The sequence below is a fragment of the Pelobates fuscus genome, chromosome 6, assembly GCF_036172605.1.
Source record: "Pelobates fuscus isolate aPelFus1 chromosome 6, aPelFus1.pri, whole genome shotgun sequence".
NCBI lineage: Eukaryota > Metazoa > Chordata > Amphibia > Anura > Pelobatidae > Pelobates > Pelobates fuscus.
In genome coordinates, this window is record NC_086322.1 from 294,821,632 (window position 1) to 294,893,330 (window position 71,699).

A 71,699-nucleotide genomic window follows, 5' to 3' on the forward strand; every position below is an offset into this window, starting at 1 on the left:
TGGTTTTGGAATAGAAAGATGTCATCACAGGTAACATACTTTGCTTGCTTTGGCAGCAGTAGGGCAGTTATCAGTCGCCTTACAAAGTGTGGAAGCTCCTGCGCTGGCATTTCCTCCAGCACTTTCCTGATTTTAAGGTTGTTGCGGCGTCTTGCATGGTGGCAAAGCGTTGCTCAAAGACTGTTTTTTTTTAGTGCCTGGACCTCTTGTTTGAGGGTAAGTATCTTCAGGGCTTGTGACTCAGTGGCAGTCTCCACCATTCCCAGTCTGCCCACTAGACTCGTGAGGTCCGCCCGGAGTGCAGTTACATCTGCTTGTATGGTCTTTTGTATCTCAGACAGCATGTCCTGAAAGGACACTACCGAGCTCCCCGTGCCCAGTGATATTTCCTCCGAGGAGTCAGAGTACGAGTCTAGGTCTGTGGCCATCTTGGGCCCATACACGCCATGCACTTGCCGGGGCATTTCCCCAATGTTCATGCCTGGTCTAGGCTTTTTTGTTTTGTGACCACTGGAGACTGGAGCTGCAAAGTGAGGTGTTTTTGGGGCTGTTTAGCAGGTTTTAGGTGCTTTTCTGCTGTGTTTAGCACAGAGTTCTTCGTTCGTGCATCCGATTGCTTCCAGTGCTTAGCTCTGCCCTCCCCATAATCTAATTTTTATAGAAAAGAATATTAAAAAAAATCTACTAAGCATAATATATATTGTTATATAAATTGCTTTAAAGCATACCTGTCTTGGTACAGGTCACCCTACATTAATTGAAAGAGAATAAAAATTAAGACATATTTTGCTAGCAGAATATTGAGTGACAGGAAAGAAGAGACCATCTATCCTCCAGGTGGTTCTCCTGCTCTCTGGTAGAGCACACTGTAATTGCATAATTTTTCCTTTACAAAGCGTATCTAGAGAAACATGGGGTCCCCACTATATCCTACCCTGCTCCAGAAATTAACGGAATACAGGGAATTGGCTCAGGTGATCCCTTACTATTTTAAGGGATCACCCAGATAACATGTTTTTCAGCACAAAGACGTTAACAAGGCTGTACTCACCATTCAGAACAAGGAGAACACTTTTCACAATGCTTTTCAAAGGCCCCAGACTAATGCCGTTGTCCTTGGCAAATTCACCGAGCTGAGATGTAAAAAATTCTGCCTGCAGCAAAGAACATGGTAAACACAAATAAAGCCATAATGTTTGCAGCTGGAAGAACAGGTAATGGTGTAGCAGTGAACCCAACCGTTACAGAATATTACACACCAGTGGGTCACTTCTTTCCCTCGTCTCCCTTTCCTAATACAAACACTCTCCAAACATCTGTGAAAATAAGCATCCACATGAATGGCTATAATGGTAACAAAAACCCAAACCCAAAAGATTTAGAATTTATTTTAGACAATCTTTGCTTGAGTATTGGAGGGCAAGTTCCATAGGAAAGTCACATGACACCACTAACACACACAAATCATGCAGTCATTCGTATGCTTTATTTATTTATAAATAAGGGGTACAGTTTGAATTCAAGAGGCAGTATCCTTTTGCAGGTGATTAAAAACTGCTATGAATATAAAAAGCAATTATTACCAGAGTAATCTGAATGCACTGTGGCGAAAATAACCTTGCCACTGGTTCTTGGAGGGGCTTGCTTGCCAGCCTCTTGCCCCAAGATCATGGCCCCATGATAAACTTTGCTTAAACCCTTAAGGACCAAACTTCTGGAATAAAAGGTAATCATGACATGTCATGTGTCCTTAAGGGGTTAAAGACACTGTTCGTGCCTTTTGTACTTGTATGGTTTGGTATTTGGACCTTGCCGAACGGATCAGACTAATGTTGTTTGTATACCGAATGAACTGTCGAATGGACCGTCGAATGGACCAACTACACAGAACAGTTGTGTGCTGCTTGTTGACTCTTTTGACCCCTATCAACACCTTAACCGTAATGTTCCAAGTGGTTAGCTGGATGGCCGTCGTTCGTATGTGCGAACATGTGGCGGCGGCCATCTTTAGCCGCGAACACAGACAGCGCAGTTTGGTCGTCGAGTGCGTCTAACTATGATCGGACACTTAACAGTGCAAACACCTGGGACTCCCATCTCCAAGTATGTTTGGTGGCGTTCTTATGAGAAGAGCGGTGTTCGGTGGGAGCAAGTTTCCAAACGAGAGGCATAGACAATCTACCCACGAACTGTTATGTTCGGTATTTTGGACTATATTGCTATAGAGACTGACCGCACATCTCGTGTGGGGGAATCCGGTGGGGGTGCCAGGCGGTCCGCCACAGTACCTTTCCTGGTTAAATACTTTGTTATTATTATTTATTCTGCGTTAAGGTTATTTGGTGCTATGATAATTTAGAAACAATATAACCAACGTAGCCACTACATCTCAGTGTAGGTTATATAGCCAAAGTGTACGGCGACTGTTTCAAGGTGGTTTCACAAAAAACGCACCAGTCAGAGAATACCCCTTCTGCAGTTGACCTGAAAATTAGGTATTTACAGTTTAGCACTATCATTATCATCCTATTTAGACATTGATTGACTATAGCTTACACACTCTGCCATCCATGTTGGGCAGAATTTATTGGCCAATGAGCAAATGCCGCATTATGATCTCTGCTGATGAGTGGGTTGGTTTCTGTGTTGTATTGTGGATGGTTCTGATTTTTGTTAAACTGCTCCAAAATTGACATAACAAGGTACATTGAGCTGTAATGGTTACGTTGCTTAGAGTGCCCCTTTATTTTATATTATCCGATTTGCTTAAGTCCACTAGAAATATATATATATATATATAAATAATGTTCATACTTATATGAAACTCCAATAAAAACAAAACCAACAGATTATATTGAAACGTACAAACAATAAATGTGTAGCAGAATGATGCTTACCGCCTCTTGTTCTTTCAAAAAAGAAAATATCACTTTGCTGAGCCGGGAAACTTGCTGCAGGAGGGAAGAAAGGCTTATTTAAAGTATGTCTCTAATGGAAAGGTTTAGACACAAGGGAAAAACACTGGAAATATCTAAAGGCATCATACAGCCAATTAGAGCTGGTTTCATCCTCAAAGTTATTTTATTTTGGAATCTGTGCCATCTCCATAACCATCATGAGAAGTTTCAAAATAACAACTAACGCGGATGATCAGTCTGTCCCAATCACATCAAATTCAAGGATTGTTTCCAGGTTAAAGACATTTTCAAACAAAGTATTTGCATGTCACACCCCCTAGTGGACAAACATAAATAGTGGTCTGTTGAGGTGAGTGATCATGACAGATAGCATGTAACTGTTACTGGACTACATTAAACAAGATTGTTCACTAAACTTTGCAAGTAAAATCTGATAAAAACAAAAAAAATTATAATTTTTTTTTTTTTTCTAACTCAACCATAGCCAAACAGTTGCCTATTTTTGCTCCAGCTTTGTCATTCAGATTTAGTTTGTGCAACTTTGAAGTTTAGCAAATAATCTGCCTTGACCAACCAGTCGCCTGAACTGTTCACCCGTGATGGCGAATAGCCTCTGCCGTGCACCCCGGATGGCCGGCAGCCACTAGCATGACTCCAAAATGACCAGCAGCCTTCAACATCCTCACCAACCAACAGGTAGCCAATCTTATTGGCCCCTAGTAACGTTCCTGCATTTCAACAATTGGCCTCTACCTCAGCAACGTCTGGCATCTCTCGCAGTGGTCTGGCAGTCTAGTGCCAGTCATCCCCACTGGAAGAGACCCCCAAGTTAATCATTAGTGTTCATAATGGATCAAGGGACTGCTCAGTGAGGGTCCTGCAAGGTAATAACTGTTATATTGAGCTTACACTCAGGGGCTTCACTGCAGCACTGGGAGGCAAGACATTTAGGGTTAGGGTCCCAATTATGGTGAGGGTCCCAATTATGGTTAGGGTCCCAATTTGGTTCCCGCATTTCTAACCCTAGAAGTAACTCTATCTTCTCTCCTAGTTACTGATATCAATTTATAGGATAATTCCCTGATTCTGACCCTTACTGTCCCAGAGCTGCAGTGAAGGCCTGGCAGACCTTCGAGGGGGACACTACCGGTCAGGCCCCCGGGGGTTTCTGTCACATCCCCAGCTGCTGGGAGTCTGTCCCTCACCTCTCCCGACATCTGCTTCACATTCTGCATGTCTGGGGCCACAGAATCCGGGAGCGACCCCGAGAGGCTGCTCAGCGCCATGACAGTCAGCCGAGCAGCACTTCCGGCAGCTCCTGCGGTTCACGTCGCTCCACTCCACCACGTGACAACGACGTAACGAGCGTAACACCGCCCACAGTGTCGCTGGGCCGGAAGTGTCGCCCGCTGAGGGAGCAGCAGCCATTGCTCTGGTGGGAAATACACATTTCTGCCCAGAACTGAGGCCTTTGGAATACACAGCCTGTTTATAACAATTGTTTAATAGACTCAGGGCCCATTATAGGACCAGGCAAGCAGTTACATAAAAATGGCTTGAAACTCAATGGGCTTCCCTGCTGGAGGGCCACAGCTCGCACCCCCATACTGCAGGGTTGCATTATACGTTTAATTAACTGGGTTATTCACTAACGTGAGAATTGCAGGGAATTCAAAGTGATTTTCACATTGACGGCCGAAGTACTGGAACTGAAAGCATAGCTGAGATCATTGTTCCAGGTTAGCAATTTCGACCTTAAAAGGACGCTGTAGTCACCCAGACCACTTCAGCTCAATGAAGTGGTCTGGGTGTCAGGTCCCTCAGATGCAAACATAGCAGAGAAACTGCTATGTTTACATTTGGGGTTTGGACAGCCACTAGAGGCGCATCTGCGACGCTGGAGGCATAATATGCCTCCATCGCGCAGAGCATCCATAGGAAAGCATTGAGAAATGCTTTCCTGTGGACACTTTGAATGCGCGCGCGCGGCACTTGCCACACATGCGCATTCGGCTCTGCTGACGTCGGACGGGGACGAGAGGTCACCAGCACTGGAATAAGGTAAGAGGCTGAAGGGGTTTTAACCCCTTCAGCACCACGGGAGGGGGACCCTGAAAGTGGGGCACCCTCAGGGCATTATAGTGTCAGGAAAACAAAAAAGAGAAGCATGCAGGTGGTGGCTGTTGAAGAAACAACTTATCCACTTTACCTGCAGATTATAACAGCTACCAGACACTCCAGACAGGGACGTATTAGCCGCGAGGCTAACACGGCATTTGCCTTGGGCGGCATTTTCCAGGGGGCGGCAAAAAAAGCTGCCGGTCGGGCTGCTGGGCTGCCGGTCGGGCTGCTGGGCTTGTTGTTTGTAGGGCGGCTGGCGAGGGAGAGCTCCCCCTGAGCTGTCTGCTCAGCTCCCTCGCGCGCCGCAGAGTGAGGCTGGGAGCCGGAAGATGACGTCATATTCCGGCTCCCAGCCTCACTCTGCGGCGCGCGAGGGAGCTGAGCAGACAGCTCAGAGGAAGTGCTCCCTCGCCAGCCGCCCGCCCTACAAACAACAAGCCCAGCAGCCCGACCGGCAGCCCCACTAGACCCCAGGGAGATAGAGAAACCCCCCCAGCATTCCCAAAGGTAAGGAGGCTGGGGGGTAAATAAAAAAAAATAAAAAAGTGTTAATGTGAGTGTGTGTGTGGGGGTGTATATATGACTGTCTGTTAGTGAGTGTGTGTGTGTGTATATGACTGTGTGAGTGTGTCTGTTAGTGTGTGAGTGAGTGTGTGTGTGTCAGTCTGTTAGTGTGTGAGTGTGTGTCTGTTAGTGTGAGTGTGTGTCTGTTAGTGAGTGTGTGTGTGTCTGTTAGTGAGTGTGTGTGTTTGTTAGCTAATGTATGCGTATCTGTCAGTGAATGTGTGTGTGTGTATTTATTTAGAAGGCGGGGTGGGGGGAAGGGTTGGGGGGGTTAGGGGGGCGCCTGAGTTTTGTCCTGCCTAGGGCAGCACAATACCAGGATACACCACTGACTCCAGATGTGTCTTGGGGCTTAACCCCTGTAATACTTGAAATTGCAAAATATACTCTAACTGCTAGATAAGACTTCTAGACAGAAGAATATCAGCTGGAAATTAAATTAGGGTGAAAAATCAAGAACTAAATTAACAATGGATAAATAAAGATACATAATTGCCTATTACCCCACTCCTAAAATAAATAGTTTAGGAGTGGAGTAATAGGCAATTATTTATCTTTTATTTATCCATTATTAATTTAGTTCTTGATTTTTCACCCTAATTTAATTTCCAGCTGATACTCTTCTGTCTGGAAGTCTTATCTAGCTGTCAGGAAAACCACTTTGTTTTCCTGACACTATAGTTAGTGATCTTTTAAATTTGAAATGCACTTTGAATTCCCTGCAATTTTCAGTTTAGTGAATAGCTTTGAAAAAGTCTCCACTGTATAAAGAGCAGAGGATCCGTTTTATACATAAGGAAATGGCGCAAGCGTGAAAGCAAATGTGATAATTTCTACACAAAAACCTCAGTATTTCTCTTCTCAAAACGGAGTGACATGCAAAGGGCAGAGATAATAAAAACGGTAGCTGAAATCCAGCTTGTGACAAAGTGCCCTTCGCCACTTGTGCCTGGAGGGGACTACTGGCTAACCTCCTGCCTTCCGACTATGGCCCCTGTTCTGATAGCAGTATTTTCCCCTGCAGAAAGGTTTATTTGTGTATTTCTGCATATTTCTGACTTTCAGTATGTGAGTAGTGCTACCCTAGATAGCTATGCCATGGAGCCTATTCGTGTAGCGAAAGACTATGGAAAAGACTTTGGCTCCATGGCGATTGAATTGTATGTATGTGATCTGAGCGCCATTCAGTTATGTGCGCGCAGATCTAAGCTATCTGGGGATATGTTGCATGTATATGTTTTATGTAGTAATTGTAACATTGTGTAATTTTATGTCTTTTTGTAACCATGTGGTTAATGGAGTCTTGCCTCTGTCCTGGGAGTTAATTTGATTACTTCCCAATTATCTCCAGGATAGAGAGGAGGGATTGTAATGTCACTGTGGGAGTGTTTTGTTTGTATTGTCTGTGATTGGCTAATATCCAATATGTGTCCCATTGTTCCATCAGGTCCCCTAGAGGAGTGTCCACCTGGTGGACACTTGCATAAATACCGGGCAGGTAGCCCTCAATAAACCAAACCTACTTGCACCTTTCTTGAAGGCTTGGCTCATGCTTGGGGGAAGGGATACCTACACTCTTGCTATAATCACTTTCTACCCAGAGTAAGCTCTTGCAAGAGCTTGCTTTGTTCCTGCTATGCTCTCTGGATTTAGGAGAGGCTCACCCACTGGGAGCTGGATCCTGGTCGTGGATCCAGGGTGGGTGAGAGACGGCGAGACTCCGGCGCAGCTGCATCGCTGGAAGTGAGGTCCGCAGTGCTGATGGTGTCAGTTAGAGTGCTCGGAGTCCTCGGCAAGCACTAGGAGCATCGATTGGCGGAGGTACTCAGTTGGAATGCCAGCGGTCCGTCACCCAGCTGTATCAATATCATAATTGCTATGTTTTAGACCATTCCTACATTTCAGGGGAAAAATAACAAATTGTGCAACCAGAGTAGCCACGCCCACAGGAAGATGGATAGAAAAATGTGCTTTTGGTATTCTGTGTGTCAGTGCATAGCTGTGTATATAAATGTACATCTGTGTGCGTACATGCCAGAATATGCCCCTGTAAATCATTTTCAAATGTGCGCTATTTACATCTACTTGTCAATTATCACACTTGTTATATGCAAGGTGAAAGTAAACAAAATATTTAATATTAATGACGGTTCCTTTTTTAAAATAAAAAAAAAATATTCTTTATTTAGTGCTTTCAAAAACAAATATACAAACAAGGATGACAAAGGTTTAATTCTTGCCCTGTTCATGATATTGTAAGTAATTTTTCTGCCTTTCCATTTAACCAAAGATAAATTATCAATGATGGTTCTTCTAATGTCACTAGACGATAAAAAAAAATTAGATCTATTTTCAGGGTATTGAGGTAATTGAGAGTTTGTTCAGAGTCTTTGTAAATAGGCAGATTGTCAGGGTAAGGGTAGGGGCTGAGTAAATGAGCAATGCACTTTGTCAAAATGTCAGCTCACTGTAAATACAACCATGAGTGGGCATATTGAATGCAATCTCTGCTCTTTAGAATGCTGTATTCATTCTCCAATACAATCTGAGATCCCTTCCTGCTAATTAATGCAGGACCTGCACATTGAGCATTACTCTAGGAGATGAGGAAGTAGAGGATGTGATATACAGTATTTATGTAAAAGGCTAAAGCACCGACCCTTCATTACAAGAGTGGTGAGGATAGTAAAAGGATTTTTCATTTTATTTTGCAATGAACACAATGGAAAATCAAATCATCAACACAGTGTTGGTAGTGAATCAGATAACAGCTTCACATTCCTCCCAAGTGTCTCTGTTTGGGAGGGACAGTCCCTATGTTAGGCACAAATCCCTTCATGACACATCTATCCAAATGTCCTTTTCTAGAAACTCCAAAATATTTGTGCGTCTGAATGCAGAGGTGGACTGAGAACTGACAGGAGCAATGGGAGATCAAGCCCCTATCCTCTTGGTGCGAGGATGTTTGGGTACTACTACTCTTCACCCCCTTATTTATGTGGCTCTCAAACAGATATTATCACGATGCCTAGTGACCCAACACACAGTGTGAATATGATATGGCCCGGGTTAAACGTTAAATAAAGAATGGTCAGGGACAAGCTGATACAGGGAAGCGAAAAGCTGATAACGGAGTCACATGAGAACAGAATGGAGAATAGTCAGGTGAAAGCAGAGATCAAACCACCGAAGTAGACAGAGAAACATAATGCACTATTGGAAACTGCAAACAGAAACCACAACAGGGCAACGATCCATGCCCTAAGCACCTTTATATTCTATGCCTTTAATCTATAGCCATGCCCGCAGAACTGTCAAATTCAATCTTTTGGGCTGTGACATAATCGGTGCATATGCGCCATAAAAGGGGGGGGGGGGGGGGGGAGTACAGTGATCGGCGTTACACACATTACACAAACACACTCTGCATTCATTATATACACACACTAAACAAACACATCTTCTTGAAAACAATTTCTGACTGGCATGTATATTTTGTGCATTTACCTTAGTTATAAAAAAATTAAAAAGATTTGCAAAAAAATAAATAATAAACATGACCAGTTAAGAGTAGACATTTGTGTAGAAATTGTTTAATTTTTTCAAAATGGTAAATGTACAAAATATCGCTAAGCTACTGGCTATCAGCCTGAAAGTTCACAGATTATCGGTATCGGCTCAGAAAAAAAATCAATATCGGTCGATCCCTAGTTTCGGCCTATCTGGCCTTAGTCATGCCAAAAATGTAAATAAAGTATATGTAGGGAGGGAAGCGCTACAAAACTTGTTGACGCTAGATATAGAGATTATATATATATATATATATATATATATATATATATATATATATATATATATATATATATATATATATATATATATATATATATACACACACACACACACACACATATACATACACATTAATAATAAAAGGGGCTGCATTAGGTGCAGAGAGGATAGGGGCTGTATTGGGTGCAGGGGGGATAAGGACTGGGGGTGGGGAGGGGGCTGTAGTAGGTGTAGGGAGGTATAAAGTCTGTAATGGGTGCAGAAAGGCTCTGTGATTCCCCCAGACACACTAACAATATGGAGCTCCTAGAATGGATGGTCATTAGGATAGAAAAGATGGACAGAGATATTTGGGTTCAGAATAAGGACTGTCCATACTACGCAGGGACACTTGGGAGGTATGTGAAGTTATTATCCCATTCTCTACCAAGACTGTATTATTCAGTAAATTAACATTGAAAATGCTCTATTCACTATCCCCCAGGACACTTGAGAAGTATGCTAGAAGCACCCAAGCCAGTAATACAGGGAGCTGTATTGCAGTACAAACCCCCCGGCCAGCCATTAATACAGGAAGCAGCACTCGGTATGACACACCCAGACGGTAATACGGGGAGCAGCGCTCGGTATAACGCCACCCAGACGGTAATACGGGGAGCAGCGCTCGGTATAACGCCACCCAGACGGTAATACGGGGAGCAGCGCTCTGTATAACGCCACCCAGACGGTAATACGGGGAGCAGCGCTCGGTATAACGCCACCCAGAAGGTAATACGGGGAGCAGCGCTGGGTATAACGCCCCCAGACGGTAACACGGGGAGCAACGCTCGGTATAACGCCCCCCAGACGGTAACACGGGGAGCAACGCTCGGTATAACGCCCCCCAGACGGTAATACGGGGAGCAGCGCTCGGTATAACACTCCCATACGGTAATAAGGGGAGCAGCGCTCGGTATAACGCCCCCCCAGACGGTAACACCAGGAGCAGCGCTCGGTATAACGCCCCCCAGACGGTAACACCGGGAGCAGCGCTCGGTATAACGCCCCCCAGACGGTAACACCGGGAGCAGCGCTCGGTATTACGCCCCCCAGACGGTAACACCGGGAGCAGCGCTCGGTATAACGCCCCCCAGACGGTAACACCGGGAGCAGCGCTCGGTATAACGCCCCCCAGACGGTAACACCGGGAGCAGCGCTCGGTATAACGCCCCCCAGGCGGTAACACCGGGAGCAGCGCTCGGTATAACGCCCCCCAGGCGGTAACACCGGGAGCAGCGCTCGGTATAACGCCCCCCAGACGGTAACACCGGGTGCAGCGCTCGGTATAACGCCCCCCAGACGGTAAAACCGGGAGCAGCGCTCGGTATAACGCCCCCCAGACGGTAAAACCGGGAGCAGCGCTCGGTATAACGCCCCCCAGACGGTAACACCGGGAGCAGCGCTCGGTATAACGCCCCCCAGACGGTAACACCGGGAGCAGCGCTTGGTATAACGCCCCCCAGACGGTAACACCGGGAGCAGCGCTCGGTATAACGTCCCCCAGACGGTAACACCGGGAGCAGTGCTCGGTATAACGTCCCCCAGACGGTAACACCGGGAGCAGTGCTCGGTATAACGCCCCCAGACCGTAAAACCGGGAGCAGCGCTCGGTATAACGCCCCCCAGACGGTAAAACCGGGAGCAGCGCTCGGTATAACGCCCCCCAGACGGTAAAACCGGGAGCAGCGCTCGGTATAACGCCCCCCAGACGGTAAAACCGGGAGCAGCGCTCGGTATAACGCCCCCCAGACGGTAAAACCGGGAGCAGCGCTCGGTATAACGCCCCCCAGACGGTAACACCGGGAGCAGTGCTCGGTATAACGCCCCCCAGACGGTAAAACCGGGAGCAGCGCTCGGTATAACGCCCCCCAGACGGTAACACGGGGAGCAGCGCTCGGTATAACGCCCCCCAGACGGTAACACATGGCATTACGCTCAGTATAACGCCGCTATTAAGAACCGGAAATTCTGTGTTACGTCACATCCCGGACCCGGTGTCACGTGGTTCCTTGGGTGCGGTTACCAGGGAGAGACAAAGTGTTGCATGGCAACTGGCTCGGTTAAATTATTCATGAGGTGACGTCATCGCGCACGGCACGTACTTTTAGCTGCGCGTGACATCAGCACGGGTGAGGCCGGTTCAAACGAGACGGAAAGGTAACGGCTAAGCTCGCGCTGGGAGACGGTAAACGGGCGGCAGGCGGTGAGGGGTAACACGGACTCACTCACTGCCCCCTGCTCTCCCTCACATCACTCCCAGCCACGGCCGCCCCTCCCTCACACCATCACCTCCCTCCCTCCCTCACTGACTGCCACCCTGCCATGCTCGGAGCTTACCGCCCGCCCCCCCTTAATACTGGGCCCTCACCGACTATAAATCCCCCCCAATACCGCGCCACCACCGACAGTAACCCCCGAAATACCGTGCCCCCTCCATCTTACCCCACCCCCAATACCGTGCCACCACCTCGCACCATCTCTCTGGCTGCCATGCTCGGTTCTTCCCATCCTCCGGCCCCACAACCTTGCCCCCACCTCACAGATTCTACCCCCTCTTAATACCATGCCCCTACCTCACACTGTGCCCCCACTACAGACTGTAACCCCCAAATGTCGTGCCCCCACTACAGACTGTAACCCCCAAATGTCGTGCCCCCACTACAGACTGTAACCCCCAAATGTCGTGCCCCCACTACAGACTGTAACCCCCAAATGTCGTGCCCCCACTACAGACTGTAACCCCCAAATGTCGTGCCCCCACTACAGACTGTAACCCCCAAATGTCGTGCCCCCCACTACAGGGACTGTAGCCCCCAAATGTCGTGCCCCCCACTACAGGGACTGTAGCCCCCAAATGTCGTGCCCCCCACTACAGGGACTGTAGCCCCCAAATATCGTGCCCCCCACTGCAGGGACTGTAGCCCCCAAATGTCGTGCCCCCCACTGCAGGGACTGTAGCCCCCAAATGTCGTGCCCCCCACTGCAGGGACTGTAGCCCCCAAATGTCGTGCCCCCCACTGCAGGGACTGTAGCCCCCAAATGTCGTGCCCCCCACTGCAGGGACTGTAGCCCCCAAATGTCGTGCCCCCCACTGCAGGGACTGTAGCCCCCAAATGTCATGCCCCCCACTGCAGGGACTGTAGCCCCCAAATGTCGTGCCCCCCACTGCAGGGACTGTAGCCCCCAAATGTCGTGCCCCCCACTGCAGGGACTGTAGCCCCCAAATGTCGTGCCCCCCACTGCAGGGACTGTAGCCCCCAAATGTCGTGCCCCCCACTGCAGGGACTGTAGCCCCCAAATGTCGTGCCCCCCACTGCAGGGACTGTAGCCCCCAAATGTCGTGCCCCCCACTGCAGGGACTGTAGCCCCCAAATGTCGTGCCCCCCACTGCAGGGACTGTAGCCCCCAAATGTCGTGCCCCCCACTGCAGGGACTGTAGCCCCCAAATGTCGTGCCCCCCACTGCAGGGACTGTAGCCCCCAAATGTCGTGCCCCCCACTGCAGGGACTGTAGCCCCCAAATGTCGTGCCCCCCACTGCAGGGACTGTAGCCCCCAAATGTCGTGCCCCCCACTGCAGGGACTGTAGCCCCCAAATGTCGTGCCCCCCACTGCAGGGACTGTAGCCCCCAAATGTCGTGCCCCCCACTGCAGGGACTGTAGCCCCCAAATGTCGTGCCCCCCACTGCAGGGACTGTAGCCCCCAAATGTCGTGCCCCCCACCGCAGGGACTGTAGCCCCCAAATGTCGTGCCCCCCACCGCAGGGACTGTAGCCCCCAAATGTCGTGCCCCCCACCGCAGGGACTGTAGCCCCCAAATGTCGTGCCCCCCACCGCAGGGACTGTAGCCCCCAAATGTCGTGCCCCCCACCGCAGGGACTGTAGCCCCCAAATGTCGTGCCCCCCACCGCAGGGACTGTAGCCCCCAAATGTCGTGCCCCCCACCGCAGGGACTGTAGCCCCCAAATGTCGTGCCCCCCACCGCAGGGACTGTAGCCCCCAAATGTCGTGCCCCCCACCGCAGGGACTGTAGCCCCCAAATGTCGTGCCCCCCACCGCAGGGACTGTAGCCCCCAAATGTCGTGCCCCCCACCGCAGGGACTGTAGCCCCCAAATGTCGTGCCCCCCACCGCAGGGACTGTAGCCCCCAAATGTCGTGCCCCCCACCGCAGGGACTGTAGCCCCCAAATGTCGTGCCCCCCACCGCAGGGACTGTAGCCCCCAAATGTCGTGCCCCCCACCGCAGGGACTGTAGCCCCCAAATGTCGTGCCCCCCACCGCAGGGACTGTAGCCCCCAAATGTCGTGCCCCCCACCGCAGGGACTGTAGCCCCCAAATGTCGTGCCCCCCACCGCAGGGACTGTAGCCCCCAAATGTCGTGCCCCCCACCGCAGGGACTGTAGCCCCCAAATGTCGTGCCCCCCACCGCAGGGACTGTAGCCCCCAAATGTCGTGCCCCCCACCGCAGGGACTGTAGCCCCCAAATGTCGTGCCCCCCACCGCAGGGACTGTAGCCCCCAAATGTCGTGCCCCCCACCGCAGGGACTGTAGCCCCCAAATGTCGTGCCCCCCACCGCAGGGACTGTAGCCCCCAAATGTCGTGCCCCCCACCGCAGGGACTGTAGCCCCCAAATGTCGTGCCCCCCACCGCAGGGACTGTAGCCCCCAAATGTCGTGCCCCCCACCGCAGGGACTGTAGCCCCCAAATGTCGTGCCCCCCACCGCAGGGACTGTAGCCCCCAAATGTCGTGCCCCCCACCGCAGGGACTGTAGCCCCCAAATGTCGTGCCCCCCACCGCAGGGACTGTAGCCCCCAAATGTCGTGCCCCCCACCGCAGGGACTGTAGCCCCCAAATGTCGTGCCCCCCACCGCAGGGACTGTAGCCCCCAAATGTCGTGCCCCCCACCGCAGGGACTGTAGCCCCCAAATGTCGTGCCCCCCACCGCAGGGACTGTAGCCCCCAAATGTCGTGCCCCCCACCGCAGGGACTGTAGCCCCCAAATGTCGTGCCCCCCACCGCAGGGACTGTAGCCCCCAAATGTCGTGCCCCCCACCGCAGGGACTGTAGCCCCCAAATGTCGTGCCCCCCACCGCAGGGACTGTAGCCCCCAAATGTCGTGCCCCCCACCGCAGGGACTGTAGCCCCCAAATGTCGTGCCCCCCACCGCAGGGACTGTAGCCCCCAAATGTCGTGCCCCCCACCGCAGGGACTGTAGCCCCCAAATGTCGTGCCCCCCACCGCAGGGACTGTAGCCCCCAAATGTCGTGCCCCCCACCGCAGGGACTGTAGCCCGCCCCCAAATGTCGTGCCCCCCACCGCAGGGACTGTAGCCCGCCCCCAAATGTCGTGCCCCCCACCGCAGGGACTGTAGCCCGCCCCCAAATGTCGTGCCCCCCACCGCAGGGACTGTAGCCCGCCCCCAAATGTCGTGCCCCCCACCGCAGGGACTGTAGCCCGCCCCCAAATGTCGTGCCCCCCACCGCAGGGACTGTAGCCCGCCCCCAAATGTCGTGCCCCCCACCGCAGGGACTGTAGCCCGCCCCCAAATGTCGTGCCCCCCACCGCAGGGACTGTAGCCCGCCCCCAAATGTCGTGCCCCCCACCGCAGGGACTGTAACCCCCCTTAATATTGTGGCCCCACCTCACAGACTGAAATGCCCCAGCCGCACATGCCCCCAAATACCGTGCCAGATTGTGACACCTCTCTAATACCGTGCTCCCACTGCACAGGCTTTGCCCCTTCTCTAATACCATTCCCCCCCACCCCCTCATACTGTGCCCCACACACTGTGTGCTACCTCTAATACTTTGCACACCCTCTCCATATTATGCCCCCCGCTGCAGCTTGTGCCCATTCTCTAATACCGTGCATCCCGACAGGCTATGCGACTTCTCGAATACCATGCACCCTCTATAATAGTCTCCCCCACAGGCTGTGCCAACCCTCTTCATACCCTGCCGTCACCTCAAAGGCTCTGCTCCCTTTCTAATGCAGTGCCCTTAACAGGCTCTGCTCCCTAACAAATACAATGCCCCCATCGCACAAAAAGTGCCCAGACATGTTCCCCTCACAGGCTTTAATACAATACCTCCAAATCTTTTGCAGGTTCCCACGGTCTTTTTTTATGCCTTGCAGGCTTTGCCCCACACCTAAAATCCTGTGTCACTTCAATTACCATGTCCCTCACAGGCTTTTATACTTTCTCTCTAATGTTGTGTCCCTTGCAGGCTCTCCCTTCACCACAGTTCTGTGCCTCCTGAAAATCCTGTGGCCCTTTACATGCTCTCACCTCAGTCAAGTGTCCTCCCACAAATTCCTTTCTTCTCGCATGCTCATTCCGATACTGTCCCCCTCAAATTCTATGCCCCTTGCAGGGTATGGCCTCACCCCAAGCCCATACATTCTCAAATCCTTTGCACCTTGCAGGCTGTGCCTCCCTCACATCAATATTGTCATTCGTGAGCTCTTCCCCCACCATATTGTGCTAGCCTTTGTGCCATCCACTATCTTGATACTAGCTCTTGATACCCACCACAGTCTTATGCCTTTTGGTCTCTTTTCCCCTATCCTTATTCCTGCCTCGCAGTCCCTTTCCCACCACACTTTTTTAGGTTTCCATGTCTTGTTCTCAATCCCCCTTCTGGCCTAATACCTGTTCTGATTTATCCTGCCTCCCACTGACCTGGACTCCTTTACTCTCCCTACCCTTATAGGGCCTCTTTCATTTGCTATGTGTGCGCCCTCTCTGGTGTATCTTTTTCTACATGTACCCTACTTCTCACTTTTCTCCATACTTGGTTCTATCTCACTAACGTACCTTCTTATCCTCTCACAGAAAATGGCAGTTAATGTTTATTCCACATCTGTAACCAGTGACAATCTAAGTCGCCATGACATGCTTGCATGGATCAACGAGTCTCTGCAGCTTAATCTAACCAAAATAGAGCACCTGTGTTCAGGTAAGCCTATACTACCTGTTTATAAATCTCCCATCAAGTAAGCGTTTTGGTGAAATATGGCATCATAATGTATGAAGTTTTTCTTTGATGCGTGGACAGCTTAATGGCTAACTACACTTCATAAACCTCTGGAATGCCACGATTAGCCATAGCTGACACTCGAGTTCACTTAACTCGGGCTACTGGTCCGCAGTGAGATGTTAATCAAATTTGTGTCTTTGTTCTAAATGTACAGGTAACGCTTATTGTCAGTTCATGGACATGCTGTTCCCAGGATCAGTCACGCTGAAGAAAGTGAAATTTCAAGCCAAGCTAGAACACGAATACATCCAAAACTACAAGGTCCTGCAAGCTGGCTTCAAAAAAATGGGCGTTGACAAAGTAAGTTCTACCTGCTGTATTCCTAGCTTCGAATTCACACTTCTCTTCCAATCGTTACAGGATATCATGTGATTACGTTATGCTAGAGAGAAATAATAATTTTTGGCTGATAAGATTCCTTTCAGGTAAACGTTAGACACTTTCAGGGTTATGAACTAAACAGACCGTTGACAGGTTTTAGGCTGGAATGAAATAGACATTATTTAACTTTGCTATTGTGTCATCTAGCCTATTTTTAGATTGATGTTCTACTTATGATTCCTCCCTCTGCCCCTCCTTTTCTGGTCTGTTTGGGGACCTGTGTGCAGCATTGTAGGCTGCCAGAAAGCATTAAACCTTTCAAGCCCCATAGTAGTCAAAGCATTTTTGTTTGACAAATTACCTTGGTTCCTCAATCATCTGGGCCTCTCTGTAGGAGAAGCAGGATGTCTCTGGAGAATAAACACTGTACTGCATAGACAATGCTCACGTAGGAACAGACCAGAAGCAGGTTGTTGGTGCCCAGCTGGAACTAGTCAGTTACTTGATTGTACTAAAATAGTTTGACTACCATGGGATAGTGCCAGGACACTCCTGGAACCATAATCACTATAGCGGGCTGTAGTGGTTATGGTGTTTGGAGTTTATTTTTTATTTTCTATCCATTAGCTTCATTTGCATAAAATATTTGTATTCTCTGATTTGTGCTTGCCCCCCCCCCCCTTCTAGTGCTAAGACACAAACCTGGTTGGTAACAGATCTTGAATGTGTTGCCGAGAACATATTGTGCTTCAGAGCAACTTAAGGGAAACATGTCACTTCTCTGGAATTTACATACAAAGTTCACCTATAACCGTTGTTTTCCTGGCTCTATAGGGACTTTGGGTCCCTCCCGCCGGGCTCTAGGGGGAGGAAGGGGTTAGAGGCTTGCCTTTCTCCAGCGCCGGGCTCCCTCCTCCACCTTTGGACGTCATCGGCTGCATGAGCCGCGCGTGCATGCATTCAGTCAGTCCATAGGAAAGCATTCTCAATGTTTTCCTATGGACGCTGGCGTCTTCTCACTGTGAAAATCACAGTGAGAAGCGCCTCTAGCGGCTGTCAATGAGACAGCCACTAGAGGCTGGACTAACCCTAGTGTAAACATAGCAGTTTCTCTGAAACTGCTATGTTTACAGCAGGCAGGGTTAACCCTAGATGGACCTGGCACCCAGACCACTTCATTAAGCTATAGTGGTCCTTTAACTGTAGTTGTGTAAGGTGAACCTTACAGAGGAATAGAAATCTTTCTTTCTTTCCCTATTGTGCTTGTCAGATACAAATGCCTGAGCTTATAACCATGATTGATGGGGAGCGGAGACAGGGGCTGCAGGATAAAGTTAAACATAGACATAAACAAGTACATATCTGTTGTATAGGGCTAAGCAAGCTATTACAAATCCTGGAAAGTGACCGTTTGTTTAAGATTACTACCCAGCCTATGCCAGGTGCCATTTAACAGTGAAGAACACTCATGGTGATGGCATGCTCCACCAAATTGGGAAACTGCATTGCTTTGATTTCTATCTCTTCACTTGCAATCAGCCTGGCTGGTACAACTCTGGCATCGCTATGTACATGCCGTTGAGTTCAGATATTGTGCAATGTTTTATTTCCTGTAAAAAGTGGCCTGGGGAGGAGGCTGTGCCCCAGCTGCATACCTTCAGACAGATTTTGTGTATTTTTTAACTTGAATAGCTATACTGTCTTAAGCCAGAAAAATACGTGTAGTTACCTGGAAAATCCTTGCCGAGTTTTGTGGGTGAGGATCGTAATAAACTTATACTATGGGTTGGTGACTGTTTGATTTTCGTGATTTAGAGTCCTTACTGTAGGGTCTGTATATGGTCACATTGAGAATCCTTCTGTCATGAAGGAGAGGTAAATAATCTGCTCTGTGTTTGTATAAATATGTCAATTCCAATGTTCTTTGTTCCCTGTAGATAATTCCAGTGGACAAGTTAGTTAAAGGAAAGTTCCAGGACAACTTTGAATTTGTACAATGGTTTAAGAAGTTTTTCGATGCAAACTATGATGGAAAGGACTATGACCCCGTGGCAGCTCGTCAAGGACAGGAATCTGCCCCAGCCCCAGTGATGGCTGCTCCAGTGCTCAACAAGCCGAAGAAACCACTTTCCTCTATAAATTCAGGTATAGTGATATATGGCTCTTTGCTGCTCCCTTGCAGTGCATGCAAGCATTATAGGTGTCTAGGGAATTCTCCTGGATCCTGGAGGAATAGTGTGTCTGCATGCACACGTTGACTATTGACCAGTCCTACTGAGATGCAAATAACCTAGCTTAAAGGGACACTGTAGGCACCCAGACCACTTCATCTAAATAAAGTGGTCTGGGTGCTGTGTCCTTTTTGCACATAGTGCTGCAATGTAAAACCTTTCCGTTGGAGATCGGAGCTGGATTCAGGTAAGTGACTGAAGGAGGTTTAACCCCCTGAGCCCAGCGGCATGGGGGGTGCGAGAGAGAGGCTCCTTAGAAACCGATACTGGCACTATAGGATCCCATTAAACTTTCTACAACAATGATAATAGAGAGACTTGGACATTTTGGGCCTTAGGTTCTGCAGTGTAGACTGGTTTTGTATTGACCACCTGGTTAGAAAGATGGTGGCTTATTTTCAAGGGTCCAAAGAGTACATCTTTCAAATCCTCTTTTTCTCTGACTAAAGTAATTTGTCGGGCTTTGCTTTCTTTAAGATTGCCCTGAAGACTACCTAGTAACACAGTAAGGTAATTTCTAACCTTGGAGTCAGTTCTACACCTGTCGCGACACACTGCAGGAAAACTAATTGAGTGTTCGTCTCCATGGATTCAGTGGCTAGGTCCCAAGTTGTCTTTTTGCAATGGTGTTTCATGTATCTTTTGCATGCAGGCCTAATCTCCGTCGTTGGATCTGACCTTTTTTTTTTTTTTTTTTTCTATCTGGTATTTTGAATCCTTCATCCATTGTGGAGGGGCGGTTAATATTCACTCCTCATAAGACAATGATGAGAAAATAACTGTTCACCAACCTGTTCAGCAGCAGTTTACAATTATACAGTGAGTTTATAGCGGCAATTGACCGGCAAAACAATATAAGCTTATCTTGGAGGAAGTGTGGTAAAAGAACAAACGAGGCTATGTATGAAGTGTTTGTGCTTTGAAAAGTGCTCTAAAGTACTGTTACTTTGCAGAAAGGAACACTTCTTGTATGGTCTCGTTTGAAATCAAGCCTTGTTCTACGAGGTCTTTCTTCCTTAAGTAGTGGCATCTCATGTCTCTGACTGCAGATGTTGGTCTTTACCTTCTGAACTGGGCAGCTTGACCCATGTCATCTGAATGTCTCCCCTTGCTTGGATGTAAGCCTGGTGTAATGCTGCAATTGGTGGCCAGTGAAACAAAATAGGTGCGCCTGCAAAACTGTGGTCAAAAGCAACATTCCTCTCTGCTGCTGTTCTTTGTTTTGTTGTGAGGAGGGGGTACGGTTATTAACATTGGCATGCCAGATATTTTGACTTGCATTTTGTTGGATATGTAGTCCATGTGGTGGTATTTTAAACCATTCCATGCACTAATTCTACCACCAGTCTTTGTCAAACTTTTGGGTAGTCATTTTTTTATTTCTCACACATAGTACTTTAGGCATGGATTCTCAGATAGGTGTTACTGCCAAATAACACCCCTATATGTGTTCAGCAACATCTCAGGAGTACAGTGATGCCACCTATGCATAGGTTTGTTGGGTTGTTTGGGTGGTGCAATGCCAAACTTCTGACATGTCTTTCAAATTTGAAATGTCTTCTTTGTCCATCCTCTTTTTGGGGGGCCTTTCTAAACATCTCAATTTATTTTCTTGCCATGAGTGTGCATATATTTGAAAAGTTGACACCCCACGTTATTGTATATGGAGTGAAATCATTTTAGTAAAAAAAAAAAATTGAGAAAATGTGTGGTAACTTTTTTTTTTTTTTTTCCCAATTTTCATTTTTACACACACATGTTTGTTTGATTTAGGGGAGCCTGTTGGTTATTGCAAGAAAACACTTCAGGTTGTTTTCTGCAAGGACTTCTGAGTACACCCATGCCCCCCATGCATGGGTTTGCCAGGATTTTGGGAAGGTTCAGTTACAATTGTATGACTTGTAATTTGAGTTGAAAGTGAGAGTATTTCTGACAGGCCTATTTTTAGCTTAGGGCTTATCACGTACCCCAGTTTTATTGCCATGAAAGTATGTATATGTATATGAAACGTAGACACCCCGAGGTATTGTATATGGAGTGCTTTGATGCAACCGTTTTAGCTCATAAAATTGGAGAAAGTATGTGGTGGTAATTTAAGTTTTCATTTTTACACACTGCTTTTTGATTTAGGAGAGCCTGTTGGTTATTGCAAGAAAAAACTCCAGGTTGTTTTCTGCAAGGACTTCTGAGTACACCCAGGCCCCCCATACATAGGGTAAAAGTAACATAATAAACCGAACTGCAAATGTTTAACCCCTTAAGGACACGTGACATGTCATGATTCCCTTTTATTCCAGAAGATTGGTCCTTAAGGGGTTAAAAAAAAAGTGTGTGGTATCGTTTGAAGCAGTCCCCAATGCAGAGTCCAGGCTGTCCAGCGCAATCAGGACCATGATATACCGTATCTTGTCTGCCCCCTCTTAAAACAGACTCTGCATCTGTTTTGGGATTCTGCTTTGCTGCAGTAGGGGGAATTTTAAAAATAAAATGTGTAGCCCCAAATCTGCTCTCTCCCATCATCGCCTGGAGAGCAGGTGCCTCACCGTCCAAAATCCCCGAAATGATCTGGAGATGAAATTGTACAAGTCAGTTGCATTCCAGGGTTTGCTTTTGTGCACAACAAAAAAGCGTTGTGGGTTGCAATCTGCATTAAGTAGATTGCAACCTTTTTGTACCAGGCCCTTGTCTTCCATATAATTAGGGCTGCAGCAGCTGATCTGCCAGATCAACCCCACCCATATGCCGGTTATAGGCCTTGATGCACACTGGCTTCCTTGTGCTCTCCGCTCTGCCACGTACAGAGACCTCCACAGTCCTCTGTGTGGATGGTGGTAAGAAGGTACACATCCTTTTTGTCTCTGTGCTCAACTGCCAAAGTCTTCCCATTAAAATAACTTTGTGGAAATGTTACACTATTGAGGAGTGTAGCGGATGTAAGCAGGTAGATAATCATGTGCCCCATACGTGTATGATCCGATATCCTATTAATAATCTAGGGGTGTCTTTGCATGCACCTCTTGGTGCTTGTAAGAAAACCATAGTGGTTCAGCATCCACCTCTGGCTCCTCTCAGTCTGCTGGAAATGGTTTCTGTGTCTGTTGTTTAAAAAAAAAAACAAAAAAAAAAAAACAAGAGATGCACATTGTGTATATTCTGCCTGTGCTTGGCATAAAGCTCAGTTGAAGAAAACACAACAAATAAAATTTACCCTATTTGGAAAAATGAAGATGTTCTTGTAGAAAGTGTCTAGTTTATTAAATACATATGGAGCTCAAATGTATGAACATCTGAAAATTATCTTATTATGCCATTTACCGTAAGAAAAATCTGGCCTGTTTTAAAAGCACTTGGACTAACTCGAGCTGGGTTATTAAAGGGGAACTGCAAATCTCCTGCAGTATCAGTGGTTCCAATAACCGACTACTTGCGATGGTGGTCTAGGTAATGGGACTTTCTACTATTTTGGGGCTTAATCAAGGTTGCTATTGATGGAATGTTGTGACTGTTTAGTCTTGTAGGGAAGCTATATGTTGGGATTGTAATATTCTGTTCTCTTCTAACTCTAACAAATTGTTTGTGGTCTAAACTGACCTTACATGTTGAAATCCATATGACTGTATTTAACAGAGTTGAAAGATGGAGGCACTGTTACAGGATCCAGGCAATCACGGTTATAAATGTGGCAGTATTCTGTCATTGGGTTAAAAAGATAGATATCTATTTATCTAAATGTAGAGATATATATTCAAAATTAGTCGTTGCACTGATTAGCCTAGAGATGAACTAATCTGCATTGTAGAGGCTGAGATAATGGCCCTAAGGGAACATCATAAATGAAGGAATCTAAGCAACCCTCTATCTAGGGCTTTACATTTTAAGGCCTGGCTACTAGTGTAAGACTGGTTTGTGGAAACTTTGAAGCCTGTTTTCTCTATTGAAATATGCCAGAACGAACTGAATTTCCATATTAATGCCAAATTATGTGTGATTGTTTTTTTTTTTTTCTCAAGTGTATTATTCAATAGTGTCCTTTCCCCTTCAGTCATGTGTAATATACAATTATGATACACCTTAATCTCAGTGCAGTGGCTATGGTATCTGCATTCCCCTGCTAATGATCTTACTATATTTTCTCAAGATAATGCAGAAGCTTTAACGTGAGCCCTAAACTGGCTGCAGTGATGGGCTGAAAGCACCAGCTGACACTCTCTGCCTGCCTCACTAGCTTCCATCACTGTAAATGTAGATACTTTTAATAGCAATTGGCTGATGCTCTTTGTATCTAATTGCCACCTATTCACGGTTTGAGCTCATTGCCTCAGGAGAGGAGGCATCTAGCGCTTGAACACTCATTTTCAAACTGTTTATTACTGGAAGGAAAGACTGCACCAAGAGACTCCAGGCACTGTAACCATTTCATTGGTCTGTTTTGGTGCCAGGAGTGTTCCTTTTAAATTCCTCCCTTGTGTTGGAAAATTCCTGAAATTTTTCGAGGCCAACTCTGCATTATTCAGTATGCTTCCTATGGCTTGTCTGTGCAGGGACCATGGTACTGTGAGTTGGTTTTGTCCGTTTTTGCTACTGGTGACTAAGGGAGGGGGGAGAGGCTGACCCTAGAATGCGTAATGTAGAAGTTGCAAAGCAAACACTGTAACAAATCTCCCCCTTGAGGTTTAATGACTGCCCCTAAGACTACATGAGTGGTAGATTTCCTCTCTAAATCTGCAGTCTGGCTGTAATTTTTTTAATGACTGATTTATCATTGCTTAAAAAAAACCAAACCCCTTTTATTTGTGCCATCCCTTTTCGTCGGGATAAAAGGAGTGATTGGTGTACTTCCTCCCTCTCTGCCCCCCCCAATATAAGGCACACAGCTGTTTTTGAAACCCCTCTTTATGTTGAAATATAGTCTTGGCTATACAATGGGAGCATTGTGCTATGTATGATTCTGCACTGCTGTGTGGGAGCCTTTTCTCTATGCTGTAAATGTTGGATCCATACATGCAGTCTGCATCCTGTGCCAGTCTTGTAACTGGGGAATGATCTGCCTCTTCTAGATGATGGTTCTAGTAGTGGAACTGAAGGGAAGACTTCCGTGACAGAGATAGCTTCACTTACAAAGAAAATGGCAAAGATTGGTACATACAGGTTTTTGATGGAGTGACAAATATTTATTTGATCCACTGGTGAATTTGGGATTTGGTGGATTCACTGTCCTTTCTGTATTGAGCACACCTGGTGATCATGGTGTAGTTTAACGGACTATGGTTCTGTTTAGTTGAATTAAACTTTTTTTTTTTTTTTTTAGCTCCACAAAGGACTGCACCAGCTCAGAGGCCTGCAGTAAATACAAAACCTGCCCCTGCAATAGGAAGAAAGACCGCAGCTGTGGGCAATGGGGAGGAGGAATCTGCTGAACTAGTACAACAGGTGAGGATTACAGATGGGCATTGATAAGGGAGCGCCTCATGGCATTGGTTTATTATTCGTCTTGCTTTGTAGTTAATGGAGGCGTGTAGACTACTACCTGTTGTATTAGTGTATGTGTACTGTTAATGGTATTTGTGTATGTGGGTTGCCTGAGGTGTGAAGTATGCTGTACGTGAATTGATTGTAATTTTGTGTGTATTTGTCTTGTTTGTGGTGTTTGCTAATCTGCCTGTGGTCTTTATGTGAACCTTATAGTATTGGGGTGTGTGGTAGGGGGGACAACTTGTGGTGTGTGGGTTCGTTAAGGTATTTTGAAGGGGGGCTGTCTAAATTTTTGTGTGTAGTGCCTGTATGGCCGCTCTTTGTGTATGTTTTATTGTCTGGGGAGGGGACTCGTAGGCGAAATAAGAATGTTCTAAATGTAGTTTCGTTTTTTTTTTTTTTTCCATCTAACATCCCACCCAGCAGGTTCTGCATCCATTTGTGCACTGACTTGCTAGCTGCTACCATTTACTGTTTGCTCCATGTATTGCAGATAAATGTGTTGAAAATTACAGTGGAAGACTTGGAAAAGGAAAGAGACTTTTATTTTGGCAAACTCCGAAATATTGAACTAATCTGCCAGGAGAATGAAGGAGAGAGCGATCCAGTCTTGCAGAAGATTATAGAGATACTCTATGCTACAGATGTAAGTCTCCAGTCTCTCCAAATGGCTCTTTACTTGGTCCCTGCTAGTACAAACTGACTTAAAGGGCAATAATCATAAGCTATGCATATGCTAGATGGTTATGTCCATCCTTTTCATTAGACAGTTGGGAAATAAACACTGGGGCAGGTCATATGTGTAAAGTGGCTATTGTCCGGTTTAATTTGGAACAATCTAGTATTTACCAAGTATCCACTCCAGTAAGCATTATGCAATTTCACTGAAGGAAAGTGTATTTATTTTTCTTCCCCTTATTGATCAATAAGTGAATGCTGTTAATCAATGTAATATGTATAGCCGAACTTTGCCTATGTCCGATTATCCCACAACCATTTGGTGTTCAACTAAACGGTGATGGAGGATTGTGGGTGGTAAATGTCTTCTTGTAATGAACTGTCAGCCAATCAGATACTGATCATTGCCAAAGGTCCTGGAGACTGACCTGTCAGAACTACTAGTGGCTTTAGGTTTACATGTGACTTGACCTTTTTTAAATTTGTGAGGTTCCTTAATCTAACAAGGTGGTGATCTGTTTTTTCAGGAGGGTTTTGTCATACCCGACGAAGGAGTTCCCCAGGAAGACCAAGAAGAATATTAATGCCGCTTTCCTACCATGCAGTCATTTGAAAATTTTTGCCCAAATCATGTGCTTAACTGTAAAATATCCTGTTTTATTCTCGGAGGCCTGTATCTTTGCGCCAACAACTCAGCGCCTCCCCTTTTTTGAAAGTGCACTTTGCCAAAGTTTCACTCATTTTACAGTGGTTTAACATTTTTGGAGAAGTCCTCTCATTTTGTAGCATGGAAGTGCTTTGAACACCTTTGCTGTGTTCCTTCCAGAAGAATCTCTTTGAAAGAAGGAAGGGTCAGTTTTTTGATGTGTGAGGAAAAGTGGAGTTCGATGATGCAAAATGGAGAAGTAGGGAAGAAAAAGCTTAAGACTTCTTAAGATGGGGTGTTTTTAGGGTAAAATAGATTTATAAAATAAAAATCTGAATTGATCATTGTAATGTGAGGGCAGACGTGGTGTATAGACTATAAAATGCCTTAAGAGGTTTATATATGATTTCATATCTAAACCCAGTGTAATATGGCTTAAGTGTTTGTCTAGGTAGAATATGCTCATTCTCAATTGGGCAGTTTTTTCTTCAGAAACGCCAAGCCCTCTTTAAGGGCCTGGGGGTGATTGAGATATTGTAGAAGGCACATATATTTCACCTCTCTGGCCCTCGTGTGGGTTATGCTTGCTAGCACGGAGATTAACCCAATCTACTCCTCCTTCTGTAATACGGGATTGGTGGTTCAGACAGTTTTCTACCTCCGCTGCCTGCAGTATATCGCTCTGTGCGCAAACTACGTAAACGCTCCTTCATTGCAGGATCACCTTATGGCCAAGGGGAATGGTTGTAATAACCGTGTTTAAAGAAAATTTAAAATACTACTAAAATGAGATGAAATTTACTGAGGCTTAGTGGCAAACCTCTGAATGTTCAGCATTTCCCCTGTATATTTTTTTTTTTGTTATTCCTATTTCTCACCATCCCCCCTCCTCCCCAACACGTTTATTTAAGAGCTCATCCTTTCTAAGTCTTGTACGTATCTATTCTACTGTCCTTTCCTGATCACCTAGGTTCTTCTTGCCTAGAACAGAATGGCTGGTTTTACATTTTATTCATTGGGTTTTGATGGTAGCTTCTAAAAGTGTGGGAATGAATTATTAAAGTAATGCATGAAAGTAGCCAGGAGCATAAAATTCATATCCTTTAGTAGTCAGCCATCAGTCACATTGCAGTGCTAAACGTTCTGGTTCTACCGTGGCCTTTTAAACCTCCTCCATCTCCCTACTTTATTTTATTTATTTTTGTTTTTCTTCCTTCTACTCCAATTCTTTCATTTTATTCTGTCTCTCCTTTCTCAATTTTTTTTTTTTTTTTTTTTTTTTACTTTATGCCATTTCTAAATAAAACTTCTGTATTTCAAGAGTTTTGACGTGTGGTTTGTTTTTTGGGTGTATTTTCCCGCCCCCTGTCTCTGTCCTGTTTGTGTAACTTGTATACCAGCGTTGTTTGATTTGCACACAGTTCTGTTTTTCACTCTGGGGCTTCTTGTTCTGTATTGCTCCCTCTGGGAATAATGCTCAGATTGCCTTTTAAATGAAGAGAGAAACTGAGCAAATGCAAAAACAACGTTCTCACAATCTAGCCTTGTCTCACCTGGTTTGGGATGTGATCTGGAGCAATGGGCCTCTGAGCTCCCGCACTAAACACTGACATCTTTCAGTCTAGGAAGGTCTGAAGTACTTTGGCAGTTTGTGTAACGAACCTTGACTGATTCTCCAATCACTTACAGGGTTATCCGCTAAATTCTAAACTAAAATGGCAGGGCTTAAACATGGCTGGTGTGAAGAATGACTGACTGGCAGTTCATGTTTAATCCCCCACGATTGGAGAGCCAGATAGTAATTTGACAAGTCTGTCTGGGCCCCTAGCATCCAGAATTTGTTTGCTTTAATAAACCTAAACTCTCTAGACTGTTCAGCTCCCATCAGACAGGCTAGCCCCTGTCCCTTTTAATGAACTGGCTTCTATTTACAATGCGGCAGCTTAATGCAGTGAATTCAAACCGTTTAATGTTTTGGGCTGCATTAGTCGGGATTTCTCAATCTGCTTTCAGTTAAAAGTTCACTTTGAATTCAGGTCCATTATCTCTTTACTGAAAACCCCCTGTCAATATTATTGAGAATACTGCTGTCAATCTTGTATTGAATTGTCTGAAGCCTTTCAACCTGACTTGGATCAGCCAGGTTGGTGCACTTGACCTATTTACACTCCTGTTTACTTAAGGTTTTGTTGTAAGTCTAGATAAATGACCCTATTGGGGCACTATAGGCACCAAAACAACTTTAGCTGAATTAAGTAGTTGTGGTGTATAGATCATGCTCCTGCAGTCTCACTGCTCAATTCTCTGCCATTTTAGGTGTTAAATGACTTGTTTCTGTTTATGCAGCTCTTGCCCCACCTCCTCTGACTTACGCAGCCTGAATGGGAAAACAATGGCGCAAATTGAACTGTAATTACATACAGGAGGCTCCTGCATGGTCCAAGTGATTAACTAGGAGCTGGAATGTCTAAACATTAGATGACTGTTTTTACAGGAAGTGTAAAGAAAGGATGTGGAAGTCACATGCAGAGGTGTGACTAGGGTGCATAAACAAAGCAATTTTTTTATTTTTTTATTTTTAAACTCCTAAATGGAGAATTAAGCAGTGACACTGCAGGGCCATTATCTATACACCAAAATTGCTTCATTAAAGGGACACTGTAGGCACCCAGACCACTTCAGCTAATTGAAGTGGTCTGGGTGCTGTCCCTTTTGCACTTAGTGCTGCAATGTAAACATTGCAGTTACAGAGAACTGCAATGTTTACATTGCAAGTCTGTCTGTTTGCATGAGGAGTAATCTGTATATTAAGAGGTCAAACAGAAGCTAGTGCTACTTAGAATAGCTCATTTTAAATACTGTACTTGGTGATCATCCCAATGCTCTGCTACAGTACTTTGCAATTTTTAGGGAACATGAGGGAGGGGGCAGATTTAGTTAAAATGTTGATTTAAACCTTACTGTGTTGGATATTTCAGCATGGTTACTGCCCCCCCCCCCTGCAAAGACCGTATCACACTGTCAAATTACCTCTGAAACCACTCTAAGGAAGTGTCATAACAAGTTTATAAGAGTGCATGCTGTTCTTGTACACCACATGCAGTAGAGTTGCACAATCTGCTGGCTAAGAGTTTTTTTTTTTTGCCCTCACTGTAGTTGCAGGTTTTCTCTCTCTCAAGGAGATTTATAGCGTTATTAACTAAAGTGAAAATTTTGTTCCGAACAGAAGCATAGCTGACGTAGAATGTCTGGTTTGGCTATTTTGAAATTTACTTAGAATTCTAACTAGTGAATAATCCTGATATTTTAGGATGACTAAGGAGGGAGGGGCAGGGCGTGATGCCTTTATTTACTATATTAATGGTCAATATTGGGGTATATGCAGTGTCTGTCAGCAGGTGTGACCATTTTAGACTGACTGAGATACAGCTGTGATCTATAAATTCAAACACTCATAACATACATAAATGATTAATGATCAATCAGAGGTGTGTAAAAATAGCTTTAATAAAATTATTCAAAAATATATAGTAAAAATTTTACAAAAATCGTTACAACATTCAAAAACAACAAACCTTTTGGTAACATACGTTCAAAATCCTCCATACTACTGCACTGCAATTTAAAATCTATTTAAGGCTCGTGGTGGGTTATGTACAAGTTTCACACAGAACCCAGCTATGTTCTAAAACTTCTTTGGGAGAGTCTCGGACCTTCTTGCAACCATAACCACCTCGGGTTGCAGTTCTCATATTTTTTGTAGTGTTCTTTTAGCAATATGATGCTTACATAAAATGAATCAGATTCTCTCCCCACACCGCATTAGCTAGTAAGGGTAGGAGTGCCGATGTGGTGAATAAAAGGTGCCAATACACACTGGGAAGCTAATCAGGTGCGACGTACAGATGGTTCTTCACCATCAGACAGAGAAGAAACCTAGAATTATAAGTGCTGTACAGTCCAATACCAGTGCTACTAGTGAGGGTAAACATAATGGGTGTTCTGTGCAGTGTAAAGAGAATGCAGCACAAACTGGCAGTTGTTGCACAGCTCTGCACTCAGCATGGCAAAGAGGGTCCAATGGGCTCCACAGGGGTGTGTGCATTATACACACAATGTTCATTTGGTGGTAGTGGTACACCAAGTAGGTAGGACCACTTGTGGCACTTTAGCAGTGATAATGCTGGCCCTGTTATTCTCTGCCAGTTGCAAGAGCTGAATGGATTGATTGTCCTCCTGGGATCATCTCAATGAATCGCCCCATACATGGAGCTCAAAGATTTTCTGCTGTCGCTGTCAGGTTCCAACTTATTGGATAAAACACTCAAGATTTTGTCGAATTTCTTGTACCTTTCGCTCTGATCCACATTGGCACCTTTATTGCCCCAAAACAACCTCAAGGAGAACTCGGTCTGAAAGGCTTCCCTGAGCTCCGGGTGGGGTTGGAAACCTGCCAGATGCAATAGGTTTAAAAAATAATTAGAAAAAAAAAAAGGTTACCTGTGCTCTCTCCCAAATCTAGATATATATTTAAACAAATGGAGGTTATTTAGTTACTCCAATGGCCATTGGAGGGAATGCCTGTGCCACATCAAGGCAAACCGCTTAGGTGGGTCCTACACTAACCGTTCACCTTTCTTCTTTGAACTTCTGGCAAAGATATCTCTAATGAGACAGAGAAGTGTATTTCTTATATACACTCTTGCATATTTATTAACCTCCTAATAAGGAACACATGGGATGGGCGACAGCATTGTAACATAGCTGTGTGATACAAAAAGTGAATACTAATACAAAAAAAAAAAAGGTCCTGCGCTCAAACTCCCATCACTCCTGGGCGGCAGCAACGACCATAGTACACATCAGCCCCAATACACACTAAAAAGAAGAGAAAAAAAAGTGCAGGTAACTTTTTTCTTTTTACTGTATGTATTGGGGCTGATGTGTACTATGGTCGTTGCCGCCGCCCAGGAGTGATGGGAGTTTGAGCGCAGGATTTTTTTTTTTTTTTTTACATTTACTTGAATGTAAATCCTTCCCCAAGTGTAAGTTATTGATCCACCATCTGTATTCTTCCTAGCTCATACTACGCATTTCTATCCAAAATCAATCTGCTAATCTGCTTCTCAATCCATCAACCTCCCCTCCCCCCGCCTGCCTAGTCTATATTTTATTTTGGAGTATTGCACAATTTACTTCTCCGGTCAGTGTCCGGCATTAAAGGGCCACTATGGTCACCAGAACAACTACAGCTTATTGAATTTGTTCTGGTGAGTAGAATCATTACCTTCAGGCTTTTTACTGGCCACTCCTCAGATGGCTGTTAGAGATCCTTTCTGGGTCATGGCTGCCTAAAATGCATCCAAACATTCAGTATCTCCTCCCTCTGCATGCAGACACTGAACTTTCCTCATAGAGATTCATTGATTCAATTCATCTTTATGAGGAGATGCTGATTGGCCAGGGCTGTGTTTGAGTCATGCTGGCTCTGCCTCCTTGTCAGTCTCAGCCAATCCTATGGGGAAGCATTGTGATTGGATCAGGCTACCACTTCTAATGATGTCGGCAGACTGCTTGTTTTTTTGAGGCAAACAGCATGCAGATCTACAGCTTCTGGCTTGAATACAGTAAGATGTTGCTATATTTATGGAGGCACGAGGGGCCTGGGGGGGGGGGGGGGTAGGTGGTGGTTTTAACACTATAAGGTCAGGAATACATGTTTGTGTTCCTGACCCTATAGTGATCCTTTAATATCACCATACCACCCAGCTGTCCAGGATCTGGTTGGGATATTCCTGATTTGGGATCCCTGCCCGGCAGGCCTGGGTTTTTCATCTAAAAGCCAGGGCCGGCGCGTCCATAAGGGCGCACGGGCTCAGGGGGCGCAAGATTTCAGTGACCGGCAGGAGGGAAGCTCTCCCTCCTGCCGGGCCACAATCTCGGCCCCCGGTGCGGCGTGCGGCTGTGCTGTAATCAGGCGCGGCAAGGGAGCTCTAACCTCGCTGCTCCCTCGTGCGCTGTCTGCTGATGCCGCGGGAGCCGGAATATGACGTCATATTCCGGCTCCCGCGGTATCAGCAGACAGCGCGCGAGGGGCAGAGCAGCGACGTTAGAGTTCCCTCGCCGCGTCTGATCTCAGCACAGCCGCACGCCGCCCAGCAGCCCCACTGGACCCCAGGGAAGGATTCATCATCCACACCAGCTCTCCAGGTAGGGAGTGAGTGTATGTGTCTGTCTGTGTGAGTGAGTGTGTGTGTGTGTGAGTGTGTGTGAGTGTCTGTGAGTGTCTGTGTATGTGTGTGTGTATGTGTATGTATGTGTGTGTGTGTGTCTGTGTGTGTGTGTCTGTGAGTGATAGAGTGTGTGTCTGAGTGACATTGTGTGTGTGTCTGTGAGTGACCGTGTGTGTCTGTGAGTGAGTGTGTGTGTCTGTGAGTGACAGAGTGTGCGTCTGTGACAGAGTGTGCGTCTGTGAGTGACAGCGTGTGTGTGAGTGCGTCTGTGTGTGTGCATGTGAGTATGAGTGTGTCTGTCAGTGTATGAGTGTGTGTCTGTCAAATCAGTGAGAGTATGTTTGTCATTGAGTCTGTGTGTGACTATCAGTGTGTCTGTCAGTGACGTCTGTGTGTTTGTCATTGAGTGTGTGACTTTCAGTGTGTACAGAGTGTAGCGGATCGGAGCGTGGTACAGGAGCTTCTGTTTCCTGTACCTGGCCAGACTGACAGGAGGTGCTCACAGAGAGAGCACTCCCTGTCAGTTCGGCCGGGTACAGAAAACTGAAGCTCCTGTACCGCGCTCCGCTCCGCTACACTCTGTACACACTGACACACCAGGAAGGGGAGTGTGACCACTAAAGGGGTGTGGGGTGCACCAAGGGACAGGGAGGGAATGGGAGAGAAACACCAAGAGACAGGGAAAAGAGGGGCGAGGGGAGAAGAACACTAAGGGACAGGGAAGGGACCCTTAATGGTTAGGGGAGGGGAGAGGGGCTGGTTAAGAGGCACATAGGTGAAGATGTTTTTTTGGGGGGATGGGGGGGGGGGGCGGGGCGGAAAAATGCATCTTCGCCTATGTACCTAAAAATGCAAGCACCGGCCCTGCTAAAAGCAAAGCACATGCATGAATCTCGTCCATGCTCTTGGACAATAAATCCAGCACAATTATTAGTCTTTAAAACCTGGCTTGACGTAGTTGTTATGGTACAAGGAGGCTCTAGGTGCAGATCCTCAGAATTTCGTAACATCATTTTCAAACGGTTTCATGAAAACCTAGGGTTGCCTCAGTTCCCATTAACCTACCTTCTCTGACTCTTATAATGAGGAAGTTTGACATTTGTACGATTTAGCCAGATGCAGCTGAACTGAATTGTAGATCTCTAAGAGAGTGTCCTCAAATGCATTAATGGTGGTTCAGAGTGCACAACGAGGATATAAACTAATCTGTAGTGGTTATGGAGATTGGCATGTTCCTTTTTAGAAACTTGCGTCTCCATTTCATTGCAGACCCTTATTACCCCCCGAGATTTACTTTGCTTTCTTCTGTTAACCCCTTCCAGTTCCTGACATAATTACCTTTCAGCTTCATTTCGGCATTGTTCTTGTGGAGGTCTGCATTAGCAGCGAAGGATCGCGCAGCCTGCAGGAGACAGAGCAATCGTCCGCAGCTCTCCTCCACAGGCCCCCCCCAGTCTTCCTCGCCTTCCATGGCCTTGAGCACCGGCAAGATGTGGGGAACTACAATATGATTTGCGGGGGGTAGGTTTCTGCCTGTGTGACAATGAGAGATGCAAGGTTAGGGATGGAAGAGACCAGACACAGCAGAGACTTTTTAAGAAGTGGAAATAAAATGGGTTGGGGGGGTGGGGAGGGGGGCTAATATACAGGTATAAATAAGGTCAGAATTCAAATATGTTGTAGAGTATAAAGTCAGGTTAGAAGATGCAGAACTAACCCTCATCCAAATCTCTCAGCGATGGTTTCAGCTGCTTTTGGAATGAAATCGCGCTTTCCGTGTGCGTCTGGCGCAACATCTGCCATGTCTGTTCCAGTCGTGTCACCTGTGAGAATAGTAGGGGCGTAAGTCTTAGTACACAGACAAAAAAATAATAAGCATATTATCTATACCCTCTACCTTTTCCTCTAAACCAGGGGTGGCCAAAAGGTGGACCCTCTAGCTGCTAGCCAATAATCATGAGGTTTGTAGTCATATCACAGCAAAGGGCCTACGTTTTGGCTAATCATCTTTTAAACTATAGATTTCTATGACACCCGCCCATTTTTTAGAAGAGGGCACGAATTAAAAAAAAACAAAAAACGGGGAAATACATAAAAATGGTGCAGTTGTGCTTTATGTGTTAAAACAAATACCACCAGTGAAAAAGTAAACACTATGAAACCAGTGAGAACACATCTACAGATAAACACTGCTGTGATTTCACGAAAACAGGAATTTTTTTTCATCTGTCCATTTGACTTAAATTTTGCATATTAATGAGTCAACAGTACCACGACTCACTGTTTAGTAGATAAGCCCCCAAGTGCATGTTATTTAAAAATTACAAATCTTTACGTGGTTTCCATTTAGCGGACAGTTCTCATTTCTGATTGGCCTGTGTCTCTTACCTGGGGTAGTGTCAACGCCTTCATCACAGCAGAGAACGCAAATAGATCCCCTGCAACATCTCGCAGTTCTGTCGCAAGCTGAATAATGCGATGGAGAGTGTGCGCTCGTTCCGTCACTGCTCCAGTGCAGCCCAGGATATCCACTGCTACACCCAGACAGAGCAGGTGATGCCTGGGGGAGGACATGGCGTACATTAAATATATTCAGGAAAATTTTACTGTCAGGGTTATGTACTAAAAATGTGAATTATGCAATATAAATATCTTCAAGATACTTGTTTTTCTAAAATAAAGTTAAATGATTATAATTAAGGTACTTGTTTTAGAACAACACGGTTATTTATATATTGACAATAAAAAAAACATATTTATTTTAGTTGACAGTATGCATTTATTATTTTATTATTTATATAGCGCCAGCAAATTCCGTAGCGCTGTACAATGGGTGGACTAACAGACACGTAATTGTTACCAGACAACTTGGACGCACAGGAACAGAGGGGTTGAGGGCAGTGGCGTCGCTAGGGGGGGTCAGAGGGGGCCATGGCCCCCCCATCATCATGCTGGGCCCCCCCTTGGGCCCCCCCAAATGCCAGCAACCTGCTGGCCATGTTCTTCAATTCTATTCCCTCGGACTGTAACAGTGTGTGACAGACCGAGGGAGGGAATGCAGGACAGTCTGACCAGAGGAGCTGGGTGCTGGGAGCTGGGTGCTGGGAGCTGGGAGCTGGGTGCTGGGTGGTGGGAGCTGGGTGGTGGGAGCTGGGTGGTGGGAGCTGGGAGCTGGGTGCTGGGAGCTGGGTGCTGGGAGCTGGGAGCTGGGTGCTGGGAGCTGGGTGCTGGGTGCTGGGTGCTGCTGGGTGCTGGGTGCTGGGAGCTGTTTGTGCAGAGATGCTGGGGCCGGAGAGAGCACTGACAGGCAAGGCCCCGCCCCCAAACAAAGCCCCACCTCCCGCACATAAGCCCCACCCGCGCCGTAAAGCAGCAGACCTTGCTGCTCCTGGAAAGGCTAGAACAGGGGTAGGCAACCTATGGCACTAGTGCCATGCACGGCACTCGAGGTGTCTTTGCACGGCACTCAAGGCTGCTAGAGCCAAACAGTCTGGTACCTGGCCGGCCTGGTCCCCACTGGAACCTAGGGAAGCCACCCACACTGCTAGATATACACAGAAATAACCCTCCCCTCATACAAATAGTACGAACAGCCCACACACAAACATACACACAATCCCCACAAACGCAACACCACTAACAATCCACATACATGCACACAACTCCACATGCAGCCTCTCACATGCAATACCCCAAACAGCCCCCACACACTACCACACTGCAATACCACAAACAGCCCCCACACACTACCAAACACACAATGTGACATATCCATCCACACACAATTCCAAAAGCAGCCCTCATACACAGCCCACATTCACAGCCCACATTCATATGTATCATACACGATACCATAAACTACTAATGCACATATACAATATAAAAGCTCATATACGCACAAATACAACGATACAAAGCAATTACAGTAAATATAACACAAGCAGAATACGGCAGCATATACACCTCAATTTAAAAAAATAGTATCCGCACGCTACGGGACATCACAATCCTATATCGGAACAGTGCTGCTAAAAGGTTGCCTACCCCTGGGCTAGAAGATGGTTGACCCCCAGCAACAGGCTCCAGTGACAGGTAGGCTTCATGTGTGTGTGTGTATGGACTCAGCAGTCTGTGTGTGTGTGTGTGTGTATGGACTCAGCAGTCTGTGTGTGTGTGTCTGTGTGTGTGTATGGACTCAGCAGTCTGTGTGTGTGTGTGTCTGGACTCAGCAGTCTGTGTGTCTGTGTGTGTATGGACTCAGCAGTCTGTGTGTGTGTGTGTGTGTCTGGACTCAGCAGTCTGTGTGTGTGTGTCTGTGTGTGTGTATGGACTCAGCAGTCTATCAATAATTAAAATTCCTGTGAGTTGTTGTGTAGGAAGGGCCCCAGTGCATTGCTTTGCCCGGGGGCCCTTAACGCTGTTAAAATGGTACTGCTTGTGTGTGTCAGTGAGCTTCTATTTAGTGAGCATGTGTGTGTCAGTGATCTTGTCTTTAGTGAGCTTGTGTGTGTCCCTGAACTTCTTTGTAGTGAGCCTTCTGTTTATACAAGTGAGTTTGTCTGTAGTAAGCTTGTGTGTGAGTCAGAGAGTTTTGTCTGTCAGTAAGCCTATTTGCGCATGTCAGTGAGCTTACTGTACTATATATATATATATTGACTTGTAGGAATGGCATACATTTTTTTCCAGGGCTGATTTGGATTCCCAGGGATTCCCAGTTTGGCTCTGCCAGCGAGTGCACTTACCGCTGAATCATCTGTGTGAGCTGCCGCACACTTTAGCCCTGTTACACGCGTCTGTGAGCTGCTGTTAACAGGTACTAGTAGTCTAGAGATTGGGACATGGGGTATATGCTCAGCTATCTGTATAATACAGATCTGTGTGTATATAATATCCCAGGATAGTCAGTGCTTCCTGTATAGTGCTGCTCTCTGTCTTGGGATATTATACACAACAGACCTGTATTATACAGAGAGCAGCACTATACAGCTTATCCTCCACCAGGGATTATTAAAAAAAACACAACACATTGTGTCGGGGGCGGGGCTTAACATGTGGCGGGGGCGGGGTCAAACTGCGGCGAGGGCGGGGTTAAATGTGCCCTCCTACTTTTGGCCCTCCATGTGCCCCCCCTAAAAATGAATCCTAGAGACGCCACTGGTTGAGGGCCCTGCTCAATGAGCTTACATGCTAGAGGGAGTGGGGTATAGTGACACAAATGGTAAAAGTAGGGGTAACAAAGTAGGTTACTAGAAAAGTATTCACTGAGGGCTTAGTAGGCAACATGTCCTTAAAATATTAAAAAGTTTAGAGGTACTGACCTCTCCAGAAGGTCCCGTCTGAACTGCTGTCCATATGGTAATGTTATCAGCTCCAGTCCAGACTGCACCCCCATAATCCTCTGTTGTTCGGGAGAAACACGCCAAATCCGAATCGCCTGTGAATGACAACGCAGGTGATGGTGTTAAGCAATGAGGGTTATGTGGGCATGCAATGGGCAGACATGGCGAGAGACCTAGTGTTTATACCTGGCAGTCTTCCTGTAGGATGTGCAGGGCACACTCTCGGCAGTCTTGATGACTGACAATCTCCTTCAATTTCCTCAAAGCAATAGGCTCTAGAGGTTTGTTTTCCGGGGACAGCAGAAGAGACTGAAATTGTTGGGGCTGGTAAGAAGATGTGTTTTGTATCTGTGGCCTGACAAATCCACCTTCTTCATCATGAGTGTTGGATGAAGGGCTTACTGTTGTGGACGATGGGCTTACAGTTGTGGAAGAAGGGCTTAAAGTTGTGGATGAAGGGCTTACAGTTGTTGACGAAGGACTTACAGGTTTGGATGAAGGGCTTACAGTTGTGCTTGAATGGCTTGGTCTAGAATTGTCCACTTGAGTTTGACAGATGTCCATGGGGCTGTTGCCATCTAAGAAGCCAAAAGTAGTCTCCGTAGCACGAGCACGGGTTCTCCATCTTTCCTCCACCTTCAGAGTGTCCACATATTTCCTGTGGTTTACTGGGGCCCTAGGAACCAGTTCACAATATGTGTCAGTAGCCTCGGTAGTTTCTGGGAGCAGTATAGAAGGAGCTCGTATGGGTTTTGGGGGTGCCTTGGAGTGTAGCTGACTGTCTGATCCACGTAATGCACTGTTCCCATCAAGGTCCAATGTTTGGGCTGGAACGGCCTTCGCACGTAAGACAGGGTCACTTCCCGTGCGGAACATGGGTGAGAGAGGAGCTGGGTTCTGCTCCTGTGTGGTCACTGAGACTTCACCCGTGACAGCTGGAAAAAAAGTAACATAACCTTATAGGCAGGAAAAAATGGGTACAGACATCAAACAAAGACAAAGGGATTGGACACAGACAGTAAACTTGGAGCCATGTTCAAAATTAGAAGGTAAAATAACGGAAATAAGAAGAAACAAATAATTTGATAGAAATATAACAGGTGATGAAAGGACATTCTAAAGATGAACTTACTGGAGAAGAGGTTGCTGTCAGACTGGGCACTTTGTAGTGGACGTTCCTTCAAGATGTCTAAGTTCCCTGGTTGACTCCCAAATCTATCTTTATTTCTGGTAGACACAAAAGCAAGTCAATTGCATTATGGATCACAAATCAGGAATATAGAAATTAGAACGGAATAGACACATAAACCTTTAGTTAGTTTAAATAAATAGTGTATTTACATCCTACTGGGATGATCCAAGTCACCTTTAGATAGACTATTACCACTTCCCCCTACTTCTAAAATGTGTTTTAAAAAGGGCCTTTAGAGTGGTCATGTGCCATATGGGCTGCTCAAAAGTGTACATAGCTATTGCTACATTGCATCCACTGGTGGTCCCTTAGACGTGTGCCTAGTCCACCTTCTAGGACATCTGATCCTAGTTGAAACAATATAGTTCTGATCTAAAGACCTGTGAAACCACTGTGGGCTCTAGGAGAAAGTGCATAGTGAGTGATATAGGGGTCTGTTGTGGTTAACGGGGTTAAGATAGGTTCTCACCGGAGTAGGTTGCTGTCAGTCAAGCGTAAGCTTTTTCTGCGGTCTTTATTCACAGTCTGTATATTATGCCTTTCTTGGATGGCTCGGAGAGGAAGAGTCCTGTTGACCGGACACACGATGACTGCTCTTGAGGACACAGAAACCATCTTTTTGTCCCCCACATATGAGCGAACTAATGCTGGGATGTTATCAAACTGATCCTGCTCTAGCTGGTAGAGAGTCCGTGTGTGGCCACGTTTTGGGCGAAGGGTTACAGCAATTATCTTGAAATGTAGGACCTGTCCAGAGCAGGCGCAGCTCAAGACGTAGTCTCCCAGAGATGAGAGAGAGTCACGAATTAGGAAGTCACCATCCTCATGAAGCAACCGCTCAGCCTCCTGTGGGTGACAAGGACAATCAAATGCAAGAACAGAGAGTATTAGAGAGAAAGGTAGTGGCTAGGCATTGGCAAGTAATGGACACACTGTTGTATAAATTGGGCGTAGGATTGGTAAGATGCATGGGTTAGTGCTTATTCCTAATATGAGGATGGTCAGTCCACAGTGTGAGGCCTATTGTGAGGGTTGTGTAGTGGTCAGTCCACAGTGTGAGGTCTATAGTGAGGGTTGTGTAGTGGTCAGAACACAGTGACAGGTCCATAGTGAGGGTTCTATAGTGATGAGGCTCCGGTTGGGTGTACAGCAGCGGTTTATAAAACAAGCAGTCACAAAGCAAAAGCACCATTTAATTGAATTGGCTAATGACTATATCATTGACCTAGACCATCTACAGTCCTAGATGACCGGATTGAGAAGGGTCACTGTTCAGAGAATGGCAGCCATGGATCAGTAAAATGGATAGTGGGTTATGCTGCTATTATCTTACCTGTCGTGGAAGAGGCCCATGATACCATGCGTGGCTCCTAAGGTCCTCACCGCTCAGCTTCAGCTCTTCCTCCAACTCCTTCTTTAGGGTCTCACTGGGAGACGGCATTTCGGAGTCTATTATGAGACACGATCACCAAATAAATATGAATGTCCCAGGGTATAGAAAACCGTTTGGGGAATATCTACTGGAAGAGCTACAAAATCATAATTAAAGGAGGAAACCGGTGGAGAGATTACGAGATGGAATGTTGAAAATCAGAATGAGAAGCAACAGTTATAACAACAGATGTTATACAATGTGGTGGAGATAGGTGTATATATAGAGGTAAATGCAACGGAAGAATGGGACAACAGGGTACGTGGAGAATTCCTATGTATATCGATGCGAGTAGTCCTATAGAGTAGTCCTATAGAAAGCTATTGGAGCAATATGATTGGTTATGTTGCTTCCTGGTTTGGTGAAAGTTGACTGCAAAAGCTGGATTTGCCGCAAATACATTGTCTATATAATGTATTAAGACTGAGATAAAGGCAAACCATCACTTTCCTAGTAGTTAAACAGTCAATAAAACATTGAAAAACTTTTTTTTCATTCAATGCATATAATCTTTCAATGTAGGGTAATAACTGCTTGATCCAAGGATAAATCTGACTGCCATTCTGGGGTCAAGAAGGAATTTTTTTCCTAGCTTGTTGCAAAATTGTGCTTCAAGCTGGGTTTTTTTTTTGCCTTCTTTTGGATCAACAGCAAAAAACAAATGTGAGGAAGGCTGAACTTGATGGACGCAAGTCTCTTTTCAACTATGTAACTATGTAACTATGTAACTATGTAATATCCATTTTCTTTCACCTTGATATTAAAGATTTAGCAAATGACATCACAGTTCAGTTCAGTCAGGGCATGTCAGGGCATGCAATGCAAATGATGAAGAGAAATAACATTTTGTAATACACAGAAAGGTTACTGTACAGACTTTAAACGTAATGAAATAGATTTAAAAATAAATGTATTTAAAAATCCATTCATTGGGGGGGGCGGAGCCGATTGAGCAACGGAGTGGCCCCACTTTCTCGGAGCTCCGTCTCTGACTTTTCAAAATCGAAGATATATGGTGGAAATCGTGCCTACAACCTCCCCACACACCACCCAAACACGGGCTAATAGACCATGGGCAGAAAATCTAAGAAGGCAAAAGCCGAAAAAAGCCCCCACGGAAGGGACATTGGTGAGATGCTTCGGCTTTCACAACAGGCCGCGTGGCCCAAAATGGCGCAGCATGACGACCTTTCCTCATATTCCTCGGAGGATTTCGCTGCCGACACCCTGGAGGGTGCATCCTACAGGCCACCTACAGACACTAGACAAGCACCTCCGAAACCCGGGGACCCGGTCACTGCCGAGCAACTCAAAACCATGCTGGCGGAACTCCGCAAAGACTTGGCGGCTGACATGGCCCATTATCGAAAGGCCGTCGAAGGAGCCACGATCAAAATTACCCAGCTAGAGGCCAGCTCAAGCTCCCAAGACACAAGGCTACAGGCACTCGAACAAACCATCACAGGCCTGGTCAAATGGCAAAACGCCACTAACAACAGGCTCGACACCATGGAGGACCAGCGAAGGCGGTGCAACCTAAAGCTGAGGGGGGTGCCGGAGTCTGTAGGCCTAGATGATTTACCTCACTACGTAAGGCGCCTGTTGGAGGTACTACTACCACCGAAGCGGGTAAAATCAATAAAACTCGACGGCATGTTTCGGCTGCCGAAATCACCCAGGGCACCGACAGCAGCGACGGCAGACCTCATCCTGCGGTTCCAGACACTGGCTGACAAGAGCACGCTTGCGACTGCATTGCGGGGCAAAACCCCCCTAAAGTTCGAAGGGGCATCGCTGACGGCGTTCCCAGATCTGACCAGGGCCACGATAGCCTGGCGAAAAGACCTCCAACCCCTCTTGCAGCATTTACGTGCTAAGGACATACCGTACAAATGGGGCACCCCTCGTGCTGTATCCTTCACCCTCAATGGGACCGTATACAAGGCGCAAGACAAGCTGGAGCTGGAAACCCATCTACAAGCAACAGGTATCGTACAAGCAGCACCGCCACCCAGACGGAGCTTAGCCCACTTGAACCCCGACACTATTCAGGACTTTACCCCGCGGAACCCTCCCAGGGCCTCTCCAGGTGGATCCCCCACTTGAAAAACCACCAGCGAATCAACCTACAGGGACTTTCCCACACTTTTCATTCCACCACCCACGTAGACGGACCGTCTCACACAGTCAGAGACTAAAAAAAAAAAATCAGCGGAACCACTACCTGCTGTTAATGTTTCTTTATAATGTTTTTTCTTATGTTTTCTATAATGGTTCCCCTTATTACCTCCTTAGACACTTCGTTTATTTCATTTGTGTTTTATGCAATGCCCATACATACATAGCGACCCGACGAAGCCACCACTGCATAGCCGCAGCATCTAGTGGCTAACGCACCTGGAATGGGCAAACTGCCACACTCATACTATGAATACCCAGATAGAGTTGCAGAAGCCCGTCCAGCAACGTTACAACATAACCCGCAGTGCACTATGACACCCCTAATCCCCCCCCCCCCCTAGCCGAAACACTACAAACCACTCAGAAAACGACAACTTCATACAAGGCGAAGGGGTAGCCCTATGGGGCAGTTAAATAATTAGACAGTAACACCGGACACACCTCACCCCCACCAAGGGCATTACAGTTACCAACACAGACCTTCTCCTCTAGAGATAACCTTATATTATAAAACAGTGCTATGTTATGACAACCACCTATGTTTTAATTGTTTGACATGCTGAATATGAGCCGTTGTGGCCATGAATGTATCTATGTTACTTTAATGCACGCAAAAATAAAGAATTTAAAAAAAAAAAAAAAAATCCATTCATTGCAGGGCTAAAGTCCAAACATAACTGATAATAATGATTTAAGAGGAGCACAGTTCAGAACGTTTTACAACAGTAGCAAAAGTCAAGGTTCCGCTATTCCCCTTACACTCCAGAAGAGGGAGCCCCAGACCAGTCAATATAAGGAGTTCTGTCAGTGTTATTTACTATGACTAGGGGGTGAATTGTCAAGAATGCAGAATACATTTCAAATATTAGTTGAACTGAAAGCACAGCTGACTTTAAGAATTTTTCAAATTCAGCTATTTTGATCTAAAATTTTAAACTCACTTTTAAATCCTGACATTTCGTACATTCGTGAATATCCCTGTCTTCAATTACAGTTATTTCTATAGAGCCAACATATGCTGTACTAGCGCTGTACCATAGATAAACAAGACAAACAATTAATCATGATAATACTCTACACGGATTGAGGATGACAGTGAGGGGTGTATTTGCTTGGCTGCCTATTGCCAAAGCCACTGATGCGCTCACATAAGAATACAATAATCTGAGTTAATTTCATGCTGCCCCCAGAAGCAGGTTATTAAAGCTCAAACTCAGATCAGAGACACAGATCAGGACTGCCCTGCCAAATCTGGGACTCTTAGCAGGTATGGTACACTAAATGCTGAGATAGAAGCCAAACATACATTTCTAACAACCTAATAGCATTACGCGGGATTTAATTTGTGATTATTAAGCAAACTTCCCTCAAATTCTTGGCATTCAGTCTTAGCAACAAGTAGATTTGCAAAAATGCTGCTCACCCCCTATACTCCTTTGCTGAAAGACTAATAGGTTAAAGCAATTAAGTTTCTTAAAATTGTATCTCTTTGATCCCCAAATCAGCGATTATTTTTGTATCATATAATCATCTAACATGGGTGTATACGGTCAATCTTCTTGTACAACGCTGCTAAACATGTTGGTGCCTAATGCATCATAAAAATACATTTGTACAAGTAATATATTTTGATTTTAAATTGTAGTGATCAGGGCTCTCCTTCACAACTCCAGTCTGCCTGTTTCATTCTCCCACGTATGTATACATTCAACCTCTTGTACTGCGCTACACAATCTGTTGGCGCTTTATAAATCTGTACCAATAATAGCTCATTGACTGCTATCAACAAGGAGCGTTAAGAATCATAACATCAGGGGCCAAGCAAAGGAATGTGTCAGATAGGATTAATACAAGGCTTAAGGTCCTTGGCAACAGTGGGTGGACTGGCCATGCCAAGGGTCACCGTACGCTACATAGTGCCAAACTTCTTCGCCACGTAGAACGTGACAATCAAATGAAGGCAATGGCCACCAATCTCTCAGGGTATACTATTAAAATGGGATTTGCCAGAAATTCAAAATAAAAATTTTAAATGAAACTAGCCCGAGAGGAAGAATTCTACGAGTTTGCTATTTTTCTAGCTCGGCTCTAATAGTCTTTCAAGATTTGAAATTTACTTTTAGTTCCTGACAAGTAACCCCGACTGCCTTTTCCAACCTGTTGTAAAGCTCAGCACTCCGTCCCATTGCAAATGCAGGGAAACGTTGTATCTGCCTGCGGGACATTAGTACATACCGTGGGTTGGTGGGTGCAGTCCCGTGGTTTCAGTCTCGTTTCATTGTCATTCAGTTAATGATTGCACAGCCAGCCTCATCGAGCGGAAATCACACCCCGGACACGTCAGACACACCAATGGTACAGGGTATGGCCAGCAGCACACACAGCGCTGAGCAAACAAGCCTAGGCACACAGCAAAGAATTTCAGCACCGGAGACACATTCTTGCAAGATCTTATGCATGCGAAGGCATGTTCGCCTCCCCCCCGCATGCAACCTGCAAGCTGCAGTGACAGCTCCCCTATCAGAATGGCCACTCCGTCCCCCGCAAAAAGTCCTTTTACCCCAACAGTGTAAATAACCGTCACTACAGGTGAATTAAACAGCGACGTCCATGGAGAGGAACAGAGCTGGAGTCTCTACATATTTGTGGTTAAATTGGATTTGGTTACGTTAGAGATAAGAGTATTTTGGAATGTACTATAAAATCAACAACTGCATTTTGTATTCATTTTTTTTATTTTTTATGTTTAACTCAAAAATACTGGCACACCCTCGTAACTGTCCAGAATTATTCTATGATTTATCGGTTATGCACTCAGGCACATTACTGGGAGTATTATTACTGTGGGGCTCTGTGATACACTCAGACACATTACTGGGAGTATTATTACTGTGGAGCTCTGTGATACACTCAGACACATTACTGGGAGTATTATTGCTGTGGGGCTCTGTGATACACTCAGACACATTACTGGGAGTATTATTACTGTGGAGCTCTGTTATACACTCAGAACTTTACTGGGAGTATTATTACTGTGGAGCTCTGTTATACACTCAGACACAGTACTGGGAGTATTATTACTGTGGAGCTCTGTTATACACTCAGACACAGTACTGGGAGTATTATTGCTGTGGAGCTCTGTTATATACTCAGACACTTTACTGGGAGTATTATTAGTGTGGAGCTCTGTTATACACTCAGACACATTACTGGGAGTATTATTGCTGTGGAGCTCTGTTATACACTCAGACACATTACTGGGAGTATTATTACTGTGGAGCTCTGTTATACACTCAGACACAGTACTGGGAGTATTATTGCTGTGGAGCTCTGTTATATACTCAGACACTTTACTGGGAGTATTATTAGTGTGGAGCTCTGTTATACACTCAGACACATTACTGGGAGTATTATTGCTGTGGAGCTCTGTTATACACTCAGAACTTTACTGGGAGTATTATTACTGTGGAGCTCTGTTATACACTCAGACACAGTACTGGGAGTATTATTACTGTGGAGCTCTGTTATACACTCAGACACAGTACTGGGAGTATTATTGCTGTGGAGCTCTGTTATACACTCAGACACATTACTGGGAGTATTATTGCTGTGGAGCTCTGTTATACACTCAGACACATTACTGGGAGTATTATTGATGTGGAGCTCTGTTATACACTCAGTCACATTACTGGGAGTATTATTGCTGTGGAGCTCTGTTATACACTCAGACACATTACTGGGAGTATTATTGCTGTGGAGCTCTGTTATACGCTCAGACACATTGCTAGGAGTATTATTGCTGTGGAGCTCTGTTATACACTCAGATACATTACTGGGAGTATTATTGCTGAGGAGCTCTGTTATACACTCAGACACATTACTGGGAGTATTATTGTTATGGAGCTCTGTGATACACTCAGACACATTACTGGGAGTATTATTGCTGTGGAGCTCTGTGATACACTCAGACACATTACTGGGAGTATTATTGCTGTGGAGCTCTGTGATACACTCAGACACATTACTGGGAGTATTATTGCTGTGGAGCTCTGTTATACACTTAGTCACATTACTGGGAGTATTATTGATGTGGAGCTCTGTTATACACTCAGACACATTGCTGGGAGTATTATTGCTGTGGAGCTCTGTTATACACTCAGACACATTACTGGGAGTATTATTGCTGTGGAGCTCTGTTATACACTCAGATATATTGCTGGGAGTATCGTTGCTGTGGAGCTCTGTTATACACTCAGACACATTGCTGGGAGTATTATTGCTGTGGAGCTCTGTTATACACTCAGATACATTACTGGGAGTATTATTGCTGAGCAGAGGCGGCTCTCTAATTAGGCGGTTTAGGCGGCCGCCTAAGGCCTCGCGCTGGCTGGGGCCTCGCGGCCGCCTAAACCGCCTGTGGGCAGAGTGTGTCAGGTCCTCGGTCAGTGACCGAGGACCTGACACCAGGAGGGGGCCCGGCGGCTTGCCCGGTATGCCGCCGGGTGCGAGGCCCCTCCTGGCTGCCCGGCCAGCCACCGCAGACACTGGTCTGCAGCTCCGCAGTGAGCAGAGCTGCAGACCATGTGTCTCGCGAGAACCGGCCAATCAGAGCGTTGCCGCGGGTTACCACGGCAACGCTCTGATTCACTCGCGAGATTACATGGTCTGCAGCTCAGCGGAGCTGCAGACCGGAAGCAGTGGCCACCGGACCACCAGGGAGCCCACTGGACCACCAGGGAAATTAAGGTAGGTTCAGCCTCACCCTGCCCCCAGCCTCACTACCCCCACACCACCCTCAGCCTCAGCCCCACTACCCCCCCACCTCCCTCAGCCTCACTACCCCCCACACCCCCCTCAGCCTCACCCCCCACCACCCTCAGCCCCACTACCCCCACACCACCCTCAGCCTCACCCCCCTCAGCCCCACTACCCCCACACCACCCTCAGCCTCACCCCCACCTCCCTCAGCCTCACTACCCCCCACAGCCTCACTACGCCCCCCACTACCCTCAGCCTCAATACCCCTCACACCACCCTCAGCCTCACTACCCCCACACCACCCTCAGCCTCACTACCCCAACCACCCTCAGCCTCACTACCCCAACCACCCTCAGCCTCACCCCCACTACCCTCAGCCTCACTACCCCCCACCTCCCTCAGCCTCACTACCCCCCACACCCCCCTCAGCCTCACCCCCCACCACCCTCAGCCCCACTACCCCCCACACCACCCTCAGCCTCACCCCCCACCACCCTCAGCCCCACTACCCCCACACCACCCTCAGCCTCACCACCCTCCTCAGCCTCACCCCCACCACCCTCATCCTCACCACCACCCCCACCACACCACCCCACCACCCTCAGCCTCACCACCACCCCCAGCATCACCCTCAACATCACCCCCCCACCACCCTCAACATCACCCCCACCACCCTCAACATCACCCCCACCACCCTCAGCCTCACCACCCTCAGCCTCACCCTCACCACCACCCCACCACCCTCAGCCTCACCACCCTCAGCCTCACCATAACCCACCACCCTCAGCCTCAATACCCCCCACCACCCTCAGCCTCACTACCCCCCACCACCCTCACTACCCCCCCACCACCCTCAGCCCCACTACCCCCCCACCACCCTCAGCCCCACACCACCCTCAGCATCACCACCCCCAATCACCCTCAGCCTCACTACCCCCCACACCACCCTCAGCATCACCACCCCCCACCACCCTCAGCCTCACCACCCCCCACCCTTAGCCTCACCCCACCACCACCCTCAACATCACCCTCAACATCACCTCTGCCTCACCACCACCCTCAGCCTCACCGCCCCCCCACCCTCAACATCACCCCCACCCCCTCAGCCTCACCACCCCCCTTAGCCTCACCACCCCACCACCCTCAGCATCACCCCCACCACTCTCAGCACCACCCCCAGCATCACCCCCACCACCCTCAGCATCACCCTCAACATCACCCCCACCACCCTCAGCCTCACCACCCTCCTCAGCCTCACCCCCACCACCCTCATCCTCACCACCACCCCCACCACACCACCCCACCACCCTCAGCCTCACCACCACCCCCAGCATCACCCTCAACATCACCCCCCCACCACCCTCAACATCACCCCCACCACCCTCAACATCACCCCCACCACCCTCAGCCTCACCACCCTCAGCCTCACCCTCACCACCACCCCACCACCCTCAGCCTCACCACCCTCAGCCTCACCATACCCCACCACCCTCAGCCTCACCATACCCCACCACCCTCAGCCTCAATACCCCCCACCACCCTCAGCCTCACTACCCCCCACCACCCTCACTACCCCCCCACCACCCTCAGCCCCACTACCCCCCCCACCACCCTCAGCCCCACACCACCCTCAGCATCACCACCCCCAATCACCCTCAGCCTCACTACCCCCCACACCACCCTCAGCATCACCACCCCCCACCACCCTCAGCCTCACCACCCCCCACCCTTAGCCTCACCCCACCACCACCCTCAACATCACCCTCAACATCACCTCTGCCTCACCACCACCCTCAGCCTCACCGCCCCCCCACCCTCAACATCACCCCCACCCCCTCAGCCTCACCACCCCACCACCCTCAGCATCACCCCCACCACTCTCAGCACCACCCCCAGCATCACCCCCACCACCCTCAGCATCACCCTCAACATCACCCCCACCACCCTCAGCCTCACCACCCTCCTCAGCCTCACCCCCACCACCCTCATCCTCACCACCACCCCCACCACACCACCCCACCACCCTCAGCCTCAGCCTCACCACCACCCCCAGCATCACCCTCAACATCACCCCCCCACCACCCTCAACATCACCCCCACCACCCTCAACATCACCCCCACCACCCTCAGCCTCACCACCCTCAGCCTCACCCTCACCACCACCCCACCACCCTCAGCCTCACCACCCTCAGCCTCACCATACCCCACCACCCTCAGCCTCAATACCCCCCCACCACCCTCAGCCTCACTACCCCCCACCACCCTCACTACCCCCCCACCACCCTCAGCCTCACTACCCCCCACACCACCCTCAGCATCACCACCCCCCACACCACCCTCAGCCTCACCACCCCCACACCACCCTCAGCATCACCACCCCCCACCCTTAGCCTCACCCCACCACCACCCTTAGCCTCACCCCACCACCACCCTCAACATCACCCCCACCACCCTCAACATCACCCCCACCACCCTCTGCCTCACCACCACCCTCAGCCTCACCGCCCCCCCACCCTCAACATCACCCCCACCCCCTCAGCCTCACCACCCCCTCAGCCTCACCACCCCCCTCAGCCTCACCACCCCACCACCCTCAGCATCACCCCCACCACTCTCAGCACCACCCCCAGCATCACCCCCACCACCCTCAGCACCACCCCCAGCATCACCCCCACCACCCTCAGCCTCACCACCACCCCCAGCATCACCCCCACCACCCTCAGCCTCACCACCCTCATCCTCACCACCACCCCCACCACCCTCAGCCTCACCACCCCACCACCCTCAGCCTCACCACCCCACCACCCTCAGCCTCACCACCCCACCACCCTCTGCCTCACCATCCCCCACCACCCTCAGCCTCACCACCCCCACCACCCTCAGCATCTACCCCCCTCAGCATCTACCCCCCTCAGCATCTACCCCCCTCAGCATCTACCCCCCTCACCATCTACCCCCCCTCACCATCTACCCCCCCTCACCATCTACCCCCCCTCACCATCTACCCCCCCTCACCATCTACCCCCCTCACCATCTACCCCCCCTCACCATCTACCCCCCCTCACCATCTACCCCCCCTCACCATCTACCCCCCCTCACCATCTACCCCCCCTCACCATCTACCCCCCCTCACCATCAACTCCCCCTCCTTCTCACATTACCCCCCCTTCTCACATTATCCCCCCTTCTCACATTACCATCACCCCTCTCACATCACCCCCCACACCATCACCTCCCTGTCACCCTCACCCGCCTCTCCTTCTCACCATCACCCCCCCATACACACAACACACTTCAAGCAGCTACCCCATACACATAGGGTCTCAGACAAAAACATACATTCACACACAAGGATACTCTGTCAGACACTCTCAGGCACATACACTGACACTTTTTTGTTAGTGGGGCCTCATGTTTGAGTTTCGCCTAAGGCCTCATAAAGTCTAGAGCCGCCTCTGTTGCTGAGGAGCTCTGTTATACACTCAGACACATTACTGGGGGTATTATTGTTGTGGAGCTCTGTTATACACTCAGACACATTACTGGGAGTATTATTGCTGCGGAGCTCCGTTATACACTCAGATACATTACTGGGAGTATTATTGCTGTGGAGCTCTGTTATACACTCAGACACATTACTGGGAGTATTATTGCTGTGGAGCTCTGTTATACACTCAGACACATTACTGGGAGTATTATTGCTGTGGAGCTCTGGTATACACTCAGAACTTTACTGGGAGTATTATTACTGTGGAGCTCTGTTATACACTCAGACACATTACTGGGAGTATTATTACTGTGGAGCTCTGTTATACACTCAGACACATTACGGGGAGTATTATTGCTGTGGAGCTCTGTTATACACTCAGACACATTACGGGGAGTATTATTGATGTGGAGCTCTGTTATACACTCAGTCACATTACTGGGAGTATTATTGCTGTGGAGCTCTGTTATACACTCAGAACTTTACTGGGAGTATTATTACTGTGGAGCTCTGTTATACACTCAGACACATTACTGGGAGTATTATTACTGTGGAGCTCTGTTATACACTCAGACACATTACGGGGAGTATTATTGCTGTGGAGCTCTGTTATACACTCAGACACATTACGGGGAGTATTATTGATGTGGAGCTCTGTTATACACTCAGTCACATTACTGGGAGTATTATTGCTGTGGAGCTCTGTTATACACTCAGACACATTACAGGGAGTATTATTGCTGTGGAGCTCTGTTATACGCTCAGACACATTACTGGGAGTATTATTGCTGTGGAGCTCTGTTATACACTCAGACACATTACTGGGAGTATTATTACTGTGGAGCGCTGTGATACACTCAGATAACATTACTGGGAGTATTATTGCTGTGGAGCTCTGTTATACACTCAGACACATTACTGGGAGTATTATTGCTGTGGAGCTCTGTTATAAGCTCAGACACATTACTGGGAGTATTATTGCTGTGGAGCTCTGTTATACGCTCAGGCACATTACTGGGAGTATTACTCCCCTTCTAACCCCGCCCAGCCTTTCTGTGACTGTCCAATCACCGACTTCCCAATGCAGCTCAATGAGAAGTCTTTGCAAGGCAGGTGCTCTGGGCAATTGCTCCCTCTTGAGTTTAGCTGCACTGAGCTAACCAAACCAGGAAGTAAAAGGCCTGGGTGTCTGATTGACAGCCACGGGGGTGTAACAAGGTTCATTTATAAAAGTGCAAATTTCTATTTAAATCTGCACTGTTTGTAAAACAGCAAGCTAAACCACTTTAACCCCTTAAGGACCAAACTTCTGGAATAAAAGGGAATCACAACATGTCACACATGTCATGTGTCCTTAAGGGGTTAAGGGGCTGGAGTGTCTGATTATAAAGCAGGAAGACCACAGCTGAATATTTCCCATAATTCCCTGCAGCAGGAAGGTCATGTGACATAGCACACCCAGGTTTCTGATAGAGAATTCATACGGTGATACGAAAAATTAGCCTGAATAACATGGCTTTTAACTTGCATGAGAGTACGTAGTTTAGTTGTTTTTTTCTTTTTTGTGACTAAAACTACTGCAGTGAAATCCATGGGAGACCAGGACTGGCTAAGAAATCTCGGCTGTTATATATATGTTTATTTTTTGTTACATGGCAGTGGATGGGAATCAAATCCCGCCTGTAGTGTCCGTTTGTAGTTTTTTGAAATTTGTTTCTCAATTTACTGTTTAACGAATAAACTCCTTTACATGTCTTAGCTTTGAAAGGTTAATAATATGTTAGAATGGGTGAAGGCAGGACATGGGGAGGTTTCGTATAATTAGTCATTCTTGGTCATTCTTGGACAAAGTTCTAAACCCCGAACAACTAGCAGGAAGATTCCATTAGTTTCTATATTAACTGTTTCATTTTGTCCGGGAATACACAACCCCCTCTGTGTGTGTCCAGAGCGCCAGTACGGCACCAAAAGGAATGTTATCTTTATTTGGCCATTTTATGGCACCAACATATTCAGCAGCGCTGTACAACACCACGTATATAGGACTATCAGCTCAATATAAAAGTCAGAAAGTATTGGAAAGGGTGTGTGTGGCCTGACCGTCGATGTAGGTAGACGCTCAGGTAAAGAGCTTCGTCGCTGAAGCCTGCAAAAAAAAGCACTTTTGGGTGCCCAAAAATATATACTTAGAGAAATACTCGCCTAATATACTTTTTTTTTTTGAACCGTGAGCCTGTGCAGCCTTCATCAGATAACCCTCTGCCTTTCATATTGGTATTTCGCCACTCATTGACATTTGCATAGGCATGGCTTGCTCCTAGCTTGCTCCTTACTCTTTGCTTGCCTCTAACTTGCTACACTCGCTATGCTCTGTCTTTTATTTTATTTTGCTCTTTGCCATCCATACCTAATTATATTACACCTCCCTGAGCGCTAACTCACCACCTATGAAATCCTCCCGCAAGGGGTAAAAGCCCAGGGGTAGCGTACTCCTCACTATGTTCCAGCCTGGAGGAGGAAATATTTGAGCGAGATCCACGGACGTACATGAAGACGCCGCAAAGCCAATGGTCGCAAATACCGGGTATAGTCCCTCTAGTAGCTGCTTCTGCAATTGATGTCCCAGGGCTGGAAGGAATACAATGTATCTTGGCATAAATGAAGGAGGACAGAATGTTCCTTGCTGGGGAAATAGAGAGGAACGCTTGGGAGATTAGGATGGAGATTCAGGCAATTGGAACTCGGACTTCTACTCTAGAGGTGAGGGTAGAGGCTGCGGCCAAAGCACACAATGCTGTTTTGTTACAGAGCTCTGAATCGGGTACAAGGCTAGATGCTTTGGAAGTGGCCTTTGAGGACCTTATATATCGGTCCAGACGCAATATATCAAAATTAGAGGCATACCTGAAACAAGAGATAAGGGTCCCGTGCAGAATATGGTCTTAGAGATTTTCAAACCCCTATTACCAGATATACCTGACCCCAGGTGGGAAATTGATAGGGCACATTGTTTAGCAGGTGCACCACGTAGCAAGGATGAACGCCCTAGTGACATAATAGTAAGATGCCATTACCATAGCACTAATGATGCTATTGTGCGTAAATGCAGAGGGATGGAGGTTATATATAGGGAGAAGGCGCTTCAGATATTCCAAGATCTATCTCCCACTACTCTATTAAAGAGACGGCAATGGAAACCAATTACTGAACGTCTGCGACTCAGTCATTTTTCTTTTGCTTGGGGTCATCCCTTTAAATTACTTGCGTTCCACAATGACCAAACCAGAGCTTTATTACCATCGGGGGATCCAAGTAGATTCTTCCAGACAATGGGCCTGGATAACCCAGAGGGAGTACCACCTTTATTTCAACAATAGACCTTTCCACCCTCTCTACTTAGGGAATGGTACGAGACGAGGGAGAATTGAATTCACCATGAGATGCTTGGCTCTCACTTCTCCAACTCATTCATTCATTGCCTTGAGTTCAACAAATGAAAGGGAATAAAAGGGAAGAGGAAAGATTTAAGTGGAGGGGGGAGCATTCAGAAAGCCGTAGATACATTTATTTTCCAGGATAAACGTTGTAGAGTAGCTAGAAATCTTTTGTATAGACCTAGAGACAAAGGGGGACCAGGTCTCCCCAACCTACTTATCTATTACTACGCCGCCCAATTGGCACAAATTATTGGACGGCATTCATCTCAAGGGAAATATAGATGGGCAGACATGGAGACTGATTTGATGAATCCAGACTCACCGGCAATGTATATGTGGCTAGATAAGGTCTCAGGAACAGCCTTAAAACAAATCTGCCCATCAATGTTAAACTCCTTATATATTTAGGATAAACTTAAGTTAAAACATGGCCTAACTAACCTCCCCTCCTGTATGACACCAGTTTTTCGGAATAGGCAATTTTTTCCAGGAATGGAAGAGCACAATTTTCTAAACTTAAAATTAGGGGGAATTCATAGATATGCTGACCTTTGGTCAGAATGAAAGGTGGTTTTATTTGCTAGTTTATGGGCCAGAGCGGAGTTGAGGCCAGGAGATTTTTTTTCGCTACCTTCAGATTAGAGACTTTGCTTACTCTACTGAAGTGAAGATGGCAGTTCATTTCCCCATACTGATTTTGAAAAAGTTAGCAAAATAGGAAAGATAAAGGGAGGTCTTATTTCTGATTTTTACAACCAGTTAAGCGAGGAACCTGCAGTTTGGGGTTCATTAAATTATATATCTCATTGGGAGGCAGACCTAGGAAAATCTTTGGAACCTAATGAATGGATAGATATCTGGAAACTGCATCTAAAATATCGAAATGCGTGATCTCTCAAGAGCAGATATTTAAAATACTGTTTAACCCCTTAAGGACACATGTCGTGTGACATGTCATGATTCCCTTTTATTCCAGAAGTTTGGTCCTTAAGGGGTTAAATGGCACACAACCCCTGTCTTTTTGTATAAAATTGGTAAAAATCCGACCGATCTGTGTTGGCGGGGATGTGGTCAACAAGGGACATATTTTCATATGTGGTGGGAGTGCCCAAAAATTAAAAGCTTTTGGGAAGAAATAAAAAAAACTGGTGTCAACAATACTACAGGAAAATTTAGAACTAAACCCTTGGATATTTTTATTATCCAAATCAATAACTGGCCTACCCAGACATTCGAAGAAACTAGTATACCATATCACATTGGCAGCACGTAGATGTATAGCCGCCGGCTGGATAAAAACAGACCTACCATCTATGAGAGAGGTTGATTTAAAAATGAAAGAACATTGTATTATGGACGATTTACCCTGAAGAGTTAGACATTCCTACTCTACTTTTAGTAAAGTCTGAGACCCATGGAAGGCATCTATTAAAAGGAAAGACATGCTTAGATAGAGAGAGTTCTGGGGGTGTTTAATTTTATTCTAAATATAAAATATGCATTGTTGAATAACTAAACTCTGAAGTATTTGACTTAAGAATCAACGTTGTAGCTGTATGTAATGATTTATGTTACTGATTGTATACCGTGTTCACTTTTCAATGTTAAATAAAGAATTTAAAAAAAGAAGAAAGTTTTGAAACGTACTCAGGGATGGGAGACTGCAAACTACCTCTAATCAAGCTGACTAAGAATGATGGGAGTTGAATTTCTCCTGAGATAAAACAAGCAGTTTATCCGTGGATTTTTATTTGCCTGGGGCTCCTCTCCAGTGTGGACTCTCGGTATATATTATACAATCACAAGAGACAGTATTTGACGGTCTGTTTGCGGTGTTATACAGAGTTATTCGTTCAGCTCTGTGTACGAAGAATGACTTCTCACAGCTTTCTTTATCTAGAGGCAACGCCTAGCTTAGCACATTCCACAGCCAATTCTATGTATCTGTGGGCTGTTAGCCACTCCAGCCTTAGTAGCCCACTACGTAGCTACAATATCCCCCTAAACCTCCAAACCCAGGCCAGCGCCCTGCTCCTGATCTCCTGATCATTATTGTCCCCTTAATGTACCCAGCTCAGATACCTACCTTGTGACTGTTTAGGCTGGGGGGTGGTGGGCAGGAAACCGGTTCTTGGCTTAGAGGGACCCGGATCTTCCAGCTTTCTAACATCGCTTCATGGTTGTTGGGGTGTGGGAGCTTGTCAGCCTGTTCTCTTCCTGACGTCCTCTGACTGTGACACCAGGAATGCACTCAGCCAGTAGAGGCAGGGCCAGCTGCAGTCAGAGTATCCCAGCGGAGAGCACTGCCTGCAGCACAGGTACACATTCCTACCTGAACTGGACCAGCCCATCTCACCGCCCCATGGAGACTGTCCTCTACAGCAGGGCTGGCTGAAACCTAGACCCACAGCTGTTGGAAAACTACAATTCCCATGATACTTTGGCTGCCTTAACCACCTGGTGGTTTCCCTTTCGTTCACACCTACGAACAGGCCAAGCACCATAACCACTACCAGGGCCGACTTGTACGATTGCGCACTCACAGCGAACGCTGCTGTATGGCTCTACCAGATCGTAGGGAGTGTGACGGTTTACGTGCCCTGTGTGAATAAGCTAGAGAGGCAGGGACACAAAGATACGCCGTGTTCCAAAAACACTGAACATACTCGTAAAATCATGAAATGTTGCTAGTTAGAGAACTACCTACCCTCTCTCTTATTTTTAGATCCGGGTGAATTATTAGTCAAAAATTAAAATTAGCTCGGGCAGTCTGATTGATGTCCATGTGGCAGAACAAGTATCATCCATTCAAAATATTCGCACAAAGTTTCGAATGAACCAAAATGGTTTGAAAAACAGAAAATGAGTGTACTACAAAATATATACATTATACAAATATTATGTGTATTTTTTGCAGTACATTGATATGTGCATTATTTCGGTTCCCAGATCAACTGAGGTAAAGTAACCAATAGACGAAAATATAAATATAGATTTCTTTTTACCGATTCTCCTTTTTTTCCTCTCAATTTGTTCACTTTCAGGGCCGATCCTGGGCAGGTGCACAGGGTGTACCGAGCTCTGGCGCCAGCAGGTGGGGGTCATCGCTAGTAGTGGGCCAATGGCCTGTTACAGGGGACCCAGGAGGTGGCCGTCTGGTCAGCTCAGGACGACCCCGAAGTGGGCACACCACTTATTCAGTAAGGCAGAGTAAGCACCTGCTTACCCTATATTCTGCCGAAATATACCGGGCCAGGGGAGAGAAGGAGGCAGGTGGTGGTGGGAGAGCTGTCTGCGCTGAGGTTCTTCCAGTACCGCACTGCTCTCTTGCGTGCCCGCTGTGGTGATGCCAGGAGCCAGAATATGACATCACTCTCGTCCCAGCATCACTAAACAGCGCAAGGGAGCAGTGAGGAACAGGAAGAATACAGAAGCCACTGGACCCCAGGGAGAAAATCCCTACTGGACCTAAGGGAGAAGATCCCCACTGGACCCCAGTGAGAGGACCCACACCAGCTCTCCTAAAGATAGGGAGGCTTGATGGGCCTAAAAAAATAAAATAAAACAACAAAAAAATAAAATTAATTGTGAGTGTGTTTGCAAGAATGTGTAAATGTGGGTGTCTGTAAGTGTGTGTGTACTTGTTAGTGAGTGTATCTGTCAGTGAGTGTGTCTGTCTGTCAGTTAGTGTGTTTCAAATCAGTGAGAGTGTGTTCCAAATCAGTGAGAGTGTGTGTCTGTCAATGTGCGGATCTGTCAGGAAGTGTGTCTGTCAGTGAGTGTGTTCCAAATCAATGAGTGTGTGTGTCAGTGTGTCTGTCAGTGAGTGTGTGTCTGGTGAGTCTGTGTGTCTGTCATTCAGAGTGTCTGTCAGTGAGTGTGTTTAAAATCAGTGAGATTGAGTGTCTGTCATTGAGAGTGTATGTCAGTGTGTGCCTGTCAGTGAGTGTGTTTAAAATCAGTGAGATTGTGTGTCTGTCATTGAGAGTGTATGTCAGTGTCAGTCAGTGTGTGTGTGTGTGTCTGTCAGTGAGTGTTTCAAATAAGTCAGAGTGTGTGCCTGTCAGTGTGTGTGTCTGTCAGTGATAGTTTCAAATCAGTAATATTTTGTGTCTGTCATTGAGAGTGTGTGTCTGTTAGTGAGTGTGTCTGATTACAAAAAGGGGTGGGGATTATAGATGAAGAGGTGGAATTATTTCCATAAAAACATGTATGTCTGGACTGGACATTTGCAAAGGGGAGAAGTTAGTTAGATTACCACACCCATTTGGGGGCGCAAAAATAACGTATGTGACCCTAGGATCAGCCCTGGTCCGTTCTCTCTTGATCTGTGGATAAAATCAACATTTAGAAAAAGATATTGGCAAGCACACTTAAAAACAGACCCCCTCCCCCTACCCCCCACCGTGCCTCCAGCTCAAAGAGGACCACACTCACAGGTTCGACAGTAGAGAAGATAGGACTGTACACCGATATGAGGTCCACGGCAGATTTTATTGGCCATGATGCAGCAAGGCTCTGTTAGAGCCTAAACGTCGCTGTGTCCCGTACGATATCGTCTGCCTTGGACCTCATACCCTTGACCAGTATTATCTCCTCCACTGTAAAATCAACATTTACTGGTTGTCCCCTAACCATCAATTATCCTTTTCCTATTCTCATCTATGTTTTTGGTGACACAGATGGAACTCAATCAAGAATCAAATGAACGTGCTGGTCCATTGTGTGGGCCATTTGTTTGGTTATAAAGCCATTTGGCGCTTCAGAGTTAAGGATTTCGGACGACCAGCTGATCAGCCTAAATGGAGCTGACCTGCAATTCAGAGGAAAACGAATGCGCATGTCTAGACTGCAGCCACAGTGACGCTCCACATAGTGTCTGTGTACAGTTTAATTACCTTCCTTGTAATCTTTTCGAAGGGTTGCCAACACCGGATGCTCCTGTCAAGGAGGGACATCCTAAGCCAGTCAGCATGTCACCCGTCCCTGTGTCTTTCATCGTTACTTATTGAAAAATTACAATAACTAAAAAAAAATTATTTTTCCATTTTTATGTTACATAGTAATTAAAAGTAGTTATGGTTGGTTAACAGAGACATTTCAAACGCATAAATTTTAAAGTTTGGATACCAATTTTTCTTCTCGTGTTCTAAATGCCCTTCATTTTGATTGTATTTTTGCGATGCTATTTAAAATCAGTGTGAGTTTTGTCCTAGCCCACAAGCGTAGACAATCCCAATTAACTTAAAGACTGATGAGTACTGACCATATAATTGATTGCGACAATCAATTCTGAGATTAATTAGAACCGTAAGCAAGGATAAAGCGGCGTAGGCCGCGGTTCTAAATACAGCTATTTTTATAAACGTCAGAAGGTGGAAGATTGCAATTTGAACCTTTGGCCGTTCGAACAGGTCAATCGACAGTGGTGGTGTCTGAGAAGAAATAAAATGAGAACTATTACATGTATGTCTGCAGAGATGTCTATGTAGCGTTGCTGAATTTTCTGTATATAAGTGCAATACTTACCTGCAGAGCTTTCTGTGTGGACGTGCTATGCTTAGACATTCTTACAGATGAACAATCTTTGCAGTTATTGCTGGAACATAACCCGCTTGTAATGTAGTGTGATAGCTTCTGAAGTTCCTCAACTAAATGATCTAAGTCTACTAATCGCCTTTCATGATTCCTGCACCAGTTGTACGACATGCTACAAAGGTTTAAGGTGCACCCACCGTGCACGGCACTACTTACAGGTTAGTTTACTAAACTACAAATTTCCATCAACTAATTCTGAATGTCGGATTCAGGTAAAATACATACCTCCCAACTCCAGCACCCTGTGAATTGGGGCGTCAGTGAAAGGGTGGAAAGGCGGCAGGACAGTGACTCATTTACGCCACTTGTGCTGGTCAAATAGGGTGGGCCTGCTCAGAAAGGGGGTGGGTTCACCCTTGAATTACAAACTGAAGATCTGTTGGTGTGTAGCAGCAACAATCCTGCCGAAGGTCTCTCCTCCAGGCTAGAGAAATGGTAATAATTCACAGTTGGGGGATAGTTTTGCTTCAGATGGATATATAGGTAAGACAAAAAGAGTATTTTAATAATAAATTTAGTTTGGCTATATTATTGTGCCACTCATACATTTTTATTTTATTATTTTTACACATACTACATTTTTTACTATTTTCTTTCCTGGCATTTTATATATCCTGAGGTGGGGATTATACCGCCCACGCTATCTTTCAAGTGCACTGAGATCTGCACTCCATTTGTGAGTATATTTCCTTCACATTTCTATTACTCATTATATCAATAGAGAGCACTATTTGCTGTTCCTATTTTTTCCTTTCCTGAGAGTTGGATACCATCATACTCAAGAGGAAAAGCATTCGAAATACCCTACAAGCAGGGATTATTCTGCTGAATACCTGTTACCCCTGAGCTGGTCATAGCTCATGTAAATGTGAGTGTAATACATTCTATTATTCTACCACTACTCATTTTAAACACTCTGCACGATTGGTCCTTTCCCTTTGTGTCTTCCATATCACGAGACGATTTGAAGAACCACAGACAGAGGATACACTATACCAGTGGAACCTGTGGAACAGACATTTTTTCTCTGATATATATTGGGACTAATTTTTATTGTTTATTTATTTGTGTATACTTCTTATTTTTTTATTTTGTTTTAATTTTGGCGCAGCCTTTCTCTCTTCCTATTGTAAAAAAAGGTTCATTGTCTATTTCAGGACAGGAATAAGTGTGGAGTGCCACATACACACCAACTCTGCGATATCGGGCCTGGGTGCAGTGGCGTACTGACAATGGTGGCGAGGAGGAGGGGGGGGGGGGTGCCACTCATTAGGGTTGTGCCATTCAGGGGTAGACTGAGCTGTCTGTATGGCACTGTGCCCTGAGGGGGTCTGATGTCCGAATGACCGGCAGGAGGGAAGCGCACTGCACAGTACCTCACTCCTACCAGTCACTGCATGTACGGTAGCCGAGCAGGCAGACCATGGTAGAGGAGCCTCTGTTACCTCTACCTGGTATGACAGGAAGCGATCACTGAGAACAACAAATTGTTTTCTGTCAGACCGGGTACAGGAAACAGAGACTTGTCTGCCGCAGGTCGCCCACTCGACCAGGCTACATCAAGGGAGGTAAGGCTGAGTAGGCACATGTGAAGGAACAAAGAAGGGCAAAGGAGGGGAGGGGGCCTAAAGAAGGGCACAAAAAGGGATGAGCATGGACAAAGAGACACACCAAGGGGGTGGGGGCACAAAGAGACACAAAAGCCCCACAGAGGGGCTTGGGGGGAAGACACACAAAAGAGACACTCAGAGACTCACTGAGGGGTACAAAGAGACACACAGAGGAGCTGGGGTCACAAAGAGACACATAGAGGGGCTGAGGGCACAAAGAGACACATAGAGCGGTGGGGGTTCACAAAAAGATACACTGAAGAGCTGGGGGCACCAAGAGATGCACAGAAGGGCTGGGGGGACAAAGAGGCACACAGAAGCACTGAGAGGGGCAAAGAGATAAAGGGGCTGGTGAAGGGGGTAAAGAGGCACACAAAGTGTGTTGGGGAGAAAGCAGCATATAGAAGGGCTAGGGGGAACAGGCACACAGAAGGGGAGTGGGGGAAGATGAACACAGAGGGGAAGGGAAAAAAGAGACACACAAAGGGGATGGGGGAGAAACAAATGCCTGCTAGGAGATGAAAGAGGCCTGCCAGCCTGCCAACCAGCCACAGCAGTCAGCCATGCCTAAGGATATGTGAGATATCTTCTTGTACCGTATGTTTGTCCTCGCCAAGACATGAAACATAGAGCATACAACAGGAACAAAATATGGTGTAGCCTGTAAGGTAGGATTTGAATAATAATAAGTATATAGTTGCACTCACATGTCATAGAGCCCTGAATGGCTCCAGTAAATCAGCATACAGTGGTACAATTCCCACGTTTGGATATTTTTTTTTTTTTAGGAGTAGTCAGCGATGTCGTGTAAAAATAAAACACAAAATAAAGTGCTCTCCGTAAACAAAATTGTTCAGTGGAATAAATAATATTATTTACAATTTATTGAGCAATCTCTAGGTAGTGCTCAATCCTCAGCACTTTGGTGGATAAAATCCCCACTATGGAGATAACTGGAAAAACGTTCACACAGGAGAAGGTATCCAGGAGCACGGATCAAAAGGGAACTTTATTTGTAACTATTTGAAAACAATAAAAAGAGTATCATAAAATATCTGACATGGGGCGGGGCCGGACCACCGACGGGATCAGACATGCTTGGTCTGAGCTCCCGCCTTGGGACCGGGAAAACGGTGCTAACTGGAGGTAAAACCTTCAGAAACATCCGCAACGACACTCACCCTGACCCCCAGACTCTGAGGTACAAGGGGATACCCTCCATGAGGTGCTCCGTGACCCGATGACGGCCCGAGGCGTGAGGAGCTTGAGCCGGGACGAGACGGCCGCTCTCCCGGGTCTCCGGCCGGTGTCCGGCGCCCCCCCCCCTCTGGACCGGGGGGGGTCATCCCGGTCCGTAAGGGAACCAAGCAGCTCGCCAAACCAGGCTCCAGTACTCACCCGAACGCGAGGTGACCACCGCATGGCGCTTCTCAAGATGGCCGCTATGACAGCCTGCACCAGGGCTAGGCTGGCGGACTGCGCCAAGCAAATAAAGACGGGACCCAGCGGTGGCACATACAGCCAGACGGCGCAAGTAAAAACCGGAGCGTTACAGGGCTGACAACACCTGCCAATTGCCGTGCGAGCAGAGAAGGCCGTACATGTCCAAGGGTGCGAGGTGGCATTATTGAATGTGGCTGTGAATCATTACCTCTCACACATCGTCCTATCCCAGGTTAATGCAATCCTGACCAAAGGATACCCACTGCCATTGCTGGATCACGTGCAGCTCACCGACGTTGTCCTGTCAGAAGGAAAACGGTAGGCAGCTCAGCTAGACAACATGAGCAGGACGGGTCCGAATCACAGCAGAGGCCGGACAGGCAGCTGCTTCAAGACACAGGAAAGCGGTACTCACCTGCAGCACCTGGCAACCTAGCCTCCAGAAGGGGCATCGGCTGACCCAGAGACTCTAAGCCAAGCGACCTACCCTGGGACTTACAACCCACGCAGAGAGTCACTGGAGCAAACCTCCCTACGCCGACAGCATCACTATACCCTGAGAGACTATCACGGGTCAAAAGGCAGGAATTATAATGTTAGCAACATTATTAACCGATAAATACCCAGCGACACAAATGATTTAGCTAATCTGTTTTATCTGCCAGATAAGCCTGTTGCCACATACGTGTCACTGCTTGATATGCTTAGTAGGGCTAGCACTTACTCAGTTTCCACGCATGCTACCATCCCTTAGCAATGATACTTACCTGCTAATAGACCCTCCAGGCTTAAAAGGTTTTCATTAGTTTTCAGCTTGTATTACTGCTCTACTTCCCGGTTTAGAGTTACCCAGGCTAGCCATGCTGTCAGAACACACACCACATTAAGTTACAACATAGTTACTCACATGAGACCCACCATGTTATGCATGCTAATGTTGCTGTTTGACACCCTGGTGACTTACAACTAGATGTACATACCAATCTTGTTTATTCACATATAAAAACAAAATGTGCCAATACTAAATGCCATTTATGTGAAATACCATGTTTTCATAGGCTTGTATTATGCTGTTGTGGCATCGTCAGCTTGTATGTTATCTCGTGCACAATAAAAATAAAGAATAAAAAAAAAAAAAAATATCTGACATATGCATTTATTGGGCAGTTCCATGATGTCCCCAAAAGCAAGAAACCAGGAAGCAAAGTCGGGGTGACAGGGCAGGACCCAATAATTGGCACTGACCCATTGCAATTGGGAAGATCTGGAGGCCTGAAAATAGCTCAAACCGAAAAATTATCCAAAACAGCTATGATCACAGCTTGGCTTTATTTTCCTTAGTTTTGCCATTCTGAATTAATTTGCAAAAATTTAGGGTTTAGTGAGGAACCCAGTTGGTGCCATTTTAAAGAGCATTAAATGAAATCGATACATTGTGGCAGCTGAATTGCCTGAAAATGTACAGATTAAAAAGTTAATTTGTATTTTCTGTAATTTAAAATTCCTGGGCTTTATTTATATGAATTTAAGGATCCTGTCAGTGCCTGCGCAAGCCGTCACTCCACCCCGAATAACATGGTCGCATCGAACATGCCTGGCTGTAATTGTTTTTCGATGGGGAGGGTGTGTGTTCAGCCACTCGATCCAGCCAAGGAAGCCATCTTGCTTCAAGAGGAGAGCTGCATGGAGCAATCTTGACACTGTGCAATAAATAAAACCCTTTGTGTGATGTACGACATGCTAATTGTGCATAATTTTTCAGGGTTATTCACTAACCATGAACTGTGAGGAATTCAGCAGGAAATTGCTCATTTTAGCTCGAAGTAGCCGATCTGAAAACATGACCAATTTAGAGAATTCTTCGCCTCTTTTGACGAAAGGATTCTTTACAACGAGAACGATAAAGTTATGGAATTCTCTCCCTAAAGCGGTTGTTTTATCATGTATGTACGTAGCGGGGAATGTGGTGCGACTAAGAGTAAGGAGACTACCCCAATTCTCCCCCCAATAATGACAAACAACGAATATTGGATGAAACAGGCCACAGCATTTATTAAACTTACAACTGTAGGACTCATCCGAACTTTATTCTTTTTCTTTAATTCAAATATAAATAAACATATAAATATATACATATACATACCATAATTAACATATAAATTACACTTATTGCCCTACAGCCTCCAACTTAAATAACCGTCCTTGCCAACTAACTTAACCAGGTGCCTATGCACCAAAACTTTACCCACTGGTGTCTCGCCTCCCCCCTCGTCCAAACCAAAAATTCCCATCATCTTAAATGCTCTACCACCAGCCGGCTTTTTGCTCGGTGGGCACGTCCTATTCGGTAACTTAAAAGTTTACCTTACAGAGCAGGGGAGGTTGAGACCCACCATGTCCATCTCCTGACATTCCACCAAAACCAACCAGGCCTGTTCCACCACTTCCTGCATGGCATGACGAAAAAAGGTCTAGCCCGACCTTCATCACCCAGAAACACAGTAGCTGCCACATGCGCGAAAACACCCTGTGGCAAACCAAAATCCCCTTACCTTCAAACACCTCGAAAGGCCCTCCAATTTTGCTTCATACGGCAGCGTACCATGCACTGATTATGGGCCCGCTGCCAAAAGATACGGGAAATGACCTTATTTTTTTTTACATATTATTATTAATTATTATTATAATTTTTTTTTTTTTATTTATTTTTTTTACTGCTGTTGTTATAACATACGACAAGACCTGCATAACACATCCAGAACTTATTATAATAATCTCTATAACCATAATCTCTCTTCTTTTCTGAAACCAAAACGTTAAACATAAATAACCATAACTTAACATATATAACTTAACACACAGGGTCATACAGTGAACCCAACACCACGCATCACGAAACAACTAAAACACGCACCAATAACCTTTTAGGGGCAGACGCCAAACACCACCTTGGTATCGTCCCAAGCTCAATTCCCGCCAGGTGGACAACCCGAACATTAGGGACAGCTGAACCTGCTCCGGGAGGAGCCGAACACATTTCATACCTCTGGTACCAAACCAACGAACCTCCGCTCCAGAAGGCGCACAACCCAATAGCGCTAAACCGAAAGGAATGCCACAAGATTCCTTGCCGACAATCCCCAGAACCATCAGACTTGAGCGAAAGACCCCAAAAATTGGGAAGGGGAAAGAAAAAATCCCATCCGCATAACCCAAAAGAGGGCCCGTGCATACTGGGTGCAGCTCACAGTTCTCTACAAAAGAAAAGTGCAACAGCCGAACCGCCATACCCTTCCGGAAAAACATCCAACCTGGATTGTCAAATACTTATAGTGATATGACCCGCAGGGCGCCGAATGGTGGCAAACAATACCCCACCACCGCATGGCCTACTAGGAATCACCAATACCCCAACATGCACAGCCCCCAGGAGCATAACGTCCAGGTGGCCGTGGAAACTGATCCACGGACCCATTCCGTCACTCTGCCAGACTGAGCGACCATGAGTCCGCCGGCAAGGCATCCCCTTCAGATCCGCCTGTGAGGCGATTGCCCCTTAAGCAAGTGAACCACTGGAGGGAAGGAGGCTGTGAGCCGAGTAATGGCTTGAACAACCCCTAAATTGTCACATTGAAACACTACCCATAGATCCTTAAAATGTGACCGCCAGACCTCCCCCACCACCAAAATGGGGAAACGCTCCAAAAAGGCCACATTCTTTGTGAGCCCAGAATGGCCCCAAACCCCACCGCTCCAGCCGCGTCCGTAAATAGGTGGAGGTCAGCGTTAGAAACCTCGGGCCTTTGCCAGGAGGACCAGCCATTATATGCAGCTAAGAAGGAGTCCCAAACCGACAAAATCTCCCGCAGCGGCCGACTGAGTCGAATGAAATGGCGAGGCCGGGAGAACCCAGCTGTCGCCGCAGCCAGACGCCGGTTAAAGACCCGCCCCACGGGCATGATCCGACAGGCAAAATTCAGCTCACCCAGGTGCGACTGCAGGCAGTGCAGCTGAATCTCGTGCCGCCCCATGGCCAAGGCCCCCTCGCGCCGCCAGCCTTGAATCACATTCAAAGGCAAGCGGCAGTCCCCCGCCAAAGGGTCAATCTCAATGCCCAGAAAGCTGAGACAAGTGACCGGGCCCACCGTCTCGCTGTGTGCCAACGGGATCCCAAACTAATGGAACACCTCACCCAGAACCCGTCGCAGCAGCGCACAGGCTGTCGAATTGGCAGGACCCACCCAAATGAAATCAGCGAGGTAGTGTAGCAAGGAGTCTATCCCAGTCTCCTCCCTCACCACCCAGTCCAAGAACATGCTGAAGCATGCAAAGTAACAACGGAATATGGAACTACCCACAGGGAGGCACATATCCATGTAATACATGCCTACAAAACACAGCCCAGAAGATGGTGACATTCCGGGTGCACCGACAGTAGACGGAAGGCCGAATCCACATCAGCCTTGGCCAACAAGGCCCCAGGGCCCATGGCCCTGAACATGTCAACTGCCACGTCAAAGGATGCATAAGATACCCGGCAGAGTTCCCAAGAGATGTCGTCAATTACAAAACCCCCCCCCACCCGGGGGTACGATAAATGGCGAATCAGACGGTATGTGTCCAAAACCCATGCTCAACCCATCCAGTAGGATGCCAGCCGCCCGACGATTCCTATAAACTGGTGAGCCAAGGGAGTATCGCGCTCATGACCACTGGCGCCATCGCCCTCTGACCCCAAATACCCTATCTCGCCAACTTTACCCCGCTTGAAGCAGTGGGAGGCGGGATGGGCTCCCCCACAAGTGGAACATTCGTGCTGGAAACGGTAAGATGCCCCCCATTTGCAGTGACTGTCGTTGAATTTCAACAACAGCCCAGCCTCTGATTCGCGGCCGGTGAGGAGGAGGACCCTCCCCATCGCCCCCCTGAGAAAGGACGAGAACCCACCCTGCTGTGTGGCCGGGCAGGTCACAGTGGAGAGCAAGAGGCCAATGTCAATCTGTTCCCACGAAATTGAGGTGCGCACCGCCAACCGTTGACGGAACTGCTCGTTATATTTCCACCACCCCAGACCGCCATAGGTACGACAAGCGCTCCAAATGGTATCCAGGTAGCAGAATAATGCGGAGCACTTCTGCAGAGCCCTTTCCCCAATTACACTGGCCAGGATTGCAAACGCGCAAATCCAATTCGCGCAAGTTTTAGGGATCTTTCGGTACTGGTATGTCTCCTTGTCTTTTTTTTTTTGGATTCCTACCCGTCCTTTTCCATGAAAGGAGAAGCATCCTCCATGGGAAGGAGGGAAAAATCTCAACAAAGTCTCCCCTCCAAAGTTTTTCACGAATCTCCTGTTGAAGGTGCAAGCCCAAGGGCCCTGACCAATACATAGGCGGACTCACACGAAATAGCAGCAACACCCGGGTCACCTAATGCTAGGGACCCCCCAGCAACAGCAGGTGCTGTGGCACCCGACGCCATAGCAGGGGTGCCAGCATGCCTGCCCACTCCGGGAGAGGGTAACCCCGTGACCCTAGAAACAATCAAAACCCCCTGTGGCTGCAGCGCCTGGGACCACACTAACTGAAGCTGACCATCTAATGGGGGGGGGACCCTACCTGCTTGCGCACCCTGCTCCCTTCATTTATTTATTGATTTATTTTTTAAATTTCTTTCATTTATTTACATTTTTTTTTTATTATTATTATTTATTTTATTTATTTATTTTTTGGCCGATCAAGAAAACCCCTAAGCCCTGACAGAAACCCCCCAGCAAGGAACCCCCGGACTGAAAAGAAGAAACATTAGTGAACTCACCAGCCGATGCCCGAGGAACCTCCCGCGGCAAAGGAAATGAAGATGATCCAGGCAGGACAGAGTTAATTTCATTTTAAGCACTGCTCAGCCTTGCAGCAGCACCAGGCGCCATCTGCTGGATGGTCCCAGGAACTGCAGCCAGATCCTGTGTGAAGAGCCGTGGAGAGGAGCTCACACCCCGCAGAGGAGGGCAGCCGAGGTGAGTACCCAGAGGGGGGACATAGGGACCAGGAATAGGGACAGAAGGGACAGGGGGAGACAGAGAGAGCCAGGAGAGGGCTTAGAGAGAGGAGGGACACCCAGCACAGCAGGAACAGGGGAGGAGGAGGGAGGGAGACAGAGAGAGGAGAGGGACACAGACCAGCAGCAACAGGGGGGGAGGAGGAGGTAAACACCAAGGCAGGGGGGGACTCCAGAGGGAGAGGGGACCAGGGATGGCACCCCAGGGGGAGGAGGAGGTAAACACCAAGGCAGGGGGGGGGACTCCAGAGGGAGAGGGGACAAGGGATGGCACCCCAGGGGGAGGAGGAGGTAAACACCAAGGCAGGGGGGGGGACTCCAGAGGGAGAGGGGACAAGGGATGGCACCCCAGGGGGAGGAGGAGGTAAACACCAAGGCAGGGGGGGGGGACTCCAGAGGGAGAGGGGACAAGGGATGGCACCACAGGGAGGGGGAGGAGGGAATTGTGGACAGGACCCGGGGGAGAAGAGGGGGACCCCCGGCCGACCCTCATCCCCAGAGGAGCCATCAGAGCCCAGGGAGGACCCCCCTCCACCCCCCAGCGGCAGCACAGCTGTGCCCCACGTGGCCCTGAGGGGCCCACTCACCACCACCGGCCTGGCTCTGGATCTGCCGTGCGCCGACCACGTGGGGGCTGGGAAGGCCTCCCAGACCCCCCAGGATCCTCAGCAGGTCTTCTGGCCCCCCTGGCCCGCTGTCCACGGCCGGGGGGCGGCAGATGATGCAGGCCGCGTGTCAGATGGAGCTAACACGCGGCCTGGTAGTGTTTTGGGCCTGGGCTCCAGCTCCCATACTGGGCCCGAAGGGGGGGGGGGGTGATCAGGGCTGTAGCCGCGTGGGAGGCCCCAGGAGAGGTCTGACCGCGGGGGTGATCCCACACCGGCGGCCACAGGTTGGAGGGGAGCACATGGCTCCTGAAGGTGCCTGCCATCATCCAGGGCAGCAGCAGCTCTGAGGGCAGCAGGAGTGAATCCTCAGCCATCCCTCAAGCAGGAAAAGTCACCAGGCCCAGGACAAACAGGAGCACAGAGGCAGGGGAGGGGTTTGCTGGCCAGAATCCCAAAAGGCACTGAGGTAAGATGATCCCTGCCCCACTATAAACCCATAACCACTCCCCTAAACACATATTGCCAATTACTAGCACCATCCCCACACTCATACATGTGCCCTTGTCCGTTTAGCTGTGCTGACTCCCCAGGGCCTCATCAGAGATTTTTACGAAATATTTTCACGTTTTTTGAATAAAGAAAATCAAGGATATAAAAGGTAAACAGCTTGTTAATCCAGAAATTCTGGCAGCCATTTTGGAATAAAAAAAGATTTCGTTATTTTTTTTCTGTTTGTGGCAAAATTGGAAAATCACTTTAAACAATGGTTGTTGGCGCCGCGAAGCTGGCTACCGATCGAAGCAGACGCACATGCTTAAAGCTCCTGAGAGAGTTTTGACAAATACAAGCATATAAAATCTATAATCCTATAATCTATCCTATAATCTCCCTAAAGTTATCCAGACACCATGGGAAAGAAAGCCAAATCTCATAGGAGCGACACAGCCACCTTCTCTAAGGATATTGACACTTTACCAAGTGACTCCACAACCAAAATGGCGCCCACGCGGGAGGACTCCGACATGGCATCGGAGGAGAGCGCCCACGATGATTCTCTTTTCCCTATCAGGCACAGGGAAATAAGGTGAAGCCCTATTCCTGAACTGTAAAGAAATAGGCAAGCCACAATACCACCTGGAGCACTTACCTGCTAGTATGGCAAACATCCGATATCTACTGAAAGAGCTGAAGGCCCTATTCTCTGTTGGTGCGGGAGAACTTGGAGACTATGACAGTCCAGCTGCAGGCACTGGAGGATGATAGCAACATCGCAAAAGGTAAACATGACGATCTGAAGACAGAGGTAGGCAAGCTTAAGCAAGCTGACCTTATTATGGAGGATAAAGTGGCGGCACTGAAGGACAAAGGATTCGTGGTGTCTCTGAAGATATAATAGACATTGAGGTTCCTCATTATCTTCGAAGGCTGCTGAGCTCCATGCTCTAACCCTCTAAAGCTTAAGCTATGCTACAGCAATATCACTTTCTGGTCCCCAAATCACCTAGAGCCCCTGCTAGGGTCCCAAGGGACTTATTGCTATACTTCCAGTCGCTTTGGTGTAAGCAACTCGTACAGCCTGCTATCCGTGAATCGTACCATTTCGAAGGTACTGTCCTCCCCTTCTTTAACAACCTTTCTATGTCCACCATGCTAAGGAGACAGTCCTTGCGACCTGTGACACAGAAGTTGAGGTACCATAAAGTCAAATACCGATGGGGATCAGGCTGAAAATGATCGGTGTTTCACAAGGAGAGGTTCCTAAAGGCACTGAGATTTTGGAGTTGAGCTCAGGGGTGACTTTGTTGGTCATGATTCTTGCAGGGGTGTGTTTGCATGTTGTGTTGGTGTTTGATTGCTGGGATGTCTGCACATACACTGCCATATACATACACATTAACAAACAGAAACACACATAGAAACACACTGCTTCATAAACAAACACAGATACAAACACTGGCGCACATAAATACACAGTTTCAGATACACATACTGGCAGATACACACACTGGTAGATATACACAGACATACAGATGTACACACTAATATACAGATACACAAACAGGCAGATACACACACAGATACACGCACTGACAGGTACACACACACATAGTGGCACAAAGATAAACACAAAGAAAAACACTCAGATGCAAACACTGACAGATATACTGACACAGATATATACAGTGACACATACACACCTTGACACACAGATTCACACACTGGCACATACACACTGACACACAGATACACACAGGTACGCATACACACTGACACACGGATACACACACACACACAAACACACATAGGTGATAATGTTTATCCTGTTAGCTTACCTTTTTTTCTGCGTACAGGTGGCTTGCTTGAAGTGCTGCTGGCTGCTGTCGTGTGGAGTCTGCATTAGCTCTCTCTCCGCTGCTGCCTTCTCTCCGTCACGCTCTTCGCGCTCTATGTCTGGGAGAAAGTGACCGGCTGTCACCTCCTCCCAGCATCCGATACTACAGGGG

General features: G+C 47.1%; 3 protein-coding genes across 6 annotated transcripts in view; 1 reads left to right on the forward strand and 2 right to left on the reverse strand.

The window, feature by feature from the left end:
• COMMD7 (COMM domain containing 7) overlaps nucleotides 1-4,251 on the reverse strand; it is a 10,199-nt gene extending 5,948 nt beyond the window's left edge. The window contains exons 1-3 of the mRNA XM_063459531.1: nucleotides 4,124-4,251; nucleotides 2,898-2,951; nucleotides 1,052-1,154 (exon numbers count right to left, since the gene is read on the reverse strand). Coding sequence (XP_063315601.1) covers nucleotides 1,052-1,154; nucleotides 2,898-2,951; nucleotides 4,124-4,204 — 238 coding nt within the window. The 5' untranslated portion in view covers nucleotides 4,205-4,251. The remainder of the gene's footprint in view (nucleotides 1-1,051; nucleotides 1,155-2,897; nucleotides 2,952-4,123) is intronic.
• A 7,246-nt stretch (nucleotides 4,252-11,497) lies between these two features.
• MAPRE1 (microtubule associated protein RP/EB family member 1) lies at nucleotides 11,498-27,145 on the forward strand. 3 transcript variants are annotated; one of them, XM_063459543.1, is made up of 7 exons: nucleotides 11,498-11,591; nucleotides 16,271-16,394; nucleotides 16,630-16,775; nucleotides 18,734-18,941; nucleotides 24,336-24,457; nucleotides 24,993-25,145; nucleotides 25,705-27,145. In XM_063459543.1, the coding sequence occupies exons 2-7, from the start codon at nucleotides 16,274-16,276 to the stop codon at nucleotides 25,759-25,761; spliced, it is 807 nt and encodes a 268-aa protein (XP_063315613.1). In that variant the 5' UTR covers nucleotides 11,498-11,591; nucleotides 16,271-16,273; the 3' UTR covers nucleotides 25,762-27,145. The 3 variants fall into 3 exon arrangements, with proteins under 3 accessions (XP_063315613.1, XP_063315615.1, XP_063315614.1); XM_063459545.1 differs by having other exon boundaries at nucleotides 11,550-11,619; XM_063459544.1 differs by having other exon boundaries at nucleotides 11,567-11,637.
• Nucleotides 27,146-29,383: 2,238 nt separating this feature from the next.
• LOC134615115 (breast cancer anti-estrogen resistance protein 3 homolog) lies at nucleotides 29,384-56,162 on the reverse strand. 2 transcript variants are annotated; one of them, XM_063459532.1, is made up of 11 exons: nucleotides 55,969-56,162; nucleotides 44,436-44,600; nucleotides 39,921-40,036; nucleotides 39,057-39,433; nucleotides 38,528-38,622; nucleotides 37,582-38,330; nucleotides 37,375-37,490; nucleotides 34,445-34,616; nucleotides 33,774-33,879; nucleotides 33,395-33,589; nucleotides 29,384-30,273 (listed from the first exon to the last, which is right to left on the reverse strand). In XM_063459532.1, exons 3-11 carry the CDS (start codon nucleotides 40,026-40,028, stop codon nucleotides 30,071-30,073), a joined length of 2,121 nt encoding a protein of 706 aa, XP_063315602.1. In that variant the 5' UTR covers nucleotides 40,029-40,036; nucleotides 44,436-44,600; nucleotides 55,969-56,162; the 3' UTR covers nucleotides 29,384-30,070. The 2 variants fall into 2 exon arrangements, with proteins under 2 accessions (XP_063315602.1, XP_063315603.1); XM_063459533.1 differs by lacking the exon at nucleotides 44,436-44,600.
• Between the last annotated feature and the right edge of the window lie 15,537 nt (nucleotides 56,163-71,699).

What these genes read in the sequence shown, in the direction of transcription:
- MAPRE1 (XM_063459543.1), top strand. Translation starts at nt 16,274, where the DNA reads ATGGCAGTTAATGTTTATTCCACATCTGTAACCAGTGACAATCTAAGT. An exon ending in AATAGAGCACCTGTGTTCAG is followed by an intron (nt 16,395 to 16,629) that starts GTAAGCCTATAC and finishes CTAAATGTACAG; the next exon opens with GTAACGCTTATTGTCAGTTC. An exon ending in ACTTTCCTCTATAAATTCAG is followed by an intron (nt 18,942 to 24,335) that starts GTATAGTGATAT and finishes TTTTTTTTTTAG; the next exon opens with CTCCACAAAGGACTGCACCA.
- LOC134615115 (XM_063459533.1), bottom strand. Translation starts at nt 40,028, where the DNA reads ATGCCGTCTCCCAGTGAGACCCTAAAGAAGGAGTTGGAGGAAGAGCTG. An exon ending in TCCTACAGGAAGACTGCCAG is followed by an intron (nt 37,491 to 37,581) that starts GTATAAACACTA and finishes TGTCATTCACAG; the next exon opens with GCGATTCGGATTTGGCGTGT. An exon ending in TGCCGAAATGAAGCTGAAAG is followed by an intron (nt 30,274 to 33,394) that starts GTAATTATGTCA and finishes TGCATCTGGCAG; the next exon opens with GTTTCCAACCCCACCCGGAG.